Genomic DNA, 72089 nt, shown 5'->3' with positions numbered 1-72089 from the left:
TCAGCCAGTACGTCTCTCTTTAACCCATGACTGCAAATTCAAGAGACACCGCAACAGCAGACAGGCATCGGGGCGGTTTGGAGGGGGGGGCTGGAGGTGAAGGGCAGCATTGTGATGAAGGCACCGGAATGGAAGCTGCGTGCACAAGCTAAATGGATTACTTCCCCTCAAATTGAGAGATCAATGTGTGTCAGGAAAACTGGGACCCCCCGCTGGTTGTCAGGTCGGGGGTGGGGTGTGGGGGGGGTTTGCGCTGAAGGCTCAGGGTGAGGGTGAGTGTTTGAGTTCACTCGCAGATGGAGCAGGGAGACAAACGGATCTGCCTGAAGCCAGCGAACTGGCTGAGAATATCCCAAACAGAGACAAATTGCTGATCGGAAAATACACAGGGGCAGCTACCATGCTGTGCAGGTGCAGCTGTTGTGGCACAGGTTTAAAGACTGGCAGACAAATCAGGGTGGGTTGGGGTGAGTTCACGGCCCTATACACATGGAAATGGAACAAAATGTGTCTCTCTCAAAAGTTTTCCGTAAACATGGCATTGTTTCAGGGAAATGTCTTCATCCACATGACCCCCCAAAACAACCTGAGGCTAAACAACAAGTGAATATCAACAATGAACAATGATCTAGCCCTCAACCCTGGATATATCTCCATAGTTGAATTAGGGGATGAGATAAAAACAGCGAAGTTACAATAACTCTTGCTTGATCCTCCTGAAAGCTCTCAAGCAGGATGAGATCATGCTTTCTTTAGCACAATGTATTCTAGCCATGGAACGACACCAACCACATCAAGATACATACTTAGCCACAGAGATTTTGTGAGCAAATGTGGAGGAGTCCACCACAATGGTAAACATGTTTTATCGTTGTTAAACCTGATAATAATATTGATATGCAGAAATATATAAGACAAATTGTCAAAATCCAGAGGAAAACAGTAGGCGTGCATATGTTGCATTGTTGAGCTGCTACAGAAAAAAAACAGCCCTCCGGCTACAAGCCCGATTCCCTTCCACTCAGAAATGTGTTACATTTGAAAAACCATGTACTAAAGTCATTGTATGTATTGTAATTAATAAAAGATTGACTGAAATTTTTTTTATTTTTTGCAAATAATTGGGAGCAATGGGGATTACCCCAGCCCTTGACCTATTGGGATTCAAACCAGCAAACTTCCAGTCCAAGCCAAGTCGACTGCATATTGACTAAGAAATGGCTGAAAAAGCAATGGAAGTTGTTTCCAATTATCCAGTGATTATTATTACAACAAGTGCTGCTGTCACTGCTATTAAAATAGAATAGAATTACTAACAAGGCTGTCTTGAAGTGATTTAGGCTCTCCCCTGCTCAAGAAGCCAGTTCTTGGGATTCCACCATCAAGTCCTATGAGCCTATGAGCAACTGTGACCAGGTTTAGTGTTTTTTTTTTAAAGTTTTTTAAAGTTTTGGTTGAAATTCCCCCCCCTACCCCACTCAAGAAGAAAGACACCACTGCTAATGTTTGGGGATCCTAAGAATCCTATGAGCTCAACAGTCACATTAGTACATCTGCTCCTGGTCTCGTTCTGTTCTCTCTCCCCTTCATTTTGTTCTTTTGTTCCAAACAGCCAGGGCAGTTCGCTGCACATCTCTGAGTCTGGTTCTGCCAGCGGTTTCTTGTTTATTATTCCGGTTTCTCTTCATAAGGTCCCGATCTCACTATGTAAAGTGCATTGAGATAATGAATGTTGTCATTTGGCACCATACAAGTAAAAATGGCTCGATTTGTTTACTGAATTGTTGACTGTCTGTACTGATAAATCTACTTTTTTGAGTAGACAGTGCAATACAAGGTCATTGTTTGCCTTTCCTCTCTTCCTCCCTGTCATTACATCACCCTGTCCTGACAGCAGCCTCAGTTATTCAATTCACCTCCAGTCCACCTCAGGTGATGGGCAGCTGTGGACATCGCACGGAAACAAATGGGCTCCAAATAAACTCTGTCTGTCCTAAGAGGTCACACAGTCAGATCCCAGGGCCACCCGTGTGGGCTGGGTGTGCCATTTCAATTCTCAACCCCAACACACACACACACACACACACACACACACACACACACACACACACACACACACACACACACACACACACACACACACACACACACACACACACACACACACACACACACACACATGTGCGCCAGCATGGAATGACATGGTTCTCTTCCTCTCTGGAATGGCAGCAGACAGCGGTAAATTAAAAAGCTATTTTCCCTAATAATTAGCCCCTCGGCGGGGGCGACCTTTGTGCCTCCCACAGCAGGAGAAGCACACAGGTAATTAATGCCCCCCCCCCCCCCAACCACACCGTCTCCCCCTCAACATCACACACACATGCACACACACCTGCCCTATGGGACAAGGACTACACGGGCCAGTGGGTCCCTCTCTGAAAACTATACCCAGTCCTCTGTGCCACCTTCATGGCATCCAAGAGTAATGGTGAAGAAATTGTGTGTGTATGTGTACGTATTAACTCTTTGGGAACTTTTCAGATATAATCACTCAGGAGTCCTAATGGGGACCAAAGTCTGGTCCTGATCTAATTTCTGAGGCTGTGGGTAAAGTTAAAGGTAAAATGTGAAATTTAATGTTAGGATTAAGCCCAATTTATACTCCTGCGTAAAGTGCTCTGCGTAGGTTATGCAGAGACTCTGCGTAGACGTAGAGCCTGTCGTAGGACCACTGCGTCATCTCTGACTGCACAAAATATTTTTTAAGTGTCCGTCACTCCGTCAAGGGACAACGGAGATGACAAGAGCTGCGATTGGTCCTCAGGACAGGCCCAGCAGAGCTGCTCTGTGCCGGCTCACAGTGAGCACCGAGCGTCCACAGACGCGGAGCTGATACCCGCCAAGAACATCGCTGCCAAACTATAAATACGTCATATCTTAACACACACAGCACGTTTAGACTCTAAATGGCCAATTTCTCGCCTCAAATTATCTTAAAACTGCGTTCCGTGACACAGAGAAGTGAGAAACGGCCACTGTTTCAACAACAACAGTATTTCTCTCTCTTTCTTTCTCGGACGCCATTGCTCACTGTAGCCTGAAGCACAACAACCTTGTGCAGCGACCCCTACTGATCGGGCGGGAAATTGCAGCACGTACCCGTCACCACGACGCAGAAGTATGAAGGCTCGAGTCGTCTCCATGGTGACGCAGTAGGATAACGCATACGCAGTCGGAGAAGTATAATGTGGCCTTTAGTCATAAACAACTTTGGTCAGGTCAAGTCAAGTCAAGTCAAGTTTATTTATAAAGCACATTTAAAAACAACCTCAGTTGAACCAAAGTGCTGCACAGTTATTTGAACACAATACAACCACACACAACACGACAACAAATAAAAACAATAAAGGAATAGTAAGAGCTTAGTTTAAAACAAAAAGGTTGGAGATATGTTTTGTTTAGGCTGTCATAATGAACTGAAGGTAATGCTGTGTCCGAAGACGAACAGCTGCACAAACCCCTCGCAGTGTGTGAAGTGGGGTTGTTATTCTTCTTGGTCTGCTATTACGGAGTGTCTTTTGTGAGGAAGTGTGTGTCCCTGTGTTTTTGTGGTCGCCCGTGCTAGCATCCATATGGACTGTGTATGCGTACAGAATTTGTATTTGTGTCTCCCCAAGGAGATCTATTCAAGCATGCAGCCATATGTGCTGTGTGTGTGTCTGTGTGTAATAGTGGGTTTTAGGCTGTCAGAATAGCTGTGTAATGGTGCGTAGTCCCTTTTGATAAGTCTTACAGTTGTGACCGCCGCACGGCCCCCGTCCTCTTATCTCCAGAGGACAATGTTGCACTTAGAGCAGCTGCCGCCACAAGCACAACACACACACACACACACGGTCTGGGTTCCATGACTTCAGAGGACATTACATTGACTTACATTCATTTCCTGGAGACTTATGCTAACTTCTTATGCTAATCATAACTACCAATAGCCTAATCCTAAGTGTAACCCTAATCTTAACCAATTGTCCAAGTCCCAATAATGTGACTGTATAAACAGACTATTGTAATACCTGGAACACAAACACAGTCCTGCTGCTTCACAGGCTCCCATTCATCCCTACACACTAAACTTCACATGGGTACACACACACACACACATCCTATATCCCACAGCACACTACATAGACAGTCTAAACAACTTGGCTCTTATCTCTCTAACTCCCCCCGACTTCAAATTACTGCGTCATTATGTGACACCAGCCTCCTTAAACAGTAATAATTGATAAAATGAGATTGATTAAGCATGCTATTAGCGCAGCATAATTGGCTTGATAATGAGCAGATTGCCTGCTAATTGCTGAACAGATAATAAGGCTCACATTTGCCTCAGTGAAAATGGTGATATAGATCAGATATAATGCGCTCTGTGAAAATGATCAAACCACAGGAAATCAGGGCTGATGCCACACAGCAAAGAGAGGAGCACACGTTATCGCAGTTATTTGTTACTTTAAGAAGCCAACATTAGCACAGGACTTTCATTTTACTGTTAGTACATTAGATAACTTTTTTATGCATCTGTTACAAGTTTGCCATAAGGAATACAATGTCTCTATGGACTTTGGTGCAGTTGAGTGAGTTTACAAAGAGTTTCCACTGATGAATTACAAAGATTAACATTGAGACAAATATTAACAGCATATTATTAAGGTATTGTGGCCTTACATGGACATAGATTTTATAGGGGAGCCTTTTTCTGCCATGTTTTCAGCGAGTTTCCAGCGTGGTTCCATGGTGCTGGCTGCACACCCATTATGATTTACTATACCTCATACAACCACAATTAAAAAAAGCGGAACTACCCCTAAAATCACTTAATCACACAAATGAGGTGTTTAGAAATATGGGTTTTAAACTGCTACCCATGCATTGTCAACTTGTTGATTTGCACAAATCTGTGAACAGTTTTGGTGGCATCAAAATAGTCATCTTTCTGTCTCCTATGTTCCCCTTCTTCTTTTCTTTCCCGTTCATTGGAGGTGTCTTTCAGCATCCCTGTCCCTGCCATCAATGGCTCACTGTCCTCCCGCCTGGGCCTCTGTTTGCCTGAGGCCCCCCCTCCGGTCCGGGCTGCCTCCCTTTGTGTGGGAGAAAGAGAGAGAAAGAAAGCAGGGACGGGGCGAGAGGTTGGGTGTGTGTGGGGGGGGTAGTTTTGGTAAACACTGGCCTGTCACAGCTCAGCGGGAGATTGTTATAGCCACCGCCTCCCACTCCTGCCACCGGGGAGATTTTTAATCGCCGGGGCGTCTTAAAGAGTCAATTAGACAAAGGAGGGTTTTGTGTCGTCTCCGCAGAGCGGACTGGACATTGACAAACAACTGTGTGAGAACTGAGGGCTGTTTGGACAAGCAGAGAGGGGGTCTGTTATGGTCAAGAGCTGTCAGATTAATGCCTGCCTGTATACTGTACTGGCAGATGGGCTGGGCAGCCTCAACGAGCCATGGTGAGAATGTTTGGATAGAGGTCACCTATAGAGAAAAGAATATATATATCTTCTTTCTTTTTTTTTAGACCTGAGGGCATGTTCTGCTCTGTTTCACGGTATCAGGTGAGCAAGTGAACTCACAGCTGTCATCCTGCTCCATTAGCCATGGCTTTTTTCTGAGTTGCTAAGAAAATAGGGCACTTGTTCATCAGGTTTTATCAGATTTAAAACAGGATAATGTGAGGTTGGAGTTGCTCAGAGCTCATCAGTGCACGCAGTAAAAGGAGGAGGAGGAGGAGGAGGAGGATGTCAAATGTCCCAGTCTGGATTTCAGGCATGTTCCCGCAGACACCAGGCCACTGTGGCCCACTCAAGTCTCTGCTGTCATTAACCTACATCGCTCTAAATTACATTCTATTCCCAATGAGAGGAGAAAGAGAAGTGTGGGGATTCAGAAAGAAAGAAAGAAAGAGGTAACAAGTCATGTGGGCAGAAAATTCTAGAGGTGCAGGCAGGAGAACGGATGAGGACAGTGATGGAACGTGACAAGGAAGAAATAAAAAAACAGGAATGAAAGAGAGGTAAGGCCCAAACCATTAGGAAATGAAAACCCCGCATAAAACTTTGTCATATTTTGTCACCGGATCCTCCATTAAAAGTGAAGAGTGTGATTTATTAGTGTTGTGTTTTCAGCGTGAAAATGTAATTCATTGGACTGTAAATACCCGGGGCTGCCAGAGCCTGTGTGAGTGTGTGTCATTTTCACGACATTTGGGAGTTCTGCTTTTTAATTAAAATGCTGGAGAGGCAGACAAAGACTCTGTGTCGTTGTGTGTGTGTGTGTGTGTGTGTGTGTGTGTGTGTGTGTGTGTGTGTGTGTGCTTCCATTCAGGTATGACTGTTCACTATATTTCCAGGATATGTGTGTGTGTGTGTGTGTGCGTACAGTTTCACCACTGTTCTTCCACACAGTGCAAAGAGACAATTGTCCTAATTTAGGAAACAAAGGACAACAGAGACATTGAGCTTGTTGACATTATCACGCAAAGATTGAAAGATCCCAACAGACATTGGATGAATCCACCATGGACAGATCGTAAATCCATTGCAGGGCCAACACACATAGATTAACAACCATTCAATCTCTCATTTACACCTATGGTCAATTTAGAGATTGCAAATGTGCAAGTTTTTGGACTGTGAGAACCGATGCGCACACTGGGAGAACTCCAGTGACCTGGTCACATATTACACAAACATTTATTTTCATCCTTCCAATTGGTCTAAAATATAATCAACATACACCTTTTCTTCTTAGTATATGGTTATTGAAATACAAGCAACACAAATGACATGAAGTTTAGTCTATACTGTTACCAGGCTGAATATTCCTCACTTTACTCTTCCCTTTCAAATGTGTTGGAGAACCTGTGTAGCCGTTAGCATCAACACTTAAAAAGAGCTGCGCCTGCTCCTGATAGAAGTATAAAAGGCTAATTTGGGAGTAATGAAAAACAGATCATACAATAAAGCTTAATTATAATTGATTGTACAATTGCCTGAGTAAGTTATATTTTATTTCCTGTCAAATTAAAATAATGTCACCTAAATTTCACACACTGGAGCTTTAAGCTTTGAAATTAAAGATGTGCACTCCCCAGTCTGCATTAATGTGAGTGTGTTGCTTGCACCACATACACACCCACCAGCCTGTCAACAGTAATGGACAAAAAACAAACAAAAAAAGCAAGGTGCATTGATAATCTCAAACTGTTGAATGACACCTTGGGTGCCTCTTTTTGTTTTATGACAGAAGAGAGAAGACCTTAACACCTATACCTATATACACCTTATACTGCGAAAGACAAATAGGCCACATTGTGTGAAGCCATATGCAATGGTTAGAAGGTAACATTTGTATTCGTTTGTATTTAACAGTTAAGCACAAGATACAGTATTTATGTGTTTCATATATTCAAAATGTATAATTTATTGGTAGAATTTCATGGGTTGACCAGAGCAGTGATTTCATTCTAGACTGCATTTTGTTTCCACTACTGCTAGATTGCAACACATGAAGTACACTTTCACACACAGCCCCTTTTCCATGCACATCAGAAAACTTCACATACCAGAAAGGATGCTTGGGAGAAACATGGTGTCTGCGGCATGACGACCCTTGATATATTTATTGTAAGGCTCCAAAAATCCAACCATTTGTATTTTTCAAATTAATTAATACATTTATACTAAAAAATGTCATTACAGTTTGTCATTTCGATCAATAAACCCTCCTAAATATTACATATCGGGCCTTTATGGCAACCTAATAATAGTAATATTTGTAATATCTGGATTAGAGTAATTCCTTTTCTTGACTGGAATATATTTTTTTCCCATTTTATATAAAGTCCCAAAGTGAGGCATTTAAACTGTGAATATATAGGGGCTTGACATTTAGGTGATAGGTCTATCATATTTCTGCACTCACACATCCACACTGCGTTCTGTGACAGTTTAATAAATGAGGGCTAATAGGGGACATGAAGATGAAGTAAAGACTCTGAGAAAAACCCACTCACACACTCCACTGCCTCAATTATCAGGCAGAAAAGAACAAAAATGATTATTGAATTCCAAGACAATTGCAACTGAGGCAAACAATAATAAGTAATGGGCACATTGTGGGAATTCATTATAGAGGAGAAATGGCCGTGAAATTGAAAAACAACAGTAATTAGAGGGTAGTCACGAGATCAACTGGACAAGATGGCAGCGCTGTAGGCTTTCAGCTCTTATCCCAGCTTTACCACATAGCTATCTTTTTTTAAACTACTGATACCTACATTGACTTACTTTCATGTTGATCAAGTAATTTAATAACAATGTCTGGGCAAAAACAATAATTATTCATGTCAGATTCTACTTTGCAAACCAAGTTTATTGAATAATCTGCAATACAGTGTGCACTAAAAAAACATAAATTAATAATGAACAATATCATTAAGCAGAAATCAGAATTGCAAATTCAACAAACCAGACAAATGCATTGTTTTCATGGTGACAGATCTCGCTTCACTTCGCACCATGAGAATTAGAGCTAGCTAGAGGCAATGGGTTTGGGAAATTTGTGATGAAAACTCAGCTAACTGGTCATACTTATGATTTATTGTTCCCAGTTTCCAGGTCATCATGCCAGGTTTGTACACCCTGCTATAGTTGTACTCTCTCTGGAGCCACTGGCTTATTCAATTCACCAATCCAACCTTATATCACCCTTTTCCATGCATAACACACAACATCAAATATCTTTATATTGTGATGACATGTTAGTATTAAGAAATCCTGCTCAAATCCTGCTACATATTTAGTCATTCACCATGTTAAAACATGGGTAATGTAAATTGTCACCAACAACAAGCAGAAAAAAATACTGCACTGCAAAAAAAGGCATATAGAAATAAGCCAAACGTCCTTAACTTGATATAAATGGTCTATTTGTTTCTGCTAATGGGGTGAGCACATTTGGCTTGCCGAGAATTTTAAAATAATCTTGTAAATTTTGTCACTCCTAGGTTTTAGGGTTTTGTAGGATTAGGCCATAAAGCAAGGAAAAACGGCCAAAAACTAGACAAAACTTTTTGCACACACCAATAGTTGATAGTAAATTTAACTTCAGTATTTAACACAGGAGAGAAGAGCAGAGTCTGTTCCACGAGACTGATTTAGCTACAGATTGTTTAAGCTTAATCTAAGCTGTAATGCCTCCCATTTGTCCCAAGTAAAGGACATAATGATAAAAATCATGGACTACTTTTTCTTTTCTAATAATAAAGATGCATTCAATCTCCTATTCATTCAAAAAACCCCGTCAAGCTTCATCGCATGAACATTGTTAAGGATCCACTCTGCCGCCTTTCTTCATGTTTTTTGGGACTCCTCTCCTGTTGTTAAAGTCTGGAGAAATCTTGCTTCTAAATTATGACGCAGTATTTTTAACTTACCTGCACTGATTTTAAATTATTTATCTATTCACAAGCCTTCCAAACATAAGAAATGTGTTTTTATATATATGTATGTATTTTGAAGCAACCAAACAGAAAAAAAAAGAATAAAAGAACTCAATGGAAGCCACCCCATTCTCTTATTATGACATCTTGGACTCTTGGACATCTTGGTCCTTTTTGGATATTTTATATGGATCTGTCGGCAGGCTGAATAAATGGTGTTAATGGGAACACACTGAATGCCTGGCACAGTGTTATAGAACACTTAAAAATACGTTGAGGGGTCAATATATTCTCTCTGGGTGGCTCAACTCAGTGTTTGTGTGCGTCCTCATTATGTATAGTTGTATTACTTCCACTATATGTTGTTCTGTGGTGGCCATTTTTCGCCTTATCCACCTTCTTCTTCTTCTTGTCTTCTTGTGAGCTCATGGAGTTAAGGTAGTGGGGACTATTAAGTTCAAAAAATGTCCAATAGTAATGTTTCTTATTCACGTATAATAAATATTAAATAATTAAAGTAATGCTTTCAGATAAAATAAGATTTTTTTCTATTTGTAATATTTCATAATTTCCTTCAAAATATCCTACTTCTTACACATTTATCCCTACACAGTTTCACCTTCTTATACGCCTTCTTACCACTTCCACAAACTTCAAAAATGTTCAGCTCAATAAGGACATTAACTGCTTGTACTTTTCTACCTGGAATATTTCCTCATTTCTGAAATATTTAAAGCACACATTTCCAGCTTCTTATTAGTTCCACAAGGGGACATATCATGCTAAATCAACCTTTTAATCATTTTAATACTTATATTTGGGAATCTGTGAGTAGGCAAAGTGTGAAAAAAGATGATTCAGTCATGTTTGTGTGGTCCACCTCAGTCTAAGTACAGGAGATAAAACATGCAATGTTGACTTCCGCATGCAATCTGACGTCACATGGAATTCCTGGAAGTATTGTCTCGCAGAGCTCCGATTTGTTCCTAAAAACCGCAAGAGTGCAGACGAGGGCAATAGTATCTGGAAGAGCGGATATCCGCAAAGTGTTCTGTTCTTGGCTGCTTAAAGTAGAAACTTCATTCAAACTTGAGAAACACTCACCTCAATTAAGACATTATTAGGTTATCAGAAGTATGGAATATGTCATACTTTCTTAAATGTTCACCTTTTTTCAAAGACACTTTCCCATTCAAATGAATTGAATCAAACACACTATCTACTGTTTACCGGTTCCACTTAAATTCATGGAGTTTTCAGGTTGACTGTAAGAATGCTAAACTAGTGCTCTTTTAATGTCGTAGCTTGCAAAATCTGGGCATACCTTTAATTTTTTGTTTGCAAATAAATATTTGATTGCAACAAAAACAGTAATCAGAGAACACACACATAAACAAAGGGGGGCTGTTCAAATGCAAGGAAGAGAGAGAATGAAAGGCAGAGATAAAGAAGAGGCAGAGCGAGTGATTGGCAGCTATTGACACAGTATGACTGGCAGGTAATGAATGGCCTCGTACACCTGATGCCTCTGGGCGAGTGGGCGGGGCCAGGAGTGTCTCAGGTGACGCTGTGAAGTGGGTGAGAAAGATTCCAACTGTGATACAAGTCACTGAGACAGTGAGCGCACACGTGAGGTCACTTATGCTCACATACTCCTGGTTACTCATGCATACTCGAGGTCAGTTTGGCCCATTTTCTCTTCATAAGTGCCTGAAATAATGGTTAAACATTATTTTTGACTTGCACTCATTTAGGGTTAAATTATGTTAAATGAGGGTCAATGATGCATCAATGACTTGATGCGTTGTGCAAAGTCCACACTGAATGAGTATTTTCTTTGTGAAATGTATGCATGTTTGGGTATGAAAAATCACTATTAATTAAGTACCAGCTCATCATTAGCTGGATGATATGGCAAACTATTTGATCACAATTTACTGTATTTTCCAAAAAATGTATCAAGATATACGTTTTTTTTTTGCTAATACTGTCATACTGACAGATGCCTAAAGAAAAAACAGAAGCCCAATCAACTTTAGAGGCAGAGCGATAATATAGTTTATAAATATTTTTTTGACATACAAAATTGCTAACACATAAATTAATGATCTTAATTCAGACCAACTGGTCTGTGCTTTTCCATCCAGTCACAGATTCATACAGCAAATTGTTTACTCTACAGTCATGGCAGAGGTAAAGCACTCATATGTCAAGTGTCACTGTAACATTTAAAACGGTAGTTTTGAGTAGCACTAGAATCACAAACATACGGACATCTATAACATGAGTAATGTATACTCAACAAAAATATTAATTAACGCACAAACTTGTGAAATGGTGAACAAAAATAGAATGTCATGACATTTGCTCAGATTCTTGATGCATTTGTTTGTGGAATGATTTGTTTTTCTCAAACCCAGTAATCCAGTGTCACTTGGCCACTCCTATTGACAATATTTCAGCGCAGACAGTAAGGAACCGCCTGTGAGAGGTGAATCTCCGAGCACTTCGACCGCACCAGAGTCTCGACCTCACAGCAGCCCAGCAGAAAGTGATACTGATGCTCGCAAATTAAAGCGGACCTAGACCAGAAGTTCCAATTAACGCTGTTTTTTAGTGTGTATCTGCGTCATTACCTTGTTTACGAAGCCCTAAAGCTTCGAAAACAAACAGTTCAACCATTGCTGAGAACGCTGTGTTTTATTGTAATCTCGGGCTCAGCGAGATCTCTGAAAAAACCCGGTCCGGTTACATAAACAGCAGTTCTCCTGAACAGCAGATCCTCCTGCTCCGGGCACTAGTCCGGGCACATCCGGTTCCGTACATTGAACCGCAGATGAAGAATAACGTCCGTTGTGGAGGTGTTTCACGAGCGACAGTGTCTTCTGACTCTGGGTCTGACTCCGGGTCTAAGTCATAAAAGGGACTGCGGTGGGGAGTCGTGAAGAAGCTATTTTTAAACACTGTTAAAACAATGTTTTGATAAAGAGTAGCAGTGCATCCACCGTTCCAGAGGGGGGAGCTGCGCTTCTGAGAGCTGGTGTGCTGATTATGTCACTTCCGGGTATTGGCCAATCACAAGACAGTTGGGAAGGCTCTACGCTGGCTGGCCAATCACAACACAGTCTGTCTTCTGGTTGTGAGATTTATGTCTGAAACATCGTGGCTGAGACGAGCGTCAGTGATGGGGGATTTTGATCAGCTCGTTTGAAGAAAATAGCAGGTTGTTGACCACAAAAACAAGATAATGTATGTAAGTAGACCTCCATAATAACATATGTGCAACAGGGTCACTCTATGTGAGCCTGAAAGCCACTTCATCGATAAAGCTGTACTGTTATTTTTGGATAGTTACTCTGTTTTGTCACATAACAATAACTACAAGTTTTTCTTTGTGCGTTTATAGTTTTGTTGAGTGTATATTCAGTTTAATACCGACAGACAAGCATGAGTTAATTCTGTACTGATTACAAATAGTGTTGATTGTTTATTAAATTATTAAATAAATTAACAGAATCGTATTAACTGCATGTCTTGAGAAAATGTTTTTCAAAGTGTGCTCATTTCGAAATGATTAAAACTTCTAACATTTTGTGTTTTAGCTAACTTTTAGCTAACTTCTCATACATAAGTGTAACCCTTTCCTCCTCCCTATAATGTCATCAATACTTTTACGGTCTAACAGAGGTCCCGATTGGATAAATTGTTGGCAAACTGGAAACGTTTATCCTAGATTTATGCTGCTTTCCAATCACAACTCAGAAGTTGGAACTGGGATTGACGTCACCACTGAATTCATCACATTCCAGTTGAGAAGTCAGAACCACATGTGAGCCATTCTGGCAGGTTAAAAATGGAAATAGAAATTTTCGCTATATAATATATACTGATTTACTGTGAAAGAAATATGACACAGTTGCTATGAACTGTTAAAGTAGCAGTGTTTTGTTTACAGTGGCAGCCATTTTAGAATCCTCTGTCAGGGTTGGTGAGGTTGCCCTGAGTTTCTGAAGTTTAGAAAATAAATAAAATGCAGTTTTTTTGTCACTTGAGATGTTTTTTTGGTTTTTTTTACGAGACGACTGCAGCAAAGAAAGAAAATGAAGATTATTATAAATATGTTGGAAAGAGGCAAACATAATAGTTCATAAACAAATATGACATATTTTGTCCCTGTTATACTTTCACTCTGCCAGCTCTCACCAAAATCAGACACTAGTTACAACAACCAAATGGATATCAACAATTATCAGAACCTGACATGAGCAGCATGTGGAAGTGAACATGAAGTCCTGCACTGCACAACCTGCAGCACATATATGCACCCAAACACAAGTTACACAGTTATACAGTTTGGAAAGTTTATATTGAAACTACCCTTTTTTTTTTTTTAATGAGCAGCTTCACCATCTCTGCCCACCACAGTCTATGTGTTCTGTTAGACTTATATCAACATAGAGCACTTAAAGAGCTGGCAGTGTCTCTAAACAACCAACAAGTCTCTCCAAACAACATCCTTCAAAACAACTGCTCATCCTTGTCCTTCCCTTCTTCCTGCTCCTTTTGCTGCCTCGTACTTCACTGGATGCAAATGAAAAACAGTCATAACATACAACATTACGCTGAAGTTCTTTTAACCTCCCCTGCTGGCATTTTGTTCCCAGCCAGCGAGGGAACTCAGCAGGCCAACTTCTCTTGCTAATGGTCAGTAGTTAACTCATGCTGAGGGTTCGGGAGGGAAGCTAATTTGTGTTGTGCTGAGACTTGTGGGCATGGGTTGTGTGTGTGTGTGTGTACAGGTCAAACAGAGGTAGAAAAGACAAAAGGAAGCTGATTTCAAAATGGCATCCATGCATGCAGACGTCAGAATTTATGTTTGACTGCCCAACTGCATCAACTTTGCAGAGCTATAACAAAGAACAGGCAGCCTTCCTCTCAGCTGTATGAAAACAGGCGCCTGTTTCTAACTATTACTCATACGCCACACAGCATATGTATGTAACATGGCAACAGCAGCACACGGCTCCTAAAAATGATCCTCCCACACAAGAAAATTGTATTCATAAGGAGTGCAATTTCTAAAATGTATATCTATTCATACAGATATGATATATACAGATATATAGATACATGTAATATTGTTTTAACTGTTGTGGTATATATATATATTTTGGCAGAAATAAGGAAATGAGGGTGATTATAACCATTTGCGAGTTATGCAGGTCGTTAGTTTTCTGTACAGTGAGTCAACTGTGGCACAGAAAAACACCTTGTTACTTGGAAAAGATCACGGTTTTGTTCCTCATAGCAACTCTCCATAAAAACACACCGCACCACAGCATTTAAAGGCCCATTCATACTCTGTTTTACTTACATCTGTCCCAAACGGTATCTCCGTCAGTCGCAGTTTCTGGTCTTTGAAATATGGGAAGCTCATTTCAGTCCCAGTTATTAAGCGGACCTAGACCGGAAGTTCCAATTAATGCTGTTTTTTAGTGTGTATCTGCATCATTACCTTGTTTAAGAGGCCCTGAAGGTTCAAAACAAACAGTTCAGCCACTGCTGAGAACGCTGTGTTTATCGTAATCTCGGGCTTAGCGAGATCTCTGAAAAAACCCCGTCCGGTTACGTAAACAACGCTTCTCCGGAACAGCAGATCCGGTTGTGTACATTTTACCGCAGAAGAAGAATAACGTCCGTTGTGGAGGTGTTTCACGAGCGACAGTGTCTTCTGACTCTGGGTCTGACTCCGGGTCTAAGTCATAAAAGGGACTGCGGCGGGGAGTCGTGACGAAGCTATTTTTAAACATTGTTAAAACAATGTTTTGATAATGAGTAGCAGTACATCCACCGTTCCAGAGGGGGGAGCTGCGCTTCTGAGAGCGGGTGTGCTGAATATGTCACTTCCGGGTATTGGCCAATAACAAGACAGTTGGGAAGGCTCTACGCTGGCTGGCCAATCACAACACACTCTGTCTTCTGGGGGTGAGAGTTCAGTCGGAAATATCGCAGCTCAGGAGAGCGTCAGAAAACAGATTTCTATCGGCTCGTTTACAGCAACTAGGAGGTTTTTGACCATAAACACAAGTTAATGTAAGTAGACCTCCATAACTAACATATATGTGCAACAGGATCACTCTATGTGAGCTTTAAAATAAACACCTATAACCACTATAACCCACAACCTTTGAATTGCCTCTTCAAAAATTACAAAAATTACTAGAATTTTACTAAAACTCCCCACTATGAGCTCAAGCGTCTCAGATACTTGATTATTACACATTATGTCCCTATTTGTGATGTGTCAAAAACGTACATGATCTGGAAGGAATAACATACATATGAGATGTAATGTGAGACCACAGTGTAGTTTGTGGGAACATAATATTTGTGAGACAGGGTCGCCACGTCAGCAGAAATAAGAATGACAGATTTATTTTTCCAAATACAGAAAAGCCAAAAATGTCCCGAACCAGTCACAGAAATTAATTTGTAAGAGAGTTTGCTCACAGTGTGACAGGTTTATGTGTGAGTGGTGTGTTACAAGCTGTTCTGTGGGCTTTTTTCGGTCATTGGAGTAGACAGTTGAGCTGTGTAAAAGAAAAGTCCACAAGGAAATGGAGAGCAGGGAGCACGGGATTTCTTCTTGATAGGTAGCTTTTTGGCAAACATACGTGCTTTAAAAGCACTCATAAATCACAACCGTGGGGTGTGGGTGGGGGTGGTGGTGGTAAGGCACCTTGACAGAAAACTCTACACACGATACAGACACAATGTGACTCACCTATGGGACGATGAGGACAACGTGATGCGTGAGGAAGAGGAGCAAATATAACGAGTGAGAAATATAGGAGGTAAATGTCTGACCACCACTCAAAGCTGCTTTACACAACAGTTTTGCCATTTCCCCGATTCACTCACATTCACAACATCTATGTGCAGTGCTTTTTCTCTCACACATCTTTCATACCCAGCCATCAGGAGCAACATATCTTGCCCAGGGACACATCGGCATGTAGACTAATGGACGCGTTTCCACTACACAGTTCCAGCGCGACTCAACACGGCTCAACTCTACTCTAAGGAAGGAAATATCTACATCACTGCCAAACGCCCGTGATATTGAGCAGCGAGCCGCATCACAACCCCTTCACCCGTATTTCAGTTAAGCGACAGCATCAGACGGTGTCTGCGCTCCGGTCTATTTCTAATGATTCAGTACACTGAAAATTACTGCTTTACAAATCACTAGTTACTAGTCTGTGTGTGACGTGTATAAAACAACGTTACGTCAGTGTCATACAGCTGCGCTATGATGACTCTGCCCACATTGAGAAGGTTCTATACAAATGTCAATCCATACCAAATCAAGTAGAGTCGAGCCATGCTGAGTCGTGCGGGAACTGCATAGTGGAAAAGTGCCATAACATTAGCCAGGAATCAAACCCTCTGCCTTCCTGTTGAAAGACAACTCACTCTTATCATTGATCCCCCATTGCCCCAAGTGCAGGACATGAAATGTTGCCAGTGTTAGAGGGCAAAGAGAGGGAGGAGACAACTTCCAAAAAAACAACAGACAGCTGGTTTGATTAAGGAACATGGAGGAAGCAAGGAGAGGGAGAATTATTAAAGGAGTGCGAGGACAGTGAGGGGAAGAAGTGATTGATGAAAACCCTGAGTTACCAGCCCTTTGGAGGAGGACAGGACACCTCACTTCATCACAATCACACACACACACACGTTTTTGTCAATGCCAACTCCTGAGAACTCCCTCGATGCTCTTTGATCCCTCACACACACATACACAAACACACACCACTGCTTCAAAGACATCCGTTACCATGAACTGCCTGACCTCAGTGTAACCCTGTCCTCACCTACAGAAAACTGTTTGATATATCACAATGTTTAGTCTTTTCATGTATTTCAAGTATAATGTGTAGAAATGTGTGTGTGTGAGCCAAGGCTATAATAGTTTGGTATTTTTTATCAATTTAAATTTGTATTTATTTTTGACTTTTTGTTTTAATAGGTTTTTACCAGTTTTTATTTTTGGTGATAAGTGTTTTGTCTCAAATACAACAAGAGAAAAAGTAAATCCTTCCGATGAACAGGATTATGTATGAAATTAATTCATAAAGAACAAAACTAAGCACATTTTCGAAACACTTTTAGTTAGGTTCAGTAAGTTTCATGAACCTGTTTCAGTTATCGGCTTTATTAACTTTATTTTTGTCAGTTAACGAAGATGTTTTTTCAATTATAGTTTCTGTTATGTTGTTAGTTTTCGTTGACTATAATAACCTTGGACCAGGCGATATATCTATATCTAAATATCATCAACTTAATATTTTATTGATTGAATATACACAAAATTGACAAAATTACATAAAAAAAAAGTCACTTTCTAACATTTAAAGCTCCCATAGAGTGGTCCTATCACACATATGTGAGTAATGCAGGTCTGCTTATTTTTTCATTTATTTATCTATTATTTTTTATTTATCTCAAACACAACATAATGTGACAGAAAAAATAAAAAAATAAAAATAAAAATAATAATAATCCAAAGACACGAAATAAATCATATTAATCAATTCTGTCAATCAAAAAAATAAAAATAAAAAATCTCTCCTCACTGAAGCTCTCGTCATCTGCGCTGTTTCAGACTAAAATCTCACCCCCAGAAGACAGAGCTGTGTTGTGATTGGCCAGCCAACGAGAGCTTTCCGAACGGTCTTGTGATTGGCCAGGTACCTGGAAGTAGGGCTGGGCGTTATGGCCTCAAATCAATATCACGATATATTGAGAAACTCACCTCGATAACGATAAATGAACGATAAGTTTGAAATTGCCAAATGACGTCATCACCTAATTTGCATAATTTAAAATTTGCCTGATATAAGCATGTGCACCGTGACACACAGATATCAGATATATATATACTGACACATTATGTGAGACTGTGAAGAAACATTTATATTTACACCGCGCACTGTAAGCCAGAGGTCTCCTCTCTGCCTGTGAGTGCTTTGGGAGGGGGCGGGGATCCCGGCAGCACCCATCGCTTATTGAGCACATTAACTGCAGAGGGATACGTGCTTTCACGTAGAGAGTTTTCAAACTCCAATAACACCAGAAAGAGTCGGGAGATTTTTCACTAGACGCTTTTGACAAAAAAAGTCGTCAGGAGGAGTCAGATTTAGCAGCAAAGTCGGCAAGTTGGCAACACTGCTACTGCAATATTCTGTTACAAACTTACGCTCATATCGTCTGCCCTATACTGAACTGTTTTTTACCCCCAGTTTTAATGTCTAGACTGGCCACCTTTTGACCAGACGAGATGCTCATTCGGGAGTTTGACACCCCTGGCCTAAACAAACCATTATCTCTAACCTGAACCATAACCAGTTAATTCCTAAACCTAACCTTAAACTAACCACAATCCAAATCTTATCCCCAAACAGAGAAATTAGGTTCTGACCAGGTTTTTTTCTATAAGGACTATTGGTATTGGTACTATTTATCACAGACATGCAGAAATGGTCCTAAAAATGTAACAAATACAACCAACAAAGCACATACACACACACAAGCTGACCAGCTGAGCAGTTTAATGTGAGATCAAACAGCATCAGACATCTTTGTCTTCTACATTTAATGGAGACGGCTCACAGGTGGACTGGTCCTCAGGGTGAAACCCTGCTCTGCCTGTTTAGTGGCAGGCAGCGATAAATCAGCCTCAAGTACACACAAAGGTGGAACAGCTGACCAGGAGCTGGAACAAAACAAAGAGACAGACTTAGTATAGAATTATTTTAAAATTGTGGGTTGATTAGTCTATTGACAGGGACAATGCTTTAGTGTATGAACGCACACGCAGATACGTCCGCTGTTTCGCTGATGCTCCAGATCAAACAGCATCTCTGCAGACAGGTAATGCATGAGCAAGAAAAAAAGATGAAGGAGGTAAAGTGTGGGAGGTAAACAGTATGAGAGCTTTGATGTTGTTTGATGTCTGATGCATATTGCTGTGTTCTCTTCATTAGAGCAGAGAGGGGACAGGGAGGGAGATGAAGAGACGGACAACATGAAAGCATCATTAGACATCGGTGGATTTAACCTCCCACAAAAGGCATATCCAGCAACCCAAATCAATGCCAGCAGAATGCCTGTGAACGTCACACACTGCAGTGTACAATTCACGACTATATGCTTCTATATCTATGTGATGCCACATAGATGTGAATGTGAGAGTGAATGGTTCATTTCTATGTGTTTGCCCTGTGATGGACTGGTTACCTATCCAGGGAGTGACCCGGCCTTTCACCCTATGTCAGCTGATATTGGCTCCATTTACTACGTTTTCAAAAAAAAACAGAGCTGGCAATGTTGTAATACACTGTTCAGGTGCTTAAAAATGGCAACGTAGTATGGACGACAAGAGTCAAATTTACCCATTTATAAATGAAAATAAAAAATGGAATCATGGAATGGAGTCAATGCCTGTTGTTCCAAATATTCCCTGGAATAGGGTAACATTTAACACCTTTAGCTGTACATTATGGTAATGGTATTAAATTTGACTCTTATAGAATTACTTAGAAATAAAATGTTCATTTTACATCAAAGTTACATTGAACACAGTTTCATTGTGTATTCGGTCCAAATCGACATTGGTCGAACATCTGTTAAATATTCATTAGTGATATTTAACATTGTGATGAGATACTATTGAAATATAAATGAGTATATATCATACTTAAACATTGCTTTTAACATGTTATATCAGATCATTTTACCCTCTTCCATCAACAGTAAAGTGTATACCCCGGGTCAGATGTGCTGTCTCCCAAACTGCAGTCAAATTGTGTTTTTGCTTTAAAAAATAGTGGCTGTGGCCAAACATTTGTGCCATATACTTCCCAGTCACCTCTCTCTCTCTCTCTCACACACACACACACACATACACACACACCACATGCACACACAGTGACCCCTTGGTCCCTGCATCAATCCATCTGTTAACAGACCCAGTTGACCTCCACCTGACTGTTGATACATACACAAGTCCAGAGATTCTCAAATCTCCGACTGTGCTCTCTTCTTCTTACACACACACACACACACAGTTGTATTTGTATGTATGTTAAGACTTGCTTTGACTTCTGTTCATTTGAACAGCCCAATCAAAGTGTTATCCCAAACGAACGACAATTCAAATCTTAGCACCAAAATGAGAACCACAGAGGAGGGATCCCTCTTCCCCTTTACGGGATTACAAACATATCAAATTTACAAATAATGACACTTCTGTCATAGTTGTTTCACAGTAAATTGTACACATAGCAGAGTTTAATTTTTAACCATGTTGCTGTGCAAAATACCCCATGTTGAGCATTGTTATTGACTGGTATTGCCAATAATAGCTAGCCCAAGAACATTTGCATTTCTATACCTCGGTGAAGTCGAGGGGTGACATCACTCCCAGTTCTGTCTTCCAAGTTCGGATGTAAAGCATTAGCAGTGGACAATTGGATTTGCTCAAGTTAAGTTGACAATGTTTCACCTCTCCTTTAAGAGGCTTTCTGAGTTCTGACTAACTGGGGGAAAAAGGTATTTTGCCTCTGAGGGCCTGATACCTGTCCTGAGAGTCATCATTTGAAACAATGCAGGCCATTCACCTGAAACTGGGACAGCGGATGAATGACCTGCATTGTTTCACACAATGACTTCATACACATCCAGCACTCAGAGGCTTTTATTAATTATTATTTTTTTAGACTTAATAGCTGGATTTGAGGTATGGATGAGATGTGAATCATCTTCAACTTAACCCAAACAAGACCTGCTGTGCCACTGAGTTCAGCGATGTTTTACTAAGAACAAAGGTGCAAAATCCCACATCCTTCAGTCTCAGCAAGGCTGAGGAAAGGTTTCCATCCAGATGCATGTTATCAGTGACGCAGTAGCACACCTCTGAACACACACACACACCTCTTGACAGCCCCATTAAGGCCTACAACCTCCCTCCTTATCACCGGCTGATTATCAGTGCCTACAGTATTGTTGAAGAATGACGCTCCATTCCAGGCACTAATAGTCTGCCTAAGTGATTTTGTTTTTGTCCTTTTGTGTCCTTGCCTTTCAATCAACCCTCACTGATTGCAATCTAGCCAACCAGGTGAGTGGATTCGTCAGGAGAGTGACAATTGGCTGCTGAGATGGAGCAGATTCTTTATCTCAGTGGGACTTCCTGGATTAATTGAGATGGGTAAAGTGGAACAGAGGAGTGAAGTGAATTGCGGGGGAGTTGAAGATTGCAGAATCATTGGATGATGCAGATACAGGTGGAGCAAGGAGATGTCACATTTCAGCAACTCTCAAAGTCATTAGAGTTATGGAGTTTTTTCTTTGACGTACATTAATTCCTCATTAATCTCTATGTTGTTGTTAAAAATCAATCTCATCTCACAAACATTATTTAAAAGGAAATGTATTTGTTTTCAGGATCTGCTTTCTACCTTTTCTGCATTACTTATATGATCTTAATCATTGGTTCTCAAAGTGCGGCCCGGGGGCCAATGGCGGCCCGCAGAAACATTTCTGGCGGCCTGCAATGAATTACAGTTGATAGTTTTAATCCAGGAGCTACTAAGCTTGTTAAATGTTTATTGGACATTACTGGATACAGACCAATAAGTGTAAACACAAATACTGGGTATTTACCTGGTTTCTATATGGTGAATTTTAGTGTATTATTGTGTTATAAGCAGGTATCTACAGCCCCCACTTTTGCATCTATGTACAACACATTTTTCTATCACACATCCTTTATGCCTCACATGCTGGAGCTCACATCAGGAGAAATGTGGGGTAAATGTCTTGGCCAAGGATACACTGACATGTAGAGCTGAAATCGGACCCAGATGTCACTTTACTCTGTATTACTGTACACGACCAAACTGTTAACATATTCACACGTGTATATATATATATATATATATGTACTGTATGTCTATGATGATGAGAAATATTGTATATCACATCAGCAGAGTTGTCCTGTAAGTGAGTTGACTTAAATGTAATAATAAAACAGACACTGTGGGTTGAGAGGGTTAAACTCTACAAAAGATGGTCTGTAGGGCCCAGTTGAAAATGTGTCACATTAAAATGTCAGATGCCTGTCACATAATGCGTGTGAGGGGGATGTGGGACAAGAGTAAATGCAGTGTGTGTGTGTGTGTGTGTGACAGCAGCGGAGGGGAGCGTGTTCTGAAATAGCGTGCAGAAAAAATAATTTCTATACTCTCCTCTCCCCGATGTGGCTTGTTTGCCCTCAGGCTCAGCATGACCTGGCATTTACATACTGTTCAGCACGTGCTCTGGGACACAGTGCTAGGTACAGAGATGCACACACACACGCCACAGTTTATCATGGGAAATAACAGCACACACACACACACACATACATTCAAATATGCTTCCGTGGTTACATCTGGGGAAATAAGTAATCTGCTGACATGTACACACACACGCACACACATATTGAACAGACAAAGTAAAACCACAGGATGGAGAAACAGGACGACAGCCTGGAGTTAATGAAGGGGGGGAAAAGATCACATTGTGGTTTTCACTCTTGCGCCCCCTCTGTCATTCATGACTCGTCAAAAAGAGCGTGTCACAGGCCACAAGTTAGCACACGCAGTGCAGTCTGGTGTTCCTACTCTCCAAATGCCTCACATTCTCCCTCTGTTATTTCCTTCCACCTCCGTGTTTGTGTTCATGCGTCTCTGGCACAGTGTTTTTGTTTCTGTCTCTTCTCCTGGATCTTTCCTTCCTCCTCCTCCTCCTCCTCCTCCTCCCTCTGCCACAGTTTGTGACCTTCTCTAAACCCTGTAAAACCTTTCATTTATCAACAACATGTCCCCAGCTCACTGGCGATGTTAAATCAACTTTTCCTCTGACAATGATCCAACGTTTCCCCCAGCGTTCTTGTGGCCCTTGTTAAATCTCTAGCTGACTTTAACAGGGCCTTTGTGCTTCACCTGTGATCCACCTCAGTAGTTTAAAGAGATGCTGGAGACCCTCAACCTCTCTGGTCCTGTTTCACTGCTAAATCAGCCATGGATTAATACTCTAGATGCTTGACTTATTGCTAGATATGGCTCCATACCACTTTTTTTGTGTCCAATATGATACCAATATCACAGCTAGTCTTACCTCTATTTAACAACTTAGTCGCTATTAAATAACTATTGATGTATTTAAATTGTATCTTTAATCAGCCATTTCAAAAACACAATGCTTAGACTGTGTGGCAGACAGTATGTGTGCACTGTGGGCGCATACTCACCAAACACAACTAAATCTGTTGCACGATCAAATTACAAACAAATGTCACGTTTCCATCACACTGCTCAAGCACGATTTGACTCTACTTATCAGACGCGCCGTTTTCCATTACTTCATAGTACCTCCTCAACGTGGGCGTGGTCGTCGTAGAACACAATTATAGCTGTCTTATGTGGTCACATTGAGCTCTGTGACACTACTTTCACTTCCAATTAAAATCTGAGTAATATCAGCCATGGTTGGCAGTGGAATAGAAAGAAATAGCCACCTTTCTTCTCCTCTGGCAGAAATACTCAGGCCTTTGGTCAACTCATCAAAAATAGTCCTGCTCAGGAGCTTTGTCAGCAAATTCCACATGATGTATGGGATGATCGAGGGACTACACCACATCCAAACACGATCTGTAAATGCCAGACTTTGTTTGATTCAATTTAAAATCCTTCATAGAATATACTATTCAACCTTAAATCAAGCTAAATATTTCCCAGTACCTCCCCTTTGTGCAGCGGTGTGTCCCTCTGACTCATAGTTTCATAACTTTGACCCAAAGTATAGAAAATCTCTGTGCTGAAATACTTGATTTCTTCTCGAAGATACACAATATCTCGCTGGACTTGATAACACTTATTCTAGAAACATATGAGAGATTTAAAAGATAAATAGCAGGCAAAAAAACAACTAATATTACATTCTGGAAGAAAGCTGAAGCTCCTCCTGTGACACTGTGAATTAAGGAGCTGACTGATACCCTGCACCTGGAACGCATCGAATGATTGAGATTTGGTTTGCCTTTTTTGTAATGTTGTGGAAAATTAAATGGAATTCATCCCATCATTTGTGGAAGTTGTTTAATTTGTCCTGTTCTAAAAATGCCTTATAAAAAGGATTTACTGATTATGTGACATTTTACTTTATTTAATTGTTTTTCTATGTGATATCTGATTTGTCTAGTATGGGGCTGAGTATCAAATTAGCTCATCCCTTAATGTAGTGGAACAATGTTACAAGTGAAAGTTGTGTCTGTTTATTAGTGTCTTGCATGCAACGTCACAGCGACTCACAATCAGTCGTGTGCGACAGTCACGGTTTTATGTTACAAAAGTAACATAAACTCTGACTGACATCTGTTACAGCAAGCACACGGCTGTCACACACGTTTTATGTGGCAAGCTTCACATACAAAAGACTGTAGAGAGACACACGTACAGAGGATGGGATGCAATCGCAACGCAGAGTCTTAAAATCACCCCAGTTCTTTTGTTGAGTAAATTATGATATTTATAATCGTGTATCCCTTAAAACATTCATGGTGTCAGTCGCATGCTTCCGACAATAAACTGTTGCCCTATAAAGCAGGCACATCCGACTATATAAAAACCTTTACTACAAATTGTTTGTACTGCACGCTCCCCTCTTGCCCCTTGTGTCATGAATTGGCTTCAGAAAAAAACTGATTTTAGTTGTGATAGATAGATAGATAGATAGATAGATAGATAGATAGATAGATAGATAGATAGATAGATAGATAGATAGATAGATAGATAGATAGATAGATAGATAGATAGATAGATAGATAGATAGATGTTTCCATCTTGTGTGTGCATGTATTTTTAGGGCTAAACTTAAGCTGAACACTAATATGCCTCACAGGACTTTACAGTATATGACATATTCTGTTCTGTCAGCAAGATGGATTGCAAGCACATCCTCAGATGCCGCCAACACGTACTAAACACATAGTGATTTGGTTTTACCAAATTAATGTGCCGTCAAACTGCTCTGAACAGAGATCCCCTCTGTTCCGCAAAGACCCGGAAAGACCACACACATGCGCATGAGGTGAAAAAGTCAATATCCCTCCAGTAGAGGTAACATAAGGGCATTGTTCACAAACACACACACACTCTGTGGACTGAAGTAAGAACACAACAAAAAAGACTGAACATTAAATACTGCAGTATTGATAGTTTCCTGTTATTGAAGACCAACCGAAACCACAGCACATTTATGAAGCCTTTAATAATATACTGTATTAAATCTATACTACATGTCTGTGACATCTTAAGAACATGTCTGCTGCTTGAGCTTACATTAGACAATCTTTTCCAAGTGGAAAGGGACGTTTGTAAACTGCACACTCTCCCACACCAAAGACCATAGAGAAAGTCAACGTTTTTTCTTAAGTTGTGGGGGGCACAGGAGCTCATAAAACCACTCTTTAGTAAAACCTAAAGCAATTATTTAAAATGTGAACCATTAATGATTGTTAGTCTGCTATACAACCAGAGGTACATATTTAACAACCTGGAAGCATAAAGGTCCTTTCAACTCAACTATGATATAATAACTATCTGTTAAATTGAATTATACCTACTGTGATTAAAGGGTTACTTATTTCCAACTTAATTTCTGATACAGTTTATGCACAGTCATTCCTCTATCTGACCCACAGAGGGAGGTTTTTTTTCCTAAAAAAACACTCCATTTCATGAAAATGCAGGTTAACATATCACCTGATTCACGGAGGGAACAATAGAACAGAATGTGCTCAGACTGTGCCAGATTAACAGCAAGAGAGACAAAGGTAGAAAGATCAGCCGGACCAGTCGACGCCAGCTCCAGCACACCTGGTCCTCGCGACCTCTCAACTCAGCTCCAGACATCACAGCCAAAGCCCAAGTAACAGGAAGTGCAGAAATTACGACTGACGGGAGGAAAAAGGGGGAGGATGAGAGTGGAGCTGGAACGACTACCTGCTGGGAAGAATGGAGCAACAGAGCAGGAGGTTTCAGCTGAAGCAAAAAAAAAAAAAAAGAGCAAGAGGCATAAAGAAGAAAAATAGCACATAGTATGTCAGCCATTTCCACATGCTTTGTATTTTTTCATGTGTAATGTTTGTCAAAGTGTAGTCTATTTCTGGAACACTGAGCAAATGAGAGCAGCAACACGCGTAAACAAATTCCCATGCATTCAAGATGTGTTTGAGAGATCCTCACTGAGCGCTGATCCAACATGTGGCATGGCTAAAGCAAACATACAACTTCCACACAAACACACACATGCATTAGCATACACAGGAGCTCTGATTTATCACTGCTTAAGTCAATATAGAAATGGACGACGGGAGCTGGTGGGGAAAGAGAGAAGGATGGAGAGATAACAGGTGGACGAACAGTCCCTCAGGCTACATTTAACACACACAGAATGCCCGAGGTAAACAGTGGAACTATGCCAAGGCCTGGACATGAGCATGTGCATGAACACATATCCTACTGAGGACAATTCATTCTCTAGCCCCTGGTGCTAATAACCTTATCCTAACGCTGAACCTAAATCTATTTCTCACCCTAAAACCAGGTCTTAACTCCCAAACAACCTGTTAAAGTTGTGAGGACCAGAGAAAAAAAATGACACTCACTCCCTTTGTTTTTTTTGCTGTTTTGGCGCGCAAAAAGATGATGTTTATCTCTGTGAGCATATATTTTTGAGGTGTGTGTGTACACTCTTAAGGTGGATTTCCACCGGGCGCGTTACAGCAGTGGAACGTCAGCGGCGCAGTCGCCGTTGCTGATCGCTTCCATTCTAATCAATGTGAGCACTTCCACCGGGCCCGCTGCGGCACATCTCAGCAGCGTCGCAGAAGCACTATCGATAGGTAGCAGTTCTATCTTTGCCGTTGCTGAGTCGTGCCAAGCTCAACAGAGCAGATCGCACCAAACAGCAATTTGGTGAAAAAAATCAAAGTAAAACACTCCCGCCCCCCTTTCAAAATAAAACACAATACGCAGGTCATATAGCCTATCGCAACTTCACATCAACATTACGTTGTAACCGGTGCTACCAGGTCAACAGTCACTTGATCAGAGCGTCTCGGAGAATCATAATGTACGACGAGAGACTGATACAATAACACCAGATCAACAGTTCTTCTTCTTCGGAGAATGAAAGAAGCTGTGTTGTTGTTTCCTTTATACACACAGTCTGTCACGGGATCTCGCAAACTCGCGTCCGTTCAGGATTATCACGTGATCTTCCGTGAATACCTCTGTCTTCGAAGGCACCGCTGCGCTGCAGTAACGTGCCCAGTGGGGATTGATGCTGGGCAAAGGACGAAGCTGGAATTCCGGGGTTAGAAATAAGGGTTCCAAAGGGTCCACCATTTGCTTCTGAAAAACCCTTTCCCGAAGAAAGGGGTTTTCAAGGGTTCTTGGTATAAGTAATGGTTCCAGTAAGAGCCATTTTGATCCAGAGAACCCTTTAAAAAGTACCTTTTAAAAGGGTTCTTGGTGGAACCAAAAGAGTTCTAAAAGGGTTAGAAGGGCCAAAAAGGGTTCGTCTGAGGACACGCCGAAGAACCTTATACGGTTCTACTTAACATTTTTATTTCTAAGAGTGTACATATAATCAATCCCTTAGTCCCCTTACCCTAATTTGAGCCATCACAACTAAATGCCTAACTCTAACCCTAAACCTAATTCTTATATTAACCCTAAAACCATGTCTAATCCTATAAAGATCTCTTTAAAGGTGTGACAGAATGAGAAGACCAGCCACAGAGTCTGTACTTTCACAAAATGCCCTCAAGTTCATAATTCAAAATGGTCCATATGGAGCCAATATGCACACAAACACACACACGTTTGACTAACTGCTCTTATTGGGACACTACATTGACTTCCATTCATTTGGACAGCCTAAACATATCCCTTACCTTAACCATAACCAATAACCTTAATCTAACCACAATTAAAATATAAGCTCTTTAATGTTCCTCAGAAATGAGTTTCTGCCTCATTAGGACCAGGTTTTGGTTCTCACAAGGTCAGTGTTTATGCCAGAAAAGGTCCTAAAGAGGTAACGAATACAAGCACACACTCTCTCTCTCACATACACACACACAGAGTCCACTCTAAACCTGTCATATGCTAAGCTCTGCCGCAGTGCTGAACCCAGCAGCCCTCTCTTCTTTGGGCCCATCTGTCATTTTCCCCTATTCCTCGTTCTCTCTACCTCCCTCCTTCTCTTATTCGCTCTTCTTTCTGCTTACGATACCTTAAAACCTTTACATACATTCATCTCTCTTTTTCTTTTCCACCCTTTTTCTCCACAGTCCACCTTTTTTTCCTTGTTCTCTTTTCAGGTGAAGTAAGAATCCAGGCCCCAGTTAAAAGAGAGAGACATGAGGGGCAGAAGAGTGGAAGGGAGATGAGGAACAGGAAGAGAGTGATAGAGCTTCTCATGGCTCATGTCAAACAATGAGACTTGTGGTGCTTTTTCATCCTACAGTTCTAGCACTACTCGGCTTGACTTGACTCATTTTCTTTTAGTTTTTTTTCTTTTCCATTACGGATAGTACCTGATACCTGGTGCTTTTTTATGACCTGCTCTGGCAAGGTTTTTAGTGAGCTTAGCCGATACTAAAATGTGACATCAACAGACTGCCGGCCTCTGATTGTCAGAGAGTGTTGTCACTAGAAAAGTCATGAGTGTGACACTTTGACACGTTATCTAACTTTGTAAATTAGGGCTGTCAAAATTAACGTTTTTTTTTAACGCACTTTCTCACTTTCATAACGCTACTAGGAGCCTGAGGGCTGATGCTAAATGCATCAGTGACCAGCCGCTTCCCCGTCCCCCTTAAACAACAATGGTTGATTTGCAATGACATCTCAGTAGGTACCAGTACCTCCCTAACGGGGCCCCACGTCACCTCACGTTAACCTGTGTGAAGTTATCGTTCTGCAAGTTGTAAATGAAGCTGAAGGAAAATGAAGAGGAGTTATCAATCAGGTAGTTAGAAGAGGAAGAAATAAAAGAGGATGAAGAAAAAAGAAAGAAAGACACACAGTTGTAAGTGGCGCTACTGGCGCAGATAATGACACTTGAACAGCAGCTAACATTAGCGTCAGAATGCTAGCTGACGCTAACTAGTAGAAGCAGTGCTTCAAAAGTGCTGATGAGGAATTTCCTGCTGTGGGTTTAGTACCCCCAAGAAAACTATTTAACTTCTATACTTTATATTTTGTGAGTTATTTACAGTGCAATGTATAAAGTTGTTGTTTTTTAAAGTTAGTATTGTATTTTTTCTATATATTTATATTGTCTTATAATGTGGGTTCTTTATAATTTAATGGTTATTTTTTACTAAGTTTGTATAGGTTTTTTTAAAACGTTAATTACAGTAATTTATTGTTCTTTACATTTATATTTTCACATACTTTATTTATCTCTCCATTCCTACAACAATATAAATAGAAAATTATAATTTTTCCGGCATATTTACGAATGGTAATTAATTGTGATTAATCCACAGCTACCCTGTGATTAATCTGCTTAAAAATGTCAATCTTTTGACAGCCCTATTGTAAATGTAAGCATCCAAACTAAAGCTGTGTGTTTTTTGGCTGTCAGTGAGTGGTTAGTTGGGAGAACTATTCTCTACAACTCAAACCTCCAGCTGACCTGAAATATGACCTCTACAAAATGTTCTTCCCTCACCTTTCTACTCAGTTGAGGATGTTTTGCCCCTTTAAAGAGAGAAACTCAAGAATTCAGTCAGAAGACCGAATTTAACGCTCCCCCCAAACTGATACAGTATCCCAAATAAGCCATCAGGTACATGAGGGAGGACTGGGGGGGGGTGAGGGGATTGCCCATCCAGATAAAGACCTGCTATTGACGACATGAGGAAGTCACAGTGACAGGCTGCTGACAGGAGGGTCAATAAGGGAAGGAAGGGGGAGGGGGGGAGGTGGAAATGGGAGGACACTGTCAATCATTATCGCTAATGATGGGAGACAAACACACACACACACACACACACACACACACACACACACACACCATGACATGACAGCACACAGAGACATAACCTACAGAAAATCACCGGTTGAGAGAGGTTGTCTGGACAAATGAGGACTTATTGATCGCAACCACGAGGGAGTGATGTGGTTAAACACAAGGTCACATCTGAACACGACTGTTCTGAAAGTTACACGAGGGCACTCAGTCGTGTGTGTGTCATTTAGCTATCCTCTAACAAGAACCTTACTTGAATTAGCAGCAGTGGGCAGCTACTGAGCAACACCCGTAGAGCACTGGTGGCTGGGCACCTTGCTCAGGGTTACCCCAGTCCTTGACCTGGTGGCAATTTAAACTAAGGCAACCCTCTGACTAAAAGAAAAGTTCCATTTCCACTTGGCCAGCTACCAGAGCTCCACTGTAAAAGCTCTATCGCCCCAGTTATACTGCTTGGTCAGGTGGTGGAGAGAGGAGTTTTGACCTGAGTGTGATGGTGGAGGTTTAGTGGTATGCTGGTATAGTGAAATTTAGATTAAGATGGAGCAAGAAATGAGGTCACTCTAATAATAATAATAATTATTATTATTTTTTGTAATTTGTTTCATTTTTCTACACACAGTCAAAATTCCTCAGCTCCTCACTGATCACATACATACTGTGGTGCATATACAGTAACAGTATTTATGGTGTGTCCTGGTCTTTGGTGCAAAACAGCAGCAAAAAAAATAGAATACGAAAATAGAATACAATACAAAAATTAGGAAAATTCAGAATAAGGTGTGATTATTTAAGAACATCCATTTTAATATAAATTTAAATTAAAAGCTGTGCTATGGTTGGTCTATATGTCAAAAACAGAAGATAGAAGACTGTAAAAGTTGTGCAATCTGAAATCAGAAGTGCTTATGCTGTGTGAGATTATGAACTTGTTATAAAAAAAAAAGTAAAAATTAAATGTTCTCACGGTAGTTACATATAGGTTCTAAAAATGCACCAACTGACAGTGTATCTTATGTTGCTGCTACCTTTGTTATTTATGTATTTTAGCATTCACTATGAGCCCTATAATGTATTTTTTATTTTTTTCAAATAAGTCATGGTAATATGATAATTCCATAAGGAAAATATGGTAAAATTTGCAGGGTTTCAAAACTTGGACACCATCCAACCTTGATGAACCCCCTGCATTCAAACGCCACACTGAAGGGATTTTAATGCAGGCTTTTAATTGATGTGTTCAATTATGTTCTGCAGTTATGATGATGACTTCCATTATTTTTTCCTGTAATAATATTACTTGTCATTTATGAGAGACAGATAAAATAACATACAAATCTGTAAATAAAATCACATCGTATTCAACTGCAGACATAGAGACTCCCCATTTATAAGTAAAACCTGATGCGTGAAACATCCAAAGGTTCGTCGTCGGCTACCGTATCGCTCTTGCAGATCTTGAGAAATGTTTGCATGGTGACAGATACACGAGTGAAGATGAAGGGAACAGGAACAAGAGAGGAAGTGTGCATGATCCGAAGGAGGACAGGAGGAAAGGTGGATAAAGACATGAATGTGTGCAAAAGGGAGAAAGTAAAAGCGCCGGCTGAATGAAAGAGGTGGAGAATTGGCAGTGACAGTGGGGGGGGGGGGGGGGGGGGGCAGAGGTGGAGAGACTGAAGAAAGATGGTGAAAAATCAGAGAGGAATGAGGGTGATGTGGAAGGAGAGGGAGGGAAAACAAAAAAAAGAAAAGCCCAAAGTTAGAAGCAAATGTATAACATAAATTGTGACAGGTGAGATGAGGAAGTGTGAGTCCTTGTGTGTGTGTGTGTGTGCATGGGGGGGTGTTAAAAATGGTGTGTATATATAAGTGTATATATGTTTATATATGAATGTATGTGTGTGTAGTAAATTGGCAGTGACATGGCTAGCAGGCTGTGACATTAATTAGCAAGCCTCAGTGATGGCTGAAACCAAATATGTGAGAGAAAGGGGACACCAAGGGGGACACATCACAACACACACACATGGACTGCTGACCTCACATCCTGTGAGTGGGGACGAGGAGCAGACATAGGATAGGGTTTCTGTCTTAATGTGGACAAGATGTCAGTGTTTGTGTGAATCAGCGAGTGATGAGAACTGAGCCGAGCTCCGGAAAAAAGCATTTGGACCAAACCACCAACATCTTTCTCTCTGTGTGTGTACAGTGTGTTTGTGTTGATTTTGTCTCCTGCGTAATCACATCCTCTTCCATTAAATCTGTCTTTGTTTTCCCTGTGAGGGAAGCTTGGGCGACAGCAACATTAATCAAAACCATAAAGAAGAAGAAGAAGAGCACAGCATTACAGGGATTAAAAACAAAACAAAGGATAAAACACAAACCCCTGTAAAGTTCACAAGCTGCCCCCATTCCCAAACGGGAACCACACACTGAGCATTAATCGCTCTGCATGGAAGTGTTTAGTGTTTGTTTTAGCAGCAAACATGAAACATGAATCCTGTTTGCTCAGTCTCACATTAACAGCGTGACATTAAAGGGAAATGACATTTTGTTTGTCCTCCTGGATCTTAGTTTCATGTGTTTGCCCTATGTCCATTCTGGTCAAGTCACAGCAAATATAGCTGCCAGGAAATAATTTTTTATAGTGCCATCATTTAGCAATAGGTCACAACATGACACTGACTGCCTATATCTTGGGCCAATCTTGTTACAATCAAAACAAAGAGATACAACACTGAACAATGCGACTGTAGTTCCTTTTATTTCTAATTTGCGAAATTTAGCTCAAGAATTAATCCCCTTAACCCATTTAGGCCTGAAGCGCCTGGAAAAAATGTCTCTAAAACCTGAGCTTCAATGCTTACTAAATGACTGATTTCTCAGCCTCTGTAGCAGATATAGGAACACAATTCAAAAAGTATTTAAGAGCTCACACCTGTGGCTTTCCTGTGAAATTGAGTTTATTTAGATACAAAAATGTAAAATTAAAGTGAATAGCTATTTTCTTTTAAAAAAACAGTAAGAAAATAAAGTAATATCAACTTGTGTCAGTGCCTTGATTTAGTCCTGATGGAGAGCGGAGAGAACAAGAACAGCATGTAATGACTGTAACAGTCTGCTTCACATGTGACGGTGATGATGCTTACAGCGCTGTGGCATCTGCAGGTAAATCCACTGTCACCCCTGGTGCGCGGTTGTAAACACTCCGTCGATTACGGTGGTACTTATCGTCATTAACGCCAACCTTGTCGTCTTCAAACATAATTATGTCTTAACCATAAATCCCGGTCGATTTGTTCAGTGCGTTCGAAGTTATCAGCGATGACGTCATCGCAGACGAAACTCCTCAAAATAAATATTATTTTGTATTATCATCGTCATTATTATAATGCTGTTTTGCAATTAAACTGTACTTTTATATCAAAACTTGGGCGGGAAGAGGAGTCTGCCAGGGCAGTCACTCACTGACTCGCACACATACTGACACACAGAGAACTGTGGCTGAAGACTTGAATCTCGTTCCCGAACTAACTGACTGACACAGACTGAACTGTGGCTGAGGACGTGAGTGTCGTTCGCATCGAGAACGAACTGACCCGCGGCGCGAACGTACTGCACTCAGGGAGGACGTGAGTCACGTAGCAGGGCACTGGGCTCCTGCTAAGCACTGAACTATTCGGTGAACAAATCTTTTGAAAAAATAATTTTAATGAACGGATTCTAGTGATTCAGTACACTCAAATGAACTGCCGATCCCATCACTAGTGGAGGTAGCCCAGATCTCTGCACAACAATACATTTAAACATCACAATGACTCTGAAGCTGTTAAATTAAGGTAAACTCTCGCTGGGTGGCTCAGTGGTATAGTGTGTGTCATATTAATCAAATGGAAGTTTGTGGGTTTGACTCAGTGTTCCCAGCCAGTCTACATGCCAATGTGTCCTTTGGCAAACAGATGCACTGTATAAATGTGTGACTGAATGGCTGTGAATGAGAAGCACTATAAGAAAATACAGATCATTTATACAGACCATTTACAGACTGTTTACCATAGATGACCAACAGTGATGACAGATAATATCACTTCTTGTATGTGCGGTCAGGGGTTGAACTGAACAGCAATTGGTTTAAGCAAAGATATATAATATAACAGGAATATGGATGTAAAGCACCATACAAAGATAGAACAGCTATACTGAAGTGTCCCTATGTCTGTTAATTTCACTTTGTTGAAGTGTATACAGCCGCAGGTAAAACCACAGCTAATTAAGCTTAACTGTTGTCTCCCAGAACTCCCAGAAGTAACAATATCCTGAATAGCCACCAGGAGGCAACTCCACTGGTTGCAAAGAGAACTCTGTTTGAAATAAGATAAGATAAGATAAGATAAGATAGCTTTATTTATCCCACAGTGGGGAGAGAACAGGGTTTCAGCAGCTCCGTATACAGATAAACAATTACACAATATTATAAAAACTGAACATGGAAAGAAATAAGATAAGAGTGAATGTAAATAAGGTGCGTATTAGGTTAAGGTAAAAAATAAGACAAATCTAGGCTATAGGTCTATGGGAAAAGGAGCTACTTGTCACTTGATCTATAATGTCAGTAAACATTTGCCTGAGGAGTTAATAGTCTCAATCAGTAGTTTCTGGTTTTCCTCAATAAAACATGAACGTATGTTCCCATTTCCAAGAAAATAGATGATAAAGCATGGGACATATAAGTGGACACCATTGGCAAAGGGAAACGTCAGAGTTAATGAGGAAAGAAAAAAATGTGACGAGTACAAATATCTGTGCGCATATGCTTACCATCTGTGTAAAGATAATGAGAGCATCCATGGAACATGTGCGGCGACAAAGTTTGAGAGCCCCTGTGTTCAAAGATCGACAAACAATTCCTGGGAACTATTTTCCGTGTTTTGCTTTTGTTCAAATTTAAAGACAATGTATTCAATGGTTTTTGTTTATATTCTTTGAGGAATCTTGCACAAAACTCCTCTGCTTATTACGAGTCTGCCTCTCCCACTGGAGACGGTCAGTAAAATGTTACCATGAGTCATAGTCACACTGGACAAAAATACGACGATAAGCACATGTTAAAACCAAAAACATGTCTTCATTAAAGCACTGCGGGGGACTGTGTTGATGTGGAGTTTGTTAATATTATATTATTTAGCAACGATGAGATACAGTCTCAGATTACTATTTTGAAAATCTTTGGATGGATTTCCTGATATAAACTGCATGCTGTTTTATAAAATAAGATAAGAATTGTAAACTCCAGAGAGTAATCACTATTTTGTTAGTGTTCTTTGGGAAATGTGTTATTTTTATTTTATTTGTTTTATTAACAGAGCAGTTAACAAACAAATACCAATAAGTTAATAATACTAATTAATCACATTATCTCTCATTCCATTTTGATCTAATTTCACTATACCAGTGTGTGAAGTATATGTGAGCATATTCCTCATCTTGTGGGTAATAAATCTGCCTCTGTGAAAAGTCTTATTACAACACTGTAAAAAGTTAAAGGTGCCATATGTAAGAGTGTGGCCAAAAATGGTTGCTCCATTCAAATTCAAAATACCGAGATCTTTTAGGTTTCGTTTACTGACGTAACTGGCAACCCATGGTTGCACAGCATCTGAGACTCTACTGACTGCAATGATTGGTAGACGGTGGTAGGAGGCGCCACATGCCAAAACATGATTTCAAAACTTAAACATGATTTGCAGTCTGCAAAATTGTTATATGAACATTATTCCTGAGTCTCTGTGACATATTAGGAGGATTTTAAGGACAGTTGCTTTAGATTTATTACATAATGCACCTTTAATGTTAAATAAAATTATATATACAAATAATACAGTAAACATATCAGTGTTTTCTTTTGTGTACACCTGTCCACTTACATTCATTGTTTACTCCCATATCTGTCCATGTAAATTAAGATTAGATAGATTAAAAAAAGGAAGAAGGATGTGAAGGGAAAAATTTAAGAATTCAAAAAGACTAAATGATTATGAAATCAAATAAATTATTATAAAGAAATATTGATAAAAGTGCATAAAGGGCCTGATTGATAATAACACATTTGCATCAACAACTTAATAATATAAATCAATTTGTAATTTATCAGTGAAGAAGGTAACCCTTTCTTTTATCTGTGCAATCAGTTGTGGATTTATTTACTCATATATCATTATATTTTCCCCTTAAATTACATTTTGTTCCTGAATTTTTCTAATTGTTCCATCACACGTCATTGACCATGTCAACTCATTCTTCCATCGTGAGAGGTCTGGGTTTCAACCACGTGTCGTGTCATATTTTTCTTTGCTGTAGTAATCATTATTCTTATTTGGATGTCCAATAAAAAGTGATCTTTCCCCAGTTTTAATATTTTTGGCGAAAGGTTTTTTGCTTTGGTGTAACAAAAATAACTCATCAGGCATTTCCATGCAAACTCCCTCCATGTCCACAGTCACTGATGTTATGCCACTGAGGGAAATACAAACTATTACAGAGACCAAAGCCACAAAACAGCTAACAACTAACATTTAAAATTCCATCAACAACGACATGAGCTCTTAGCGTCCAAGTGGCCATGTCCAGTCAGTGGCTCTTCCCTTTAATGATTTACAACAATAAAATGCAACATGCATTCACACTGTGTTGTCCTTTTCTCTTAATTTTTCATATTTTTATCCTTTTCATTAATGTGGAACTAGACTATTTCATTATTTAAAGACACAAAATCCAAGCTAATAATAACTGAAGTATCTCTCTTTGTTAATCCAATGCAGCAATAGCCACCAGTCAAATGGGTGCATAGATTGTTTAGTATGATAATGTAATGCTGTCTTGGCTGATAACTCTCCTACCATGACAATGATTCAACTCAAAATTCACATCTAAATGATGTTAATGGCATTATTGCTGCACCAACAGACATTATGTGCCCTAAGCAATCACTTATATCGTCTCTGCCACTCACTGGCCCTGGAGCAAGGACAAACTTACTGGGTACACACAAACACTCAAGCTTTGTCCTCAACCAAGTTACAGTCCACAGTAGTGGATGACATTAAATGTGAATAACCCTTGGCCCTGCAGGGATCACATGTCACCGACTTACCTAAATACACGTGACACAAGCGCAAGCTTGTGACAGCCCATATGGTAAAGCAGGTCAAAGGGCAGAGGAGAGACAGAGAGCGCGAGGGAAGAATAAAAAGAGAGAGGGATATAGAGTCGGAAAAGTTGCAGGACTCAGACATACACAACCATTTAGTACTGTTTACAAAAGCCAGCAGCAGAACCAATGCAAACCATACGCAGTGTGGAGACAACGGGGTGAGTAGGTTGCAGCATGTGTATCTGTGCGAGGCTGTGTGTGCTGTGCCAAGACAACGGGACTTAATGCAGCAAAAGCAAAACAGGGTCGATGTTTTGTTTGGTTTTTCAAAGTACATACCTCTCACTGAGCAGAATCCAGTTTGCCCCCAGTTACCTCCCATAGGCTCGTCTGGTTTTGCCTCTCTCATCTATTCAGCCTTCCTGTGGGTCCAAAAACCACTGTCACATTTCACAGACTCCATCTCTACCATGCCACGGATAAAGCTGTTTTGAGTTGCCTTTCATCGCATTGCAAATAAAAAAACTAAAAAAACAAAAACAGGACAGGACTGGATGGTAATGAGTAATGATGCAAAGAACAAAGGTGTTTAAAGCTCACATAGATCAAAAGTTCCAATAAACGCTGTTTTTTGGTGTATCTGCGGCATTACCTCACTTATGAAGTTTTGAAACAAACAGTTTAGCCACTGCTGAGAACGCTGGGTTTTATTGTATTCTCAGGCTCTGCAAGCGGTCTGAAAAAGGCTGGTTTCATGACGTAACGATCCCGTCTCCTGAACAGCAGATCCTCCTGCTCTGGGCACTAGTCCGTGCACATCCGGTTGCGTACATTGAACCACAGAAGAAGAAGAAAGTCCGTTGTGGAGATGTCTCACTTGCGACAGTGTCTTCTGACTCTTGGTCCAACTCGGGCTCAAAGGCGTAAAAAGGGACTGCCATTTTTAAACATTCTTAAAATAATGTTTTGAAAATGAGTAGCAGTGCATCCACTGTACCGGGGGGGGAGCTGTGCTTCCGAGAGCTGACGTGCTAATTACGTCACTTCCAGGTACCTGGCCAATCACAACACAGTTCTGTCTTCTGGGGGTGAAATTTCGGTCTGAAACAGCGCGGCTGACGAGAGCTTCAGTGAGGAGAGATTTTGATCGGCTCGTTTGCAGCAACTAGTGTGTTAATGTATGTAAGTAGACCTCCATAACTGTATGTGCGATAGGACCACTTTATGGGAGCTTTAAGAGCTAAATATCATATGTGACAACATGCTTATCCACAGATGCATGCAGAGCAAATGCACAAGAGGGACGGCGCAGATTAGCAAACATACAGCACATTGCCCACACATGGAAACTCAAACAAAGCACTGCACATGATGTTTGTATATTAATAAAGAGTAACGACATATTCACAGTCAGGCAACATCTCCATATCTGTAACACACTGAGATTGACGTGTGTTTTATTACATGTTATAGGTTTAAATGCAGTGCAGGCAGTTTGTGCTAATGCTGAAATAGAGACTACAAAGGTATCTTGCTCTCTCTTTTTAATGTATACATACAGTATATATACATATACTGTATATATGAACTGATGTGTAATTAGGTAAAGTCTAAGTCATGATGCACAGAATCATTAATTTTCAGATTTCAGATTTAAACGGTGGTTCAGTGGTAGAGTGACTTGTATTTCAGCTGGAAGGTTGTGGGTTTCGATTCCCAGCTCTGCTAGTCTACATGCCGATGTGTCCTTGGGCAAGACATTTAACGCACAACTGGAAATAGAGAATGCACTGTATGAAAGTGTGAGTGAATGGGTCTGAATGGCTGAATGTAAAAGCATTGTTGAGAGACAAGAAGTGTGCTATACATATATGGACCATTTACATTATGCTGGAAGGTTTTTATGAAATGATTGACCAGTAAAACCTTTCAAAAAACATGTTACCTCCTCTGGCTTCTGGCTTTAAAGGGAAAGGTCATTTATGAAGACAGGTTATGCTGCATAGACTGAGTTGTGCACATTCCCGTGATCCCAGAATCAGCTTGAGACATCAACATTAATGCTCACAGGAAAAAAAAAACATAAAAAAAATAAAAAAAATTAATAATCTAAAAAAGGCTTTAGTTTTATGATATTTTAAAGGTGAAGTAAGTAGTTTATAGTGCCATCTAGAGGAGAGGCTGAAATTTACAAAATCTGCTCACCCCCTCCCTTCCCTGAGCGATACGGTGTCCTCAGCTGGTCAAATGTCGTCCTCGTCGTCTTTCTCCGTGTCGGCAGATGAGGTGAGGGAGAGGGCGAGCTACCACGGCCGTAGCAGACGAAGCGGAGAGAGAGGAGGCGGGACTTCCGCTACAAGTAAAGCGACGCTTGCTTTGTTCTCTCGCGTTTGTCCTTACAGGCTCCAGTAGAAACATGGCGTCTCGCTGCTAACAGTGGCTATGCAACCGCGGCCCGCGACCATGTTATTTTAGATGACTTTTTGAAACACTCTGAAAATGAAACAAAAACTATTATACAGCGACTAGACAATGCAGGAGCACATAATATGTATAAAAAAGTGGATTTTGGGTTATATAAACCCATAAATACTACACAGTGTCCCTTTAAATATATGTTTCACACACATAATTCAAAAAATATTGTATTTTATTATTTGGAAATACATTTCTTCTTTGTGCTCCGTGATTTGTTCTTTGCACTGTTTTTTTGTTTCCGTCTGTAACATGTTCCAAGTTTTCCCTGTAAACATCAGACACAATAATTGTAAATATCATATAGTATATATATATTATATACAATATTTTTGAATGATTTAATGTATACTTTTTTTGCTTCTTAAAAAGTGGTGTATGAAAATATTAACACAAATCTAATTCCTTAGGAACCAGCTAATACGTAAATTTTCTTAGTGGACATTGGTGCTGAAGAGAGAGCTATCTTTACAAACTTCACTTTACAGTCAGAAAAGATTGTCTAACAAAGAAAAGAAGCAAACATATTTGTTGAGATTTTGTTGACTTCAGCAGGCAAAGCTTTTATTAGGTGAACCTTTCACTTTAAATGACCACTTCTTTCTATTAACTCCCACAATGCAAAAGTAACACAAGCCGATGGAGAAACATTGAGGGTAAAGCACAGTTCAAGTCACAAAAGTAGGATCACAGTGGATAAATGTGGCTTCTGGTATGATGACAGGACATGACAGTTTTGATTTGGTGAATTTCACGCTTCTCTTTTCTGCTGAGAAGAGAGTGTTTGGGAAAAATGCAGCCGTTGTTTCCAATGTATGGCTGAATTCTTTCCACGGGTCATTTCGGAGGTAAATACTATTTTTTTGCTCCTTCCCGTCCACACCCATACCTCTGAAACTGAGCATTTTTCTGCGCTGTATCCTATTGGCACCATCCACCCTCTCACCACTTTCACTCTTTCATTCTTCTTAGCTGTCTTTTGTCCCAGCCTTTCTCGTCTTTCACTCCCCCACCGCCGTTCATCTATCTTTGACCGACTCACTACTCACTCTGTTTCTGGCCAGTGTTTCGCTATATTCCCAGTGGGCTAGGTCTCTAGATAGCAAGTGAGGAATGTGTGTGTGTGTGTGTGTGTGTCTGAGCGAGAGAGAAAGAGAGAGTGTGTATGTGTGTGTGCTGAAGGAAGAGAGAAAAGGAAAAAGGAAAGAGGGACGGCGGGAGAAAGATAATCCCTCAAGGCTATAAAGATATAGAAGGACACTTCAGAGACGAAGACTGAGGGGCTGCTCACCTAATGAGGAGGATAGGATAAAGCTGGAAGGATGTGTGTGTGTGGGGGGGGGTGTGTGTGTGTGTGTGTGTGTGTGTGTGTGTGTGTGTGTGTGTGCGTGCATGCATCCGAGTGAGCGAGCGAGTGAGAGGGAGGATGAGAACTTAATATAATTCGTCCTCATATGAGTCTATATATTTCTATGTAACTGTGTGTATGTGAGTATTTGTGTGTACATGTGTGAGAGATTTAAGATGAGTCCATTATATGAATCATAATGTGTCTGTCTAAGTGTGTGTTGCCTCAGTTGAGTAAGTGTTCCGTATATTCCTGTTGAATGAGCTGAAACACAGTGATGGACATCTAGCAAGTGCCATCCAATGTCATATGGAATGTGTGTGTACTGAGGAATGTGCATGTATCTAAAATATACTCAGACACAATCTATTGTTTGAAAAATATAATACCACTTGGTCCATGTTTAGCTTTCATGACAACACGTTTGCTCTTCCATCACTTCAATACGCGTCTGCGATGTCACAACATTGATTTAAATCCACAGTTGCATTCATTTCTTGCCAAGATCTTATTTTATAATGGAGGTGAACTGCTGCGTGAAGTCATCTCCAGCTTATCCCAAACATTCTCAGTGGGACTAAAGTCTGCACTCAGTGGTGGTCATTCCACGTGTGAAAATGATGACTCATGCTCCCCGAACCATTCTTTTACAATTTCTGCCAAGTGAATCCTCACATTATCATCATGGAATATGTGTGGAAATCCTAGTCATTCAGTACATTTAGGTCACTTAACCTTTTTTTTTTTTGGGTCTGATCAACTGAACCAACCCCACAACCTCATTGCTCATGTTCCAGTTAAGTTACACAGGTTTGGGCCGCTATTCTGTTTAGGGCAGTGCGCTGACTTCCATATGGCCAGCCTAAATAAAGTGGTAATAAATTACCAACCATAACCATAACCAGTTAATTCCTAACCCGCATTCAGCATGTCCATGAGGGCACCCATCAGGGTTATGTTCGGGCTGACAATATGGGTCCCAAAAGGGTTTGTCCATGGTTTCCATACATGGCCCCACCTGATTTTGCCAATGGCCAAACCATACATGATCTGCAAAATATGCACACTTTATCCCCATGTAGGCAGGCAAGTAGCATTAAGGGCCCACACTGGGTATTCACTGACCCACCCAGACAGGGATTTGAACCCCAGCCCTCCCCACCAAGGTCTGTGGACTATACCACTGAGCTATATAACAGAGAGGTAACTGATCATATGGAAATTTTAGAAGCAGCACAATGTCCTTCCTGTTTTTCTTTCCTTGTACAGTAACTAAAATTTGGCCAGAAAGTCCCTTTGTCGCCAGTTGCTTTTATGAAAAGAAAAGAAAAAAAAAGTTGCTAAGGGGATCTGTAAAAAGTCACCTGGTTGGCAACAAGAGGGGAAGTGTGTGAGAAAAACTGAATTATAAGAATAATATTTCACATACAAGTAAACACAACCAGTTCTCACATGCCAAGCTGTGCATCTGGCACTATGCAACTTGTATCTTAAGATCTAATCTCCTCAAAGTGATGTGACATTTTAGAAGCGACTGATCTCCACGGGCAGGAAAGGGTGGGTGCCATCGCACTACAGGACAAAATACGGTGACATGTTTTTTATTGATTGACACAGCAATCATTTTCACATCATTTCACCCCACAGATTATGTTCCCTTGCAAATGTTGTGACCCCATAATACCTTTTCACTTTGTTTCGTATACTCTTGATTTCACACCAACTGGTAATTGCACATTTGTACTGTGTCCCATAATAGCAGTCTTGTCTTTATTTTTTTTATATTTATACTGTTTTTGCACCTACAACCAAAACAAATTCCTGTATTGCGAAAGCTTTGATTGGCAATACATCAGATTCTGATTCAAATGGAGGAAATATGTTAAAGTTTATATTGTAGAATATGTGACCCTAGAAAGGAATGTTGAATCCAATCATCCAAGAAATTTTGATTTTGAAGAAAACAAAGAATGTCCATCCGAAATAAAACCCAGCAACAGGCCGAGCTAACGCTGCTCTGTGCCGGCCACAGTGCGAATCGAGTGTCCACAGAGGCGGAGCTGATCACCGCCGACAACGTCGCTGCCAAACTATAAATACGTCATATCCTAATACACACACCACAAGGTTTAGACTCTAAATGGCTAATTTCTTGCCTCAAATTATCTTAAAACTGCGTTCCGGGACAGAAAAGTGAGAAACGGCCACTGTTTCAATGTTATTCCGCTGCAACAACAACAACATTCTTTCTCTCTCGGACGCCATTGGATTCGCAAAAGGTGATGCTGCACCTTTTAGCTCACTGTAGCTTAAAGCACAACAACCTTGCTTGGCGACCCCTATTGATCGGGCGGGAAATTAGAGTGAGTATCCATCACCATGACAGAGAAGTATGAAGGCTCGAGGGGTCTCCGTGGTTACGCAGTCAGATAACGCATTACGCAGTCGGAGAAGTATAATGTGGCCTTAAGAATGCTTGAATGGTTCTCTCATTGCCATGTATTGTATTCTTGTCCAAACTGATAGACGACATTCATGCTTTTCTATGCCGATTCTGTGGTGTGTGTGTATTTATATGTAATTATATGGTACTCACTGGGTGGTAAGGGTAGGGTTGGTAGAAAAGCGTATAGGCCCCATTGTTGTGAATGTCTAGGCTGAATATTTTATTACTTTTGCATTCTGTTTTCTTTGTACAGTTTGTTTTCAACTTTCTCTGCTTTGTTGTGTTGGCCCAGGACCAATTGAACTCCAAGGATCCATTCAAACACTTTCTCACCTCTTTCAATTGACCGTCAACCTGTACTGAAGAGTATCTTGCCTGCATTCCTGGTGTTAGTATAAGACAACCCACCCTATAAATCTTTGATGTCATAGGTTTATTTTATTACTAGTCACTTCAAAGAATATGGGTGGATCCTGTTTCCATAAGCACAAAATGTAACACATCACTGATCATGTTTATCCTTCATGTGTCCTCCTCAGTGTCCTGACAAACCCTGGCGCATATTCCACCATCAAGCTCTTACCTATTGTTCTCCTTTCTGTACTTTTCCAATTCCCTTAAATTTTTCCGCACTCACCTTCAGCCACATCTCCCGCTCGTCCCAATGTCCCGCTGCTTATCCAATCTGTCCAATCCTCTGTCCCTGTTCTGCTCTGCCAGCTGGCCAATGCCAGCGCCTCCCCGAGGGGAGAACAGGTGTACCACGCACACACTCCACTGAGCATACAGCTACCTGTGGCATCGGGGTGGGCATGCAACCAATGATGACCAAATAGAGACAAAGGTGCACACTCACTCTATGGATTGATATGTAGGCACACTGAAAATAAGCAGTTTGATGTCGAGCACATGCCCAGTTTGACAAAATCCAATGAGGTAAGAGGCACTATGCTCAGTCAATGTCGAAGAACGTTGACCAACTGAAACACTGCATCTGAAAAAAACCTGCAGGTTAGTTATATATTATATTGAACCATTGACGACGGGAAAGCATTTCCGCATTTCTTCTATTATAGCCGCGAGCGTGGCTACGTAATTCTACGCCGGGAAAGCGGATACGTCAATTTTTGGGGGGTATAAAGGTTCCTCGTGACATTGTTTTGAAATTTCAAGCAAACATGGAGGACTTTGACAGCGAAGAGATTTCTGAAGGCAGTGAGTTTGAGGAGTTTCTCGGCTTGGATGACATCATTGCTGATGACTTCGAATGCGCTGAACTAATCGACCGGAATTTATGGTTAATACATAATTATGTTTTACTTTATTACGATATTACTTTATTGTCTTACTTTTTTTTAATTGAAAATAGTTATTCACTCTTTTACATTTTTTCTGTGATGCTTCACCTAAATAAACTAAATTTCCCAGGAAAGCCACAGGTGTAAGTTCTTAAATACTTTTTTGAATTGTGTTCCTATCTGCTACAGAAGCTGAAGAATCAATCATTTAGTAGGCATTGAACCTCGTTTTAGAGGTACTTTCTGAAATCACCCATAGGTTTGACAGGCATTTTTTCCAGGCGTTTCAGGCCTTAATGGGTTAATATACCTATATTAATGCACCCAGCTAGGCTTACTAATGCCAACCTCAGTGATGCTGAAGTAGTTTCCTGTGTCTCATTTGCATTTAAAAAGATGGGCACTCCAAACCGACCTTTCTGACAGGCCTGTTTTGGCAAGTGATTGAACTGCTGTGGTGCTTCATCCTTAAGGTATTATGATCAAAGCATGTCACAGACATGTTCATTAGGACACCAGGGAACGAAGTTAACTTGGAGAAATAGGGTTTAATATATCTGGAGTACGGCCAATATGCTCATTCATTGTTTGTGAATAATTCACATTCAATTGTTGAAGAATAAGAGGGCACAAGGAATGGGGAGCTGTGTGGGATCAATATGTCTGTGTTTACACCTCTGTGTCTGGCTGTGTTTTCACACCAACAGCTGCCTTCTATTTCAAACAAAAACAGACATGGACTCATGGCCTTCACATACAGGCAGTACAAGTAAAAACATTGGACAGAGGACATGGCTATAAAGGACCTTTCCTCAGGTTGTCTATAGAGCAGGGAGGAAGGATACAGTAAACAAAGAAAGACATGCATAAAGTCTATCAGGCGTACTTTGAAGTGCTACTTTCCTATATAAAAAAAACTACATTTCTTTTGTTTGTCCGTCTTTGTTTGGACTTGAAAAAAAAAACCCAGTAAGGCCTGGGTTCATCCAGATAATCAATCTTGATCTCCTGCTAGAAGGAGAAAGATTGATTTGTTATGTCTTGGAGACTGGGTTTGATTTTTTTTTTCTTTCTGTTTTCTTTTTCTTTCTTTTTTTCTCAAAGGCAGAGAAAAATGCTTGTTTTGTCTCGCCTGTCTCTTTAGCCCAAAGGAACACTGACCTCTAACAAGTCCAGTCAGCAACCCTTGACCCCAGTGACCCGGGCAGCCATTGATCATACTAACACGGGGATTAGCAGTGCACCATGGGATCTGAAGTCACTGAGCAAAGATATTTCTTGTTTGCTCTACAAAGGTTTGCAATCAAGTATCTGACCATACGGATCTTGTGGGAAACAGCACGGCTAATCCAGAACAAATGAGTAGCATGTTCTGTCAGCCACTACCCTGATGTCTGTATTATTTACATTTTCTAAAGTAAAAATTAACAATAAAGTGAAACTGCTGTTTTGGAATTAACATTATCTTAATTTTCTGGGTCGGATCCACTTCGGTTTTCATTTTTGATGTGGATCACTGAAGTCCACCGGCTCTTTTGGATGCCTAATGAGATCTGAGCCGTTAGCTGAAATGGGGTTTGTTTTTTTGTGAAAGCTGTAATTCGATCGGAGTGGTTACGGCAGGCGAGGCTTATGGGTCTTTTCAATCCAAAGTTAGTATGTGCTGTCATGAGGAAGTAGAGAGGGTGGGTGGGGGGGGACTCCAAGTCTCTAGGGGGCTGAAAGAGGGAAGAATTAGATTAGTGGGAGAATGCAATCAGTGTGACTACATTACTGAGCATGATGAGAGAGGGAGGGATGAGAGTGACAAGATGCTGGATTGCGAAAAAAAGTTTTTGAGACTGTGCTGCTGATGCCAAAAAGGGGGGAAAGAGGGAGGAGGGAAAGAGAGAGAGAAAGGGGGGGAGGCGACCCATAACCACAAATGTGAAATATCTGAAAACCCAAAGCCAGTCAAATCGATTGAAAGGTTCTTTAAATACATCTATCATCCTCTCTCCCGCTCCCCTTTCCTCTGCCCTTATTTTCTCAAAAATCAAATTACCCAAATACCCGAGCAGGAAAAAGTCATGGTCCAACCAAACAGCATTATGGAAATTACATATGACTTTGAGGGAAAGAAAGGCTTTTTATATAACAGTGGATGAGTGGAAGAGAAGGGAAAAAAAGGGGAGGGGGGTGTCTGGCACATATTTCAACATTTTGTCCTCCTGGTTCAATAAAAGACTACATTTGGAGTTAACAGAGGAGGAGGCCATAAGCGGGAAAGATTGTGCTGAATGTGCGAGCGGTTTCCTTTTACACTATTTACCCTGACTACAAACCTAATTAACTCAAATCAGATTTGGTGTTTACACTAGCATCAGGAGATGATTAAGTGAAACCTAGCATTCCAGTCTCCTGTTCCCCTTCCACAACTTTGGATGATGGCTCACTCGCACACACACACACACATACACACATACATGTTTCCATCACTCCAGAGGACATTGCATTGACTTACATACATGTTCCAGAGACTTAATTAACCTAAGATATAACTACTACTGGCCTAACCCAAACTCATCATAGTCATACAAAAACCATCACACATTTTACGTTTCTGGGACAAGACAATTCCACATAATTTGAGTGTTTTACCAGATTTAGGTCCCCACAACATGAGTAATACCTGGAACATACACACACACACACACACACACACACACACACATACACAATATTTTGAGAATTTTAATAAAACTGTTTGTTTTCAAAAGGTGGATCTTAACAGTTTCCATCCATGATATACCCATCTGAAGTGGAACTTTGAGAGAAGTAGAACATGGTTGGTCTAGTTGTAATTAGTGACATAATTGTCAGCAAAAATTGTCTCACTCTGCAAGGCACCAAACACACACAACAAAAAGTAGAGCATAAATAAAGCTATAAAACCAGGTGTTTTCCACAGGAGAGAGTGCAGAGCAAGACACAGGTTAATGGAAAGTAAATAATGGACTTAAGTCAAGTTCACATGCTGTGTGCTGATATGACGTTTAGATCTCATCACAAAAACACTTTAGTGACATATGATACATAAAACATCTACATATCATGTTTACAGGCACTGACTGCTGTGATCTGTCATTTTTTTGATGTTGTAGTTATCTTTTCTCCTTCTCCCTCATCCTTTCTGTGTTGAACTCATGTTAAAGGTCCCCTATTGTGCAAAATCAACTTTTTGATCTTTTAGTACTTATATTTGGGACTCAGTGGGCCATACCAGTCCCCAAAATGTGAAAAAACAAGACTCAGTCATGTTTTAGTGGTTCCACTTTGTGTAAGTATAGGCGATAAAACATGCGATGTTTTAACCTCCCTCGGAATGACGACATAGCAACACATTTCACCATGAATGTTGGCACCCCACCAGGCAGAGTACTTCACAGAGTACTTCACAGCTCCACCGTAGCTCCCCCTTGTCCCTGTGAAATACGAGAGTGCAGGCGAGGTGGCTGCACAGCGGAGCACAGTGTTTTACACAAACTTCTAGCCTCAGAGGATTTTTGTGTCCAGTGGATATATTTTATTTATGAAAAAAATGTTCACAAGCTTCACAAGCCCTTTGTTGTTGATCGTGTGTGTAAATTCCTATGCTGGAGGGACACCTTGAACGCACCAGTTACGTGCCTGCGGTTAGCGAGTGACATGTGTGGATCGGTGATATGAGAAGCACGCGTTTGAAAGCACTGCAGAAAGATGTAGATGTTGTCCTACATTTCTTCTCAACCAAAGGCTGCCTTTCTGTCGTGTTTCCACGTTCTCTCCTCGTGTTGTTGATCCACACACGTCAGTTGGACCCGCAGTAACACTGGTGCGTTCAGGGTCTTTTTCTAGCATGGGAATTTACATACACGCCGCGCGGCGCATTCATCGTTTTTCTTCGATTTTAATGTTTTTATGATCACGAGAAGCCAAAATCGTGGTCACTCTATGCATTACGGTGAAACTCAGTAACAACGGGTAAACGGACATTACTATGGGGTATATGGAGCGGGGGTTGTGACGACAGTGCATGACAATAGGTGATAAGTGGCGACAGTATGGCTGTGGATAGTAAGTTAGATCGACACTCCCCTGTAAGCAGTGGATGTGTGTTTACCTGGGTCCCATTCACATGTAAATGACCAGGCACAAAACCGAGCGTTCTGAAAAAGGCTGTTTTGGCAGGGTACTTGAACTGCTATTGTGCTTCATCCTTATGATATTTTGACTAAAGCATGACACAGACATGTTCATTAGGGCACCAGGACCTAGTTTTACTTGGGTTAATAGGGTATAATATGGGACCTTTAAAGTTTCAGCTACCATCCCCCCGTCCTGTTCTCTGATTAGCTGTCATGGCTGGAGTCAAATTACCAGGATTCTGAAAATTACATTTGGGTCTTTGACGTGTTGGGGAGGCATCAGCACAATGTTTCAAGCTTAACAACTGCCGATCATGTGTCAATTAGTCATGAACTGGAAAATTGGCCAGCCTCCAGATTATGTTTTAGCTTGAAAATAATGTTAATCCATCTGTTAATTGAGAAAATCATTGAAGCCCTATCACTGAAGTGATCAAGGCCAGGTGGCACTAAGGGGTTGTACACATGAAAACAATATCAGGAGAAACTGCTTATGTTTTATTGTATCAACTTTTTATCCACATGGAAATTGTGGAGCACTGAAACACATTAAAAACGGGTCACAGGGTGGGAAAATCACAAAGCACGACACTTGAGTTTTCATGTCGACAACCAGTATAGTAATTTTGGATGATGATGATGTCAGTTTATTCAAATACACACTGCTGTCATGACTTTGAAAGAACAACATTATGTTTTATGTCTGACTGTACAGATGAGTCTCTTGTTTGCTCGAGTGTGGTATGTACTGTATGTGCGCGTGTGCAGGCAAGATGAGCTTGAAAAAATCAAAGCTGTCCTTGTGCTGAAAAAAGGTTTTAACCAGTAACAAAGAAAACAAAGAAATGATGATCATATTATGACAACAAATAATTGGTGTAATTGGTGTAAAAGTGACAACCCATGGCCAAGTCGAAGGAAATTGGGCTTGTAACTAGAGGGTTGTGGGTTGAAATACTGTGACAGGTCAAGAGCTGGGTTGCCCCAGCACCCATCCCCTGTTGCACCCTGCAGATAAGTGTGTGTATGTTCACTACTGATGTGTAAAAAAGTATGGGTTAAATGCCAAAGATCAAAGTCATTATCTCTAATTGGTGTGAGAGCAAATTAAACTAATTACAATTCTGAAAAATGTCCCCACCATCATTAAAGTGATTTCTGTGATCAGACCTGAGGACGCATTGGGACCATTCAGACTTCAGACAATCTTAAAATGGAAGATATTACCAGGTCTAAATTATACACACATTTTGTGTTTATAGCTTATTTCCACTGCACAAGTGGCAATATATCTGTACTAAAGTGCAGTGTTGTAATCAAATTATATATTTATGGACACATTATGTATCACATAATGCGTTACTGCTGACAACATCAGTAATCACATTACAGTTATGAATCAAACAATTATCTTGTTACTTGTGCTTCTTTACGGGAGGACCAAAACATACATACATTTACTTGTATTTATGGTCAAAAACCTCCTAATTGCTGGAAACAAGCCAATCTCTCCTCACTGACGCTCTCGTCAGCCACGCTGGTTCAGACTGAAATCTCATCCCCAGAAGACAGACTGTGTTGTGATTGGCCAGCCAGCGTGAGCCTTCCCAACTGTCTTGTGATTGGCCAATACCTGGAAGTGACGTAATCAGCACACAAGCTCTCAGAAATTAATCAGCACACAAGCTCTCAGAAATTAATCAGCACACAAGCTCTCAGAAGTGCAGCTCCCCCTCTAGAATGTAGAATAGCAGTGGATGCACTGCTACTCATTATCAAAACATTAAAAATAAAAATAGCTTTGCCACGACTCCCCGCCACAGTCCCTTTTATGACTTTGATCCTCAGACACAGAGTCAGAAGACACTTTCGCAAGCGAAACTCCTCCACAACGGACGATCTTCTTCTTCTGCGGTACAATGTACGGAACCGGATGTGCCCGGACTATTGCCAGGACCATGAGGATCGGCTGTTCACGTAACCGGACCGGGTTTTTTCAGAAATCTCGCTGAGCCCGAGATTACGATACAACACAGCGTTCTCAGCAGTAGCTGAACTGTTTGTTTCGAACCTTCAGGGCTCCATAAACGAGGTAATGGCGCAAATACACACCAAAAAAACAGCGTTAATTGGGACTTCTGTTCTAGGTTCGCCTTAAGGTCTACACGTTTCTTTGAGTGATTACATGTTGAACCACCACCCTAACCAAAATCCCTCTGTTCTTCATGTGCAGCTTAACTTTTCCAGCTCAAACTTCACCCCACCCTTTAAATCGCCACATCTGGCCTTTCAACCCCCCCCCCCCAAACCTCTCCGTCCGCTGTGCCTACACTTATCCCACCACCAAATCCAACCCCCACACACTTGTTCTGCCCATAGCTGGGAGAGAAAGCAAACAGAATCAAAGCAAACGGGCAAACATGGATCTAAACATGGATAGTTTGGTGTCTGAATCTTTTTTCCATCTGTGTTGTTGATTTTTCCCCCGATGGCTCAGGTTTTTGTGGTGTTCCTCCCCGCGTGAAACGTGAACTCATAACAAATCTCGAGTGCATGATTGAAGCTGCAGTACATACGGTAACAGATGCAAACCTACGTTCGATTTATGTTCTCATGTTTTTTTCACTTGACAAAACCCATTTGGATTAAATGATCCATCCGCAAAACAGAATATAGAGCATGTTTTCCACTGTCATTGTTAACATCATCCTGTTAAGTTATGACTGACTGCTACTGTTCAAGAACATTCCCATAATGTCCACTGACTGAATATAAACACATAATGAGTTCTCAGCTAATTTGTTCTCTTATCATTTTAAATTACACCCTACAAGCTCCTCAGGGAGCATAATGACAGCTTCCTCTTGTGGTTTACATGGTTTACAGGGATCAGAGAGTCTGTATGTGTGTGTGTGTGTGTGTGTGTGTTTGTTTGTGTAAATGTGTGCATTAGAGGATGTTGTATGTACTAACTGTGAGAACTCCTTTGTGCTACCATCAGGGCAATCGGAGGGAGGTAAAAGAGTATAAAAGCAACAAACATGTCATTGTTTAACCCACATCACCCTCGTAACACTCAAACACATGTCTCTCAACATCAAAGTGTCCTCACCAGTGTTTCAGTTGCACCGTGACACAGGCACCTGTGTGTCACTCAATGTTGTCCAAGGCCGTTTCTCAATATCCACACTTGTGCGTACTTGCGTACTCCCGTACTTCATCCCGTACTTCAACGCCATCAGCCTCAGTCCAAGTCCTATTCTCAAGAACGCGAGCAGCGAGTACGGTTCTCATACCCAGAAGTGTTCTCACGCCGCCCATTTTACCAAGTATGCATCGGGTGGTGACTTGAGCGTACTTGGGGAAGCCATATATCCCATAATGCATTTTGGCGGAACAGAGCAGGATAAAATACAACTATAAACCTGAAATAAATATTTTTTTCTGTGTCCCGGAACACAGTTTTAAAATCATTTGAGGAAATTTGTCATTCAGAATCCAAACATGTGGTTTGTGTAATAAGATATGACGTTTTTATAGTATGACAGCGGCGCTGTAGGAGGTGATCAGCTCCGCCTCTGCGGACGCTCGGTGCTCACAGTGGCCGGCACAGAGCACCGTTACCTCAGCCTGTCCTGGTGAAATGATCCACTAATATAATAATATTATATTATTAATATAATAATATTATATTCTAATATATATATATATAACTCTACCCTGCTCTAATTTATCTATTTTCCACATGGTACTGTATATTTTAATAAAAAAATTAATTAATACATTAAGTTAAACATTTAAAATGTGAAAATAACACAAAATAACGCCACCCGCCATTCAAACAGTAAAACAAGGAAGTACACTGCTGTTCCAATTGAAGAGATCGTACTCGTGTACTCCCGTACGTGGCAAGTATGTACGCCAGTCGTACTTCTCAAGTATGGACTTCCCAAGTATGTAAGTACGTACTGGCATAGCAGCATAGTTGTAGTAGCAGGAACTGCATTAGTTTTATTGGTGGTGATATTGAAAAGTGTCCATAAATTGTATGTAATGAACGAATAAACACATATTGATACATTTTACTATTATAATGTTATTTATTTTATGAGGGTACCCAATCCCTATTGCTCATTTTTAATTGGACATTCTAAATTGACCCCAGTGTACTCCCAGTGGTGGTCCCATTAAAGGTGAAGTAAGTAGTTTATAGTGCCATCTAGAGGAGAGGCTGAAATTTACAACAAAGAACTACTCCTCTGCTCACCCCCTCCCTTCCCTGAGCACTACGGTATCCTCAGCCGGTCAAATGTCGTCCTCGTCGTCTTTCTCCGTGTCAGCAGATGAGGTTGGTGAGGTGAGGGAGAGGGCGAGCTACCGCGGCCGTAGCAGACGAAGCGGAGAGAGTGGAGGCGGGACTTCCGCTACAAGTAAAGAGACGCTTGATTTGCTCTCTCGCGTTTGTCTATACAGGCTCCGGTAGAAACATGGCGTCTTGCTGCTAACAGTGGCTATGCAACCACGGCCCGCGGTCATGTTATTTTACATGGCTTTTTGAAACACTACGAAAATGAAACACAAACTATTATACAGCGACTAGACAATGCAGGAGCACATAATATGTATAAAAAGTGGATTTTGGGTTATATAAACCCATAAATACTACACAGTGTCCCTTTAATTTAGGGTTGCATCAATGTACCAATGTAACCAATGTAAAAATCTCTGCCAAATCAAATATGCAGATCATCCTTTGTGGCGACCCCTAGTGAAGCCAAAATACATAAAAAATCATTTCATGAACTTCCTCTTCCTGCTCCTGTAGCTATCCTGCACTCAAATTGTAGCCCTAAATCTAATCAGAAATAGGACCAGGTTTTGGTCTATATTGCTGTGTTTCCATCATGGTACACAGAGTTCAATTTGGTACAGCACATGAAATCTTGAAAGCAAGATAGCATGACGTTGTTGAATGTGACACAATAGACAACAATGGAGGAGATCCAGCAGCTCTTTTTGCCCGCTCAGTTTGTGGATTAGACTGTGGGCATTGAAGAAACACGCAAGGGAGTGATGTTTGTGGGTGGAGCTAGACTGTCCCATATCATTTTACCCCAAGGGAAAGGTGCGAAAAAATGGAACAGTAGGGGCTCGTTACTTTGGTACTTTTCCTAATGGAAACACAACAAAATATTCATTGCACTGTACCAAACTGAACATTGCACTCGATGGAAACATGGCATATGACAAAGTCAGTGTTTTTGGCAGAAAAGGTCTAAAAGGGGTAACACATACACATGATTGCCAAGGCTTTTCCCGAGCCTCAGATCAGAGACCAGATGCATGAATTGGACTCTTGAGTTTGACCTTAGTTGCTCACAGTATTTCTGTCTGTCTGTCTCTGTGTTTACTTTCCCATGAACAAATCCTCCACAAACGGGGTTACACACTGGATGTTTGAGAAGACAGAGAACTCTTGGAGAGACGAGTGGAACAAATTGTGGCTGCCAATGCTCTTCAGTTTTAGTTCCAGTCCTGTGTGGGGGATTGGGGACTAGAAGAGTGAAGAAGAAAATAATTTGTGTTTAACTTTCACTTTCAAATCAGATTTTAAAGCCGGGGGGAGTCATCAAACCTTTAATTTCAGTATTGTGTGGGTATGTTTTCAGGTCCCTATAGTAACTTCCATTATCGTCTTTTTTGCTTTGGCTCTCAATCTGATGACTCTTTTAAGCACATAAATTAAATATATTTGAAGTTTATATGATTCAAAATGCAGCTCCAATACATTTCCACTAACAATGTGCGTCTTATTTTATCTCTAAATGTTTTACCTCCTGCGTTATGTGTCATAAAAGCACTGATGTCATCACTCAAAGCAAATATTAAATGTGGCAACTGATTTGGGCTGCGTCCAAAGCTTATTTTAGTGAGAATTATGAATTTTAACTGAAGTTTAAATCAGGTCATTATGTACATTATAGATTAGGATTAACCTTCTGAATCCAAAAAAGGCTTGGATGAAAATCATAATGACATCCAGCATAGATTTTACATAAATAATTAACATTTCGAATAAAAAAAACAGGCTTAATGATTGACTGGTGAAAGTATTATTTAAAATGATTGCTTCTGTCTGTTGAGCAAATAGTTGATCTACATGTGATTGTTTTAAGAGTTTAAACCCGTTTAAAATATATTTTTTATTTTTTATTTTACAAAGTAAATATATTTCAGGTCATTTCAGGCCTGATTCATAACCCTGCCCTGCCCCTGCAACTGTTGCTTGTTATGGCCCAGTTATACTCTACGCAGAAGATGGAAAGATGGAGCAGCAGAGCACAATGATGGACGAAAACAAATTGTGGCGGCAATATAGAATCAATTGTCCAATAAGTCAGCAAAATGACTAAGAAGAGTCTATATGGGTATTTAAAACTGCCAGAGCTTGCTGGCTTATCTCTGCAGCCAAATGTTGTGCTGTGGGATGTGGCATGTTAAATTTGAGGAGCAGAGGTCGTGGCATCAGTTTCCCTCATCTGCAACATCAATAAGTAATGTTCCCCATTAATGGGACAACATACACTACAGTTCAAAAGTTGTTGGTCACTTAGAAATCAATGAATATAATATTATTCAGCTATTCTAGCTGCCAATGTCTGTTTTTTAATGGAATATGTACATAGGTGTATAGAGGCCCATTTCCAGAAAAAATCTCTCCAGTGTTCTAATACATTGTGATTTGCGATTAACGTTAGAAGGCTATTGGATGATTAGAAAACCCTTGAAAACGCAAAGTTATTATTTTGCATAAAATCATTGTTTATCATCTTGTCAATGTCTTGACTATATTTTCTATTCATTTTGCAACACTTTTGATTAATAAAAGTGTGATTTTTAATGGAAAACACAAAAACAAGTGTATATGTGACCACACACGTTTGAATGGTAGTGTACATTCAGTGGTTTGTTTTGATCCCTGCCAGTTTTTCAGGTCTTGATAGCTTACCAGCATTTTTCCCCTTGAGAAATCTTCTACTGTGTGATCTCTGTTCCTCTTGATTTTGTGCTTTTGCCTTACAGACCGAATACAGTAGGACAGACTTTGATGTAAAGAGATTTGCCTTTGCATCATCCTGTCTGATTCTGCTTTTGGGTCTTTAACTGTGGGTTTGTAACAAAAAGGGGTGTGGATTTATGAAAAGAAGGTTGTTCAATAGCTGCGGCCAAATATTTCTATGTTGTTATACTTGGCGAGATGATCCAATGTTTTTTCTTCTCCTTTGAAATATGTCTATATGTTAAAAGTAAATAATAAAGCAGCAGTAGTATACCTGATACATATAGTCAATCCTGTGTTAATCCTAGTTAAATAGACAATCCGTCAACATTTTGCACTTCCTCTCAGCACTACTAATGGGCATCCCACATTGTTTGAGAAAAACAAAAATCCTCTCGTGTTTACTTTACGGACCTGATCACCGTAGTGACTGGTGTAACACGTCCCACTGCCTGCCTGATCAGAGGTGATGTGGCGATAAACTGTACATTTGTTTGACTCGTCGTCTCCCTCATGCCTGTGAAGACACAGATGGCAGCAAACTCGATCGACATTGTCTGAAGTAACAAGTAGGGGCTTGAAATGGAAGCACACCTCAGAAACACTGGAAGAAAGTAAAAACGAGAAAAAGCGGTGTAATAAGCCTGCTGAGGCGTAAACACCATCGTAAAATGCAGTGGTGTAGCGTGGCGTGTAGTGTAGCGTGGTGTCTACATATGACATGCCAACATAAATATGACTTAAAGAGATGGTTCAAGAACCTCGGTCTGGATCTAGCTTGAATCGGGAATTATTGTTCTCACACGGAAAACCTCCACCAAGGCCTAAAAGCAGCCTGAAATATTTACATTTTGATCCACTGGGACTTTCTGGATATGTATATAACTAGGGCCCTATGAAATCCGTTTTATTTTTTTCCAAATTCCGTTTTATTTTTTCCCAAATTCCGTTTTTTCCGTTTTATTTTTTTTTATTCTGTTTTTTTTACCTTTTATACTTACTTTACCACCATATAATGTGTGCTTTTTGTGTCAGTGAATAAAATGTCCACTGAAATGCAACTTTCTTCTTGAATCCACTGACTTCTCAATTGTTCAATTGTTTTGACTTAAGTTAAATCCTAATTAAGTAAATGCCAGTGAATCTTAAAACAAGCCATGCAATGCTGGTCACATTTAAAAGTAAAATAATTAACATAAAAAAAAAAGTGGTAGTGCCCCCTCATCTGGTGCAGACGGATTTCTGAGCACCGCCTCTGCGCTGTACTGTTCTCTCTCTCCTGCGCCGTGCGCTTCTCCATATCCGAGTGGATCATTTCTCTACACGCAATATTACACCTACAACTCTGCAATTAAGGGAATAACAGATGCATCAGATGAGCTGATGTCTTTAGTTAACTGTTCAAAGAGAGAGAATGTTCTCTGCTGTGAAGTGAAAGTCGCGGGGAGTTCGTAAGTTTCACTTTTGCGCAGAGACTTTCCAGCATTTAACAGGCGATGTTCCACAGTTTACTCGCCGTGTTTCGGCCGCCGAATTATCGGTGCATTCCTTAATAAAACATCTTTATTGACAATAACAATATAACCGTAATAATCGCGTATTTGATGGTGTGACTTGAGTTTCAATCGGCACCTGGACAAGGGGACGTTCGCCGGTTACATGCGTGCGCAGCGCATTTGTTCCGCGGTTTAGAAAAAAAAAAGTGTATATAGCAACACGCACTGGGGGAGACCCTGGCCGGGTGAGTGTTTGTGAGGAGATGCACGGGTGGTGCCACGAATGAGCGTTCCCCGGAACATTTCTCCAGACAAACGTTCCTTCTCCTCACGATGACAGCATTTCAGTCACATTATGTCAATTTCCGCGATATTCCGCGTTTAACATTAGATTCCGTTTTTATTGGCCAATTCCGCGATTCCGTCTGCGATTCCGTTAACACGGAAATCATAGGGCCCTATATAACTTTACCTGTTAATAGCTCTCACCATTTTACACAAACATGACAAAATGCATGCTGATTTGTTAAGACGTCATTGAGATAAACACATCTGAACTTGTTAAATGGGACTTTACTTGTTCAATTTAAACTGCAATAATAACTTCATTTATATTGCAACTTTTTAAGAGCAGGCTTTACAAAGTGCTTTCACAGACCACGTCTACAATATTTAAAAAAAAAATGTTAAAGGGACACTGTGTAGTATTTATGGGTTTATATGACCCAAAATCCACTTTTTTATACATATTATGTGCTCCTGCATTGTCTAGTCGCTGTATAATATTCTTTGTTTCATTTTCGTAGTATTTCAAAAAGTCATGTAAAATAACATGGTCGCGGGCCGTGGTTGCATAGCCACTGTTAGCAGCGAGACGCCATGTTTCTACGGGAGCCTGTAAGGACAAACCCGAGAGAACAAATCAAGCCTCTCTTTACTTGTAGTGGAAGTCCCGCCTCCACTCTCTCCGCTTCGTCTGCTACGGCCGCGGTAGCTCCCCCTCTCCCTCACCTCACGAACCTCATCTGCTGACACGGAGAAAGACAACTAGGACAAAATTTGACCAGCTGCGGATACAGTAGCGCTCAGGGAAGGGAGGGGGTGAGCAGAGGAGCAGTTCTTTGTTGTAAATTTCAGCCTCTCCTCTAGATGGCACTATAAACTACTTACTTCACCTTTAAGTTGTACTTTATTTATCCCCTTAGGGCAATTCCCCTTAGTTTGTAAATCACTCTCCCACATTAAAGTCGAGACACAGGATCTAATTTTGCCACATTTTGTGAGTCACTAAAGCCTGCCTCACACAAGAGGATAATTGGCCAGATTTGGGTCCTGATCTGGTCCTTCCGATAATAGTGGGTGTCTTCTGATTTTAGGTTGATTTTAATAGATTATCTGGCCACATTATACTGTAGTGTGGGGGGTTTACAGATGGCGTGATTTTAACGTCATCGGATGGATCTTCCCAATTTCAAATCGTAAGAATTAAACATGTTTGATATTTACGACTGAACACCGATTGGCGCGTGAGCCGAACATTAGGATAGCTGGGAACAGATGCTGCTTACGTTTGTTTGAACCATAACGTGTACAAGCCAAGTTGATTCCAGATTTTTGTTGCATTTCTCAGCACACACAACAGCTATTAATGTTTGAATACAAAATTGTCATTGAACCAGAACTTTCAACTCTTCAATAACAATTGAACCAATAAGTACTGAAACACTGAACAACTGGACATGTGCATTCAAAAGTTTAGAGAAGGTTAACTTAAGTTCACCTGTAAAGGTTATAGTGTTATATAGTGTTTTTTTTTTAAAACCATATAATTATCATCTAAAAAACAGAGTGCGAAAGGTCATAGGAGTGAAAAATCCTCCATAGTGAAAAAAAAATCTAAATGTCATCATGTCAGCAAATGTCTTCTGTTTAATATCATTCACCTTTGACACTGGAGGCGCACACACGCACACACCAACTGAATACAAGGCGTTTGATGATCTTGCTTTTCATTGGACAGCTTTATTCCATTCCAGTCATCCCTCTCTTAATTAAAGTGATGCTTTGCAAAATGTGCTGTGTGTGTGTGTGTGTGTGTGTGTGTGTGAGAGAGAGAGAGAGAGAAAGCAAGAGAGAGTAAAACAATCACACAGGTATTGAGAGTGTTGCACTCCTGCTCTCCGTTATATCTCAATCCTACTTCACATCTCTTTTCCTCAGTCCTCATCACACTCTTCCACCCTTTTCTCTGACTTCTACCTTTGTTGATCCACCTCCCTGAGGTTCCACTTCACCTCCTCCTCTCTCTCCTTCTATCCATCTTCCTCTCATCTTTTCTTTGATGTCATGATGCAGGGTTATCTGGGGTTTTTCGTCGAAGGGGAAAAGGTAGGGGGTGAGTGTGATTGAGTGGGGCGGAAAAAAAGAAAAGAGAGGGGGAAGCAGCAGGAGAGTATAGCTGTAGAGAAGATTTTTTCCACTCCCTCCTTCTCTGTAATATCTCTTTCAACTCACAGTCCACTTTGACCACTAAGAAGCAAGTGAATACAAAGATAGAGACAGAGTTTGTGGCAAGTATATCTTACTGTCCATTCAGGATGCAAATCAGTCTAATTCTGGTTCAAGAAAATCCAAAAAGCCATGGTTTAAAAAGCCAGTGAAGCATGGCAGAAAACCAGCACGATCTAAATCAGCATGCTATAATGAAGATGCTTCTTTTTCACTGTATTTATAGTTGTTTTTTTCTTAAATACTGTGCCATGTCTTTTTTGCTAATTCAGGGAGTAAATTCTCTGCACATTCCAACATGCTTTTGCCCAGTGACATGCATTTACGTCATAAATAAATTGAATTTAAAGCACCTTCTCCTGACTGAAAAACACATTAAAGCTATACTTACCTTTCTAGCATTTTTACACTTTTCTTTTGTAATCTTAAATTGCTCCTAATAAGTGTATGGTGTGGTGTTTGGAGACTCTCACGTCAAAGCACGTATCACTCTGCAGTTACCGTGCTTAACAAGCAGCGTGTGTTGCCGGGATCACCTCCCAAAGCACAGTATAGCCTCCGCAGTCCCATGCCTACCGTCGGAGTACAGCGGAGAACCTGAGCACTCTGTGTCCAGGCTGCTAATGAATCGCGCATAGCCGCTGCTGTTCTGCCCTGGAGGGTGGGACTTTGAGGGAGGCAGAGGTGTTCATGTTCAAATTTTTTGTTTTTCAATTAATGCACATCCATACACTTAACCTCCTCACACACACACACAGGTTGTCTGCTGTTAACTAATTAAGAACCACTTAGCTCGGTGCAGGGCGATGCTGAGGACTGAGAGATGACTGCTTAATGAATTGATCAAAGTCTTAAAGGCACCTGATCAATACCAGTACCTCTTTTCACATGTAATTCCATAATGTAATTAACACACACTTAGGCAGCTTTCACTGCTTGGTCCAGGAGATTTATGCCTTGAACTGACTATAAAAGGACCAGGATTTCTGTATAACCACTTGAAAATGCACATTTTGACCCCATTCTTTGTACAGCAACCTTGGGTTTCATGAAAGGCTCTTTATGAATCAAAGTTATTATTATGATAATAATAATAATTATTAGCAGTAATATTATTATTGTTGTTATGTTATTATAATCATAATAGTAATAATAACTTGCACTATGCAATTTATTTTTGCAAATAAAATGTGTAAATGTTGGTCTTTTTTATTGGAAAACGAGTTAACGATAACAAAATTCATCATGCATGCTCTGTTTTTGTATAAAGGGAATTGTGCCGGTGGGCTGGCAACTGCTTCAAGTGTGTGTATCTTTTTTTAAGTGACAAGGGTAGAGTGGGCTAGATTGTAGAACTTTACTTGCACTGCATGCTAATACCTCATTGTGAAATTAAATTGAAGCAAGCATCACTTGTTTGTGTTTCCAACAGCCTGTTTATGAATCTACAGCCACAAAAACATCAACAACAAAAAAACACTGCGGCAACTGTATGCTTGCAGTTACCTGTGTTATTGTTTACTATGAGCTTATCTGTTTGTTACATAGCATGAGCTTGTTAGCATGCTCTATTAATAAACCCAATAGCACAGTAATACCATTACCTTCATCCAAGTTGATTAGCTAACCAGTGAAGCATGTCACCGTTAAGAGTACTATCACATACGATGCATGGCAGCATGGAATTCACCATTACAGACTTTTTTTTTAGCAGTAGGATCTATGGCAGAATTTTTTTTTTGGCCACTTCTTGGTGTTTTCAGCTACAGTGCTGCTGCTGAATGAAGCTGCCCTCAGCTCATTTAGTGATGGTTTGAATGTAACAGACATTTGTTTTGATTTATGTACAACAGTGTTAAGGTAAGTGATATCTGAGAAGAGAACATTCATTAAACAAAACACTGTTGTGTTTTGCATCATGTGAGTTGATCATCATAGATTGTTGGGCGGCGACGGAAGCTCAGTGGTAGAATGTAGTAGTGGTAGTTGTTCTTCAACTTGAAGGTTGTGCTTTTGACACAGCTGTTGTATATCTGCTTCTTGTCTGGCTCTTCTGTCTTGACCTCATCTCCCTCTTGTCCCTTTTCTCCCCCTTTCTTTCCCCTATTTTCCCTTTCACCCCAACCGGCCGAGGCAGATGGCTGCACGTCTTTGAGTCTGGTTCTGTCAGAGATTTCTTCTTTAAAAAGGGATTTTTTTTTTTATCTCCATTGATGCCCAGTGCTTGCTTGTTGTGTGAATTGTTGGGTTTCTCTACTCTGCATGATGTACTGTGCCTTGAGATGATGTATGTTGTGATTTGGGGTGATATAAATATAGAACATTTAACATAGTGGCTTTGGTTTGTAACTCCACTGGCGTGGTCTGGCAATCCCCACCAGGTCAAGGGCCGGGGTAACTCTGAGTAACATACCCAATCCCCATTGATTATTGCTAATTGGACACTCTAAAACCTGACCTCAGCGTACTGCTGGTGCAAGTCCCAGTCCCGGATAAATGGGTGGTTGCATCAGGAAGGGGACCTAGTGTAGAAATCACTGCCAAATTGGAGAAGCCGCAAAAAAAGAAGCCTGTTTTACCGCCAATAAGATTTTAATTGATCCAGGACTCTTCCATGTGATTTGCAGAATGTGCAAAATTGTGCGTCTGTCTGTCTGAAATCAGCGGGCAACCTGCATTGGCGGCTGCTATAATGACCAGTGCAGTGAGAAGTTGATGTCACACAGAGGAGGCCACGGCCTGATACAGAGAGCCATTTACTGTCAGAAAACACATGTCCAGCAAAGACTTGTCGAGCCGTTTCTTTTCTTCTGTAAATATTTGGTTGAATGAAAGCACTTACCAAAAGGCAAGTGTTTGCATATATAACATAAATCGGAGTGTGCAGTAGTGTATGCGAGTGTGTGCCTTGTTGGCTGAGCTCAGGTGTGCGGTGCCTTCCTATGATCAGTCAGCAGGGGGGGGGTTTCATATCCCCCGTAGGATGCGTTGATTAGTTTGGCCCAGGCTGAGCCAAGAAAACCTGTCGTGTGCTCAGCGGACTGTACCAAAGTGACACGCAGGTGAAGCTGCGTGAGCAGAACATGGAGAACTGCTGAGAAACAGCACAAGGACACAACCGGAGCCGCTCTGCTCACAACGAAGAGGAAACCTTTGGGTTTGTTCCAGCGTGGCAGAACATATGTGTCTGCAGGGTGAATATGCTGCACTAGCAAAACTGCTGCAAATGATTTGTTTCATAAAAACGGTTGTGTCCTCTTGGCCAAGCTGTCAGAAAGATTTTAAAAAATACATTCCCAGAAAATCTCCACCGTGATGTTGAAATGTCCTTGAGAGTTGTTGAGTGGCTGTCACCCAGACTGTATATCATTTAAGGACGAAGAGAGTTTTGCTGTCATGTTGTCTTTTGTCAGCAAAAATGTTCTGGAGTTTAAGAGATTGATTTCTCTCCCACTTGTGAGAGAAGAGGCCAGTTTGAATATTGCTTTCCCCAAAAGAAGCTCTTCTGCTATGAAGGTCCAGTTGGCAGCAGTTTACAAGGACAGTTAGGTTAGGAGAATCGAGAAAAACAATGATTGGTTTGCATAAAAAGCAAAGAAATCATGTGAACAAGACCATTTTAGCCAATATTAGAATCTTATGAGGAATGTTCTTTTTCATATATCCCTGTAGTTTTTGGCCTTTGCATTAATTGCTAATTAATTTCATTTTTGGATGCTTGAACATGCACACAAACTCATACAAATCAAAACATCTATCATAGCCATTCACACGCATTAAGAAGAACCACCAGGAGCAATTAGGGGTTACATGGACACAATGGGGATCAAACTTCTGACCTTCGATTTGAAATGCCCAGTCGACCTACTGATCCACAGATAAAGTGAGGATGCACTACTTCTACTGAACTTGACAGGGCAGTGGACATTATGGTGACTTAGACAAATGTCCAGTATTGACACAAATTAAGGCAGTGGAATTAAAATGGGTCTGTGACACAAAGTTTGGGTGTCCACAGTTATTAGCAATACATTAATACCTAAGTCAGACAGTGGTTGAGGTAATAAGCAAACAGCCTGATTGTTCAGGTTGATGTACACTATGGGCTTATGCTGCGATCCAAGCTTTAATGTATGCAGACACAAAATGTATCTCTGAACTCTCTTTGTTACCAGTCCTTGATGGAAGTCTGGCTATAGTTAAACTTGAAGTAGTTTATAGTGATATCTAGAGGAGAGAAATTTACAACAACGAACTGCTCCTCTGCTCACCCCCTCCCTTCCCTGAGCACTACGGTATCCTCAGCCAGTCAAATGTCATCCCCGTCATCTTTCTCCGTATCGGCAGATGAGGTTCTAGTATTTATTCAGATGTGTCTTTTGTATATCGCTGTAAAATATGTGTGGTCTTCCATTCTATACGCGTAAAAAGATCCGCTCTCAGCCTCGTCTCGGCGTTCTCTCCAGCTGACCAGTACTTTTCCACTCTGTTTATACCTCAGACTTCCCGCGACCATGTTATTTTACATGACTTTTTGAAACACTACGAAAATAAAACAAAAAATACATTATACAGTGACTAGACAATGCAGGAGCACATAATATGCATAAAAAGTGGATTTTGGGTTATATAAACCTATAAATACTACGCAGTGTCCCTTTAAAGCTCTTGTGCAGGTCCCTAAACCTACAGGGATAAATTGTGCCATGTAAAGTTCTAACAAGAAGCATTACATCATTTTAGAATATATTGAGAAAGACTGAGTGCAATGTCTGCAAAAAAGAGACAAAAAGAGCTGTGAAGATTATTTTTTTGTATCTGAAGGTGTGTCTTGCAGAAAATGCAGTTGTAACTGCTGAGGCTGAAATAAAAACAAAAATAGAGATGTATTACATAATGCACCTTTAACAAAAAAAGCCTATGAGCATAATATTATATGCTCATAGTTACAACTAAATATGCATATGTTTACTGCAAAATGGATAAAATGCTGAACTTGCTGATGGTTAGGTAAATTGTAAATTGACTGCAGGTGTGAGTGTAAGAGTAAATGGTTGAATGGTTGTTTGTCTCTATATGTGGCCCTGCCCTGTGGACTGGCGAACTGTCCAGAGTGTACCCTGCCTATCGCCCTATGTCAGCTGAGATAGGCCCAGTTACCCCGCAACCCTCATGTGGAGGATAAAGTGGTAGTAAATGGATGGATGGATGGAAACCTAGTGAGTGATAACTCAGCATTTGTTGCGCATATTCACTATAAATGATTCAAACCAACACAGATGTCACTGTTGATATACAATATGTAACTCATCGTTTGTGGGTGGAGTCTAAACACTTTCACAAGACTTGAATGACACCACAGTAAGCAAAGAATGTTTTATATGAAATTGCATGTCAATATGTCTGTTTATAGAGCACTGTCAGGACAGCTACATTTTCTCACAGGATGAGTATTGGCTTTAAAATAGTCTCATCTTTGCTCCAGGCATTTCATTTCCTATGCTGTGTCATTTTTCCTTGACCATACATTAAGAACAGCTGGATTTGCTTCCAGTGGACTAGTATTGCTTTTAAAATACAAGCATTTTGCTGTGGGGGTTTCATTTCCAGCAGTATTTTCTTTTTGTATATTGTGAGCATAAACTGGCCTCATTTTGCTCAAGGGGGTTTAATTTCCGTTGTATTCATTTTATATTTTTCTGTGACCATGTGTACACGGGGTGACATACATACTGCCATGACAAAATTACACATGCTTAACTATATACATATATAATATACATTTCATCTTTTTAAGATCATCTTAATTTGGCTATTAACAGTGATCATTTGGTCGAGTCTTAATATCTCAAGCCCTGCTTTATATTAGACATTCTTTCCTGACTGAAAACAGAAGTGTGTCCTTTGTAAACTGCTCAATCCCTAAAGTGCCCACAGAAAGTTTCAGAAGAGAATTATATCGCTCACAAAACCCTGTTGTTCAGCAGTTTGATGGGATGAATGCCTCTTGTGTTGCTGAATACACACAAGCACTCCCTCAGTCAGGTCTGACAGTTTTGCTCGACATAGCCTGTTTTCCAGATCAAGGGCGCTGCATACAAATACTATTACAGAGTTTCTGTTCACAAACATCTAAGAGACCTAGAATCAACAAAACACTGCAGCTTTGAGCAGCCAGAGGCAGCATTCAGAATACCACATCTGATTAGTTACAGATCAGATTTGAGGGTTGACATTCTTAAAGCATCTGAACATGACAGTCCTCTCAAACAAATACCTTTTTTGCATGCATCATCAAAAACAGAAAAACAGATCTTGTTTGTGAGATCACTGTACTGAATGGAAGGTATTTAAGCTAACACTAACCAGGAGGGATGGAGAGTCAGGATCACTACTGTGAAGATTTGCACATGGATCAGCAAATATGATTATTAGATACCCATATACACTGGTTGTCATCTGAAAAAAAAAAGTGGTTTAGGGTTTTAGTTACACTTTAAGGTTCCAGTTTCAGCCAATCTCAGGTGATATTGGCTGAGAGGCAGGCTACACCAATGACAGGTCATGCTGTCAAAGGTCCATGATATAGTAGAGTCAAACATACGTTCACTAGCATGGTCGATTTTAATTCAACTCAAGAAGATGGATCTCTCAAAGAAAACTCACACACAGAGAATAGGCATAGTCCACACAAGGATATGGACCGAGAATTGTTCTGCTGTGAGGCAACAGTACTAACCACAAGCCACTGTGCCACTGCAAACTTAAAGAGAGGCCCATTGTTTAGTAAAATATATTAGATAAAAATTTGGCAGCAGTGGCCAGTAAATGTGCATGAAAAATCTTTTTAGTTACAGCGTCACTCATTGTTATGATTTAGAAGCTTTAGAAGTATATAACCTTTCACTATAGTTACACTAAGACCACAACTCTCACCTCAGAACCTCACAAGAACATTTTTTTATTTTCCTGAGTGATGTTCGACTGCAGAGAGTGAACAAGGGAAATGGAGAGATTGGGACAGAGAGGTGGTGAGACAATGAGGAAACCTTGAAAGATAAGAAATGCCAGAATGGGAGAGAAGGACAAAGAAAGACAGGAAAGGAGGGATGAATAGAGAAGAGAAGAGAGCGAGTGATATAGGGATCTCGCGGCACCTGTGATGGATGAGCCCTAGCTCAGGTGTGACGGCGCGACCAAATTAAATCACTGAGCAGACAGCAATGAACGAGAGACAAGGTTATCACTTTCCCTCCCTCATTCCTTTCCTCCTCTCCCGCATGTCTGCCACCCTCAGTGTGTGTCTCAGCGGCCCCATCCTCACTTTACCATCATCAGTCTGGAGGGAGAGAGGGCCTTCACTTCTGAATAATGTTACAAACATTTCATTCATGTACTCTGGACGAAGCTTTTGTGACATACTTTCAGTCAACAACTCGATGGATGACCCTGTCCATGATAAATAATCATGGTAAGGTAATATAGGCACATAATGCATATTTTTATATCTCGCAATATCACCTCAAATCATCACGATGCAAGAAGGGTTGGGCCATCGGGTCGCTGGACCACTGGAGCCAATCAAAGATGACACAGGGTGAAAGACTATGTTCATCCTCACAGTCAATTTAGACTGTGTCCAATTACCAAAACAAAAACAAATACAAAACAATTCTCTGAGAACAACTTTGGAGGCATACTGTTATTTAATTCAACTGAGCATAATGAGGGTTTAGGCAATAATTCAAAACCACAATGATTAAAGATGCACTGCGTAACCTTTGGTGTTTTTTTGTTTGTTGTTATTGTTGATGTTATTATTCTGCCTCTGTTTAGTCTTCACGAACGAGTATCAATGTGGTGTTTTTTGCGTGCTATGTTCTTCATCTGAAAACAGGGTCACAAGTAAACAGAGCTGACTGAGGGAGTGTTTGTGTGTAAACAGCAGCAGTGCCGGTCAAGAAGCTGAGCTTCTAACTTTCTGTCAACACATTTTAGTTTTTTTTCAGTTATGTGCTGCTGTTTGTGACCACAGTTTGGTTTGAGAAGTCTTTTCTTGCATGATTTGTTGTGGACTCTTGTTTTCCTTTGTTTTTATTAGGACAATCAGCAGATCACATTTCATCATTAATTGTTGAAGAAGTGGCTATTATTGCAGTGTTTTTAATGACATCCTGTTGTTTATATTTTAAGATATTGATGCTGACGCTATGAGGAGTGAGGCCACAATCGTTTCCCAATGGGTGCTTTTTTTCCAGCCTAAAGTTAATATAATAATAATTATTATTATTATTTGCACCTTAATTTCTTCAAAAGCTCAAAGGTGCTGCCAGCAATTGAAACACTATCATGATGTTAGACATGCAAATAAGTGGCACAATTTTGGTTCAGAAAATGTTGTTCCTGATGAAAGAATAGATGAGTGGGAATGTTGAAGGTTGAATTTTACAGGAACAAGAAAGTGCATGGAATGATAAGAACTACATTGTATTTCCATCAGCATCATTCCATCTCCATTAAATTCATGTCCCCCAATCAACAAAACATGACAAAGTGATGGGAGCACTTATGGGAAAACACTGCATCGCCTCCTGCTATATACAAATGTGTTGACAGAGGAGTCTCCTTTAATGGCGACTGTTCCCTAACCCCTGACCTTTCACCTTTGACCAACCCCCAGGCCTGACATTATGATCTGCTGCCATACTGTTGGTGTTGACATCGAGGTCCCCTTGTCACTGTGTCACAGACACAATGCCTGGCTTGTATTGGGAGGACAAAGGAGAGTGGTGTAGATTGCCAGAGGTTGTGACTTGAAACTTTAAAAAAGATGGATGTTGCAGATAGAGGCCAGGTGACTGACCAAGGACAAGGGAAATTATCATTTTGATATGTTTTTGCGGAAATAAGGAAAACTGAATGAGCAAGCTGTTTTATTAACTCAACCCAGCAGACACACATGCAGCCAAATGTCTTACAATTCACTAAAACACATAATATGTGTTTTAGTGAATTGTAAGACATTTAGACATTTAGTGAATTGTAGCAGCATTTCAACGGACAAGGAACTGTATCTGTGATACTTTTTTTGAAGAGTATTCATTACAGAGTATTATCATTTAATAAAATCTGAACCACTCAAATGTATAAGAATAAATATATTTGTTCAAATTATATTATCTGATGTCTTTTTCACTGGAAATAGAGAGGTTTGTAAACTGTTCACTCTTCTGCATAAAATCCATCGAGAAAATCAACATTTTTAATTCATGAGGACACACAATCTGCTGAGGTGTCACTGACGTAAGTCTGAATGAAAATAACACATTTGAAATTACTGATAAAGGCAGTATGTGGGATGTTAGTTTGGAAAACAATCAGAAGTCAGCAGCGTTTGATCAAGTGAGGAAGGTGTATGTATAACAGTTCAAAGCCATAGTTGCTTGCTTCTGTTCGCTTGTTTTTTTCTGATTGCAAAGAAATGATGGCATGGTTCTGTGGACAGCCCCAAATTGTGAGTCTTAACCATTCTTCTATACATCCATTATCTACCGCTTTATCCTCCACTGGAGGTTTACGGAGGGTGCTAGATTTATTCAGATTAGCATTTTGTCAAGTGGCTAAAATGTTGTGTAAAATTCAGTAAAAGTAGAAAATGTTAAATAAAGACCAACGTGTCACCATGCTACAATCCATTCTAAATAAATCAATTTCAAGTTTACCAGGTCTATAACACTACACCAATTGGAGGCAGCCTGTTCCAGAGTTTGGGAGTGATCACAGCAAAGGAACGGTCACCCCACTGTTTCTATCTTCATCTGGGGGCATCCAATAGCCATCGACCAGTTGAGCGCAACATCCTGTTGTTTTTGTGCAATGTTAAAATATCGGCCAAATAAGGCAAATAATAAAATCTTAAAAACCTATTTGAATATGAACCTGCAGGTCATATTACAGGGCTGATGTGCTTGCACCTGCAGGTGTTTGTAAGAAATGATCAGCTGCATGTTGAACCAGCTGGAGGCGCAGAAAGGGAGAATGGCAAAGACCAACACGAAGTGTGTTGCAGTAATCAGTCTGCCATTTCCAGATCATGCCGGTTAAGGAAAGGCTTTTTAAAAATTTCTTATCCACTGGTATTGCTAACCATGGCTGACAATGGCTTGCCAGGGATACGTTTTCATCCATGTTTTTTATCAACTTCTCTCTGGAATGTGGTGAACTCGGAGGTGATGTCACGCCCAGCTGTGACTTCCGAGTTCCGATGTAAATGGACCGCAGCATATCCCTTTGACCATGATACCCATTTCCTTCACAATCTCGATTTGTATATTGTATTTGATACCTTACACAACCCTTCCACATGGCTTCTATTGTACCTGATCTACAAGATAGTGATAATTAAAGGTTTTGCTTCAAAATATTTATTTACAGTGTGTGTGTGTGTGTGTGTGTGTGTGTTTATCATTGCAGTCTGTGCTCGCTTCTTTGAGTCAGGGCTAATTCAAACCCTGATTTGAGCAAATAAATTCCGAGCAAAGCACTTAAACCACATGTACACACGCACACACACACAAACACAAGGCTCATCATCAGCGGTCTCATTATGTTGTTGATTCTTCATCTCCCTGCAGACAGTGCTATTTACCCAGTGTCTCCGAGTAACGGGAGATGGGTAATGAGACTGATGTGTGCAGGGGTGCGTTCAGGGTAATTTGTTTGATACAAGACCTGATGGGAAGTGAAGGGATCCAAAGATTAAAACTGTTTTCCTCCACACCACCACCACCACCACCAGCTTTTCATCTTTTTCCCAGCCCTTCACCTGTTGTAAAGATGACGAAAAACAGCCTCTGTCTCATTTTACACCCCTCTGTCTGGTTTTAATCCATGATTAGATCCTCACCTTGACTCTGTATATTCCACTGCCCAACATTCAAACAGAGTGAAAGAGAGGAGCATACCTTCCTGAGGGCATGTTCCTCACCTGTGACCTTCTACTCCCTCATTAGTCCATTCTGACCCTTGAACTCATCACTGAAGCACAGAGGGGGTCAAAGTTTCCTGAACAGGTGGACTCAGGTGACAAACAGGTGTGGCTTTCCTAAATTCAGACCGACATTGACTCTTATTTTTGTGTGCAAGTGTGCATCTACACACTTGTTTGCAACATTTTTAAAATGAGAAAGTAGACCTATCTATATGCTTTATTCTCCTAGTCATCCCAGATGACATGGGGCAAAAGGTCACGTTCAGGAAAACTGGAGGAAACTCATGTGCACACAGGGAGAGCGTGCAAATTCCTAGTGCGAGTCTTAACTACGCTGTGTGGCTCCCTTGTGAAATGTATTACATGAAAAATCACAATACCGTGCACATGACAATTAATAAAGCTGTGCTGGCAACAGCTGTGTCTTACAACTGGTGGAATGTAACTGACATGTACAGCAAATAATGTACGTTTACATTTCAGTGTGTACTATTGTTA

Source organism: Microchirus variegatus (assembly GCF_963457635.1).
Source record: "Microchirus variegatus genome assembly, chromosome: 3".
NCBI classification, from domain to species: Eukaryota; Metazoa; Chordata; class Actinopteri; order Pleuronectiformes; family Soleidae; genus Microchirus; species Microchirus variegatus.
Note: the sequence above shows the minus strand (reverse complement) of the source record.